This window comes from Sceloporus occidentalis, unplaced genomic scaffold, assembly GCF_023333645.1.
Source record: "Sceloporus occidentalis isolate IW3139 unplaced genomic scaffold, rSceOcc1.0.p SCAF_77, whole genome shotgun sequence".
NCBI classification, from domain to species: Eukaryota; Metazoa; Chordata; class Lepidosauria; order Squamata; family Phrynosomatidae; genus Sceloporus; species Sceloporus occidentalis.
In genome coordinates, this window is record NW_028317057.1 from 3,098,271 (window position 1) to 3,159,218 (window position 60,948).

General features: G+C 38.9%; 1 protein-coding gene and 1 pseudogene across 1 annotated transcript; both read left to right on the forward strand.

Annotated features, from left to right (window-relative positions):
- The first annotated feature begins 2,183 nt into the window (after positions 1-2,183).
- On the forward strand, positions 2,184-11,407 carry LOC149285580 (toll-like receptor 3). Its single transcript, XM_089495180.1, has 4 exons — positions 2,184-2,627; positions 7,442-7,630; positions 8,432-10,275; positions 11,179-11,407. The coding sequence occupies exons 1-4, from the start codon at positions 2,184-2,186 to the stop codon at positions 11,405-11,407; spliced, it is 2,706 nt and encodes a 901-aa protein (XP_089351306.1).
- Positions 11,408-17,919: 6,512 nt separating this feature from the next.
- On the forward strand, positions 17,920-57,905 carry LOC149285581 (protein FAM149A-like; annotated as a pseudogene).
- The last annotated feature ends 3,043 nt before the right edge of the window (positions 57,906-60,948 follow it).

The following is a 60,948-nucleotide window of genomic DNA, read 5'->3' on the forward strand; positions in this document are numbered from 1 at the left end:
CTTCTCTGCACTTTCTCCAACATTTCTATATCCTTCTGGAGATATGGTCTCCAGTACTGTACACAATACTCCAAGTGAGGTCTCACCAGTGATCTGTACAACGGCTTTCTACTGCTAATACCTCTCGCTATACAACCAAGCATTCTGCTAGCATTACCTGCTGCTCTACTGCATAGATCACAGGTTGCACACCCCAAAGTCAGCCCTGGCGTCCACACTGCCCACATAGAACCTGGCCAGCACCCAGATAACACACATAAGATTTGCAATCTTTGTCCCATACACACCCTGCCTGTGCCATCTTGGTCCCCAAGGCTCAAACATCCTGCTAGTGCCATCTTTTCCCTTCCACAATTATACATCTATGATACACACAAACACATAAACTCATGCTCTCCCTCATTTGGACAGTTCATCCACATATTAACTCATGCTCTCCCTCATTCAGACAGTTCATCCACATATTAACTCATGCTCTCCCTCATTCAGACAACTCATCCACATATTAACTCATGCTCTCCCTCATTCAGACAACTCATCCACATATTAACTCATGCTCTCCCTCATTCAGACAATTCATCCACATATTAACTCATGCTCTCCCTCATTCGGACAATTCATCCATTTTAAGAAACTACGCCCCTTGGAGCTTAAAATGAGGGGCTACATGTATTTCTAGGACAAAAGTTGACTGCACAAATAATGATGGAATATGTCGCTTTGCGCACTCCAGGTTTGTACTAGAAACACATACAACCCCTCATTTGATGTGCCAAGGGGTGTAGTTCTTGCAAATGTGTACTTTTTGTACCATAATTTAACTTCCTACGTGAGCAGTAATGCCACGTCAAGGCTTCAACCCTAATTACTGATCATTCACACGTCTTTCATATCTCCATTCACTCGCAGAAACACACACCATACTTTACATACATTCACTCGCAGAAGCACACACCATATTTTCCATACATTCACTCACAGAAGCACATACCATTCTTTCCCCTTACAGTCCCAAAGCAATGATGGTAAAGGGAGAAAAAAATCACTTTTACAGCAAAAATAAGTTTTGCAGTAAAAATGCAAGGCGCTCCAGGGATAAGATGGTTACTCACGTACCACACAGGCTAAATGGCTGATTTTATTAATATTTGCAGTTCATCAGGATTTCAAAAATTGCCTCCCTCTACCGTTGGCTAAATTTAACCCCATGATCAAAGGGATCATGGGATTAAAAATTAGTATCGGCCATTTTTAAAAAGGGAATGTGACTTTTTATAGCTATATGATCACTGTGGTAACATTGGCTACCACAGTGGATCATTTAGCTAGAATACTTAAACTTTTATTTTTTTATTTTTTTTTAAGTTAAACTACTTTATGTTTAAATAATTTTTTAAACTTTTTTTTAAAATTTAATTTTTTTAACTTAACATTTTTTATTCTTTTTACAAGCTATGTACCGTTGGAAAGTTGAAGTAATTACCTTTCCAACGGTATATGTTGGGGGTCTGTAGCTGCTGAGATACAGGCATCTAAGCAGCATGCCCCCATACCTCTTTAACTGACAATTGTCAGTTGTTAATAAAGTTGCGCAGTGACGTCATCGCGTCATTGCGCGAGACGTCACCGGGCGGATCGGGTGGCCCCGGTGATGCCCTTCAGTTTGAGAACAGATTCCCGTTGCAGATCGCACATGGCCACCTTTCGATGCTCTTAAGCTGAGAACAGCAAGGTGGCTCTTTGGGTATAGTGGGCCAGTGGTTCCGGTCTCTGAACACACCCCAGACCCATCCCAATTTGAACACTGCTTACAATTAATGCAGTGTAACGTGCAATTCATGAATTCATGTTCAAGGGAATGACAAAACTAGAATTGTCAGACAGAAACAAACTGATACATTAGGTAAAGAGGACCCGGCTCGCACGCTTATACTCTCCTTCCATCTCTCTCTCTCTCTGCGTTCTAGCCATTGATGAAACATTGACTGGTGTTACATTACTCTTTGTGAAGGCAATAGTCAGTGGATTGCGTACTAGAAATAATTGGTAGGAATGTAAATATTGATACCCCATCTCTTCCCTACCAGCAGCCACTGCAGTGTTAACAGTGAATTAATGATTTGGTTGTAATTAAATTATTTGTTTGATAATGACTCATGATTTTTTTCCAATACAGACACATCATGGGGCGTGTACAACTGTTCCCAACAAGTGCGTTTTACAGTGTCTTCACACTTTGTGTGTTGTCAGTCTTAGCTGAAAACCCGTGCAAGGTCACACAAGAAAAGGCTGACTGCAGCCACCTCAAACTGTCTGTAATACCCTCTGACCTTCCTTCTACCATCAAAGAGTTGGACCTTTCTCACAACCAGCTCAAGAAGCTACCTGCTGCCAATCTCTCCAGGTATGATCAACTTGAGCATCTGGATGTTGGTTTTAATACCCTCCATATATTTGAACCAGAACTGTGTGAGAAGCTGCCTCTGCTAAAAACCTTAAACCTGCAACACAATGAATTTTCTAAGATTTCAGAAAGATACTTTGTTTCATGTAAAAATCTACTTGAACTATATCTGAATTACAATGTGATAACTGCCATCACTGGAAACCCCTTTGAAAAACCAGAGGTAAGCTGCTCTTATAAAATATTTTTTGCACTTGAATCTCATGTATTGCATAAGTAAATGAAAATGGGTTTGTTGGTCAACATCTTTGTGGCCAGAGTAGAAGAATGGGAGGAGACTATTTTGGTTGTCTCGCTTAAGACAACAAAATAGTAGTGGATGGTTATAAATGTTATTAAGGAGCCCATTGGAAAATACTGGTTGCGTAATGTCACTGAGTTGTTGGTTGTGAAGATCTGCAAAAGCTAGATTAAATTTCCCAGGTATCCTTCAGGTTGTGGTTCACTCTGGCTTATCATGGTTGTGGGAATGTAACTCATTCATTTTGAATCATCCACATTTAGAGAAAAGATAGGAGGATATTAAGGAAATACTTTAAAATAAAGACATTATGCCCTCTGTATTCTTGCTGAAGGTGAAAGGAGAACAATTCAGTATAGAATCCTCTTGTTAGACGTACCTGTACTGGGATCAGAGTCCTTTTGTAGTAAAGTTGCTGCCCTGCAAAACCTCCTGACAGAAGGTAGGACGAGGTCAAGGCAAACAGAAGATAAGCACTCAAATCAGAATCAGGGTCAAGAACGATCCAAACATGTGCTACTTCTGATCTTGCAACAAGTGCAGGGATCATATTCCCTAAATTGAGGGTATTTTCATGCATAACTCTAAACCTACTGTTTTTCAACCTATATGTCAGACATACACTATATGGACAAAAGTATTCTCCATCTGACCATTACACTAACAGAGACTTTTATGACATTGCATTTTAAATGCACAGAAATTAGTATGTAGATGCCCCCCTCCTTTGCAGCTATAACATCTTAGAAATCTTTACAAGATTTTGGAGTGTTTCTGTGGGAATTTTTACCCATTCATCCAGTAGAGCATTTGTGAGGTCAGTCAATGGTGTTGGATGAGGCCTGGCTCTCAATCTCCGTTCCAGTTCATCCCAAAGGTTTTCGATGGAGTTGAGGTCAGGGCTCTGTGCGGTCACACCAAACTCATCCAACCCTGTCTTTATGGACCATGCTTTGTGCACTGCAGCACAGTCATACTGCAATAGAAAATGACCAAAATGTCTTGATCTCTCCCAATTTAACCCCTTAAGGACCGGGCTCGTTTTTTCTTTTTGTACCCTGTGGGACCGAGGCTGTTTTAATACTTTTGTGGTGCTTGTGTTCAGCTGTAATTTTCTCCTCACCCATTTAGTGTACCCACATAAGTTATATATTGTTTTTTTCAGGACAAGATGGGCTTTCTTCAGATACCATTATTTTGATCGTATCATCTTATTTACTATAAAAAAATAAAAAAAACGTGAAAAATTGAAAAAAAACACATTTTATGACTTTTATTTGAAAAATCTTTTACTCACCTAAAAAAGCAAGTAAAAAAACTAGCTAAATAGATTCTACTACTTGTCCTGAGTTTAGAAATACCCAATGTTTTTATGTTTTTTTGCTGTTTTTTGTAAGTTATTGGGCAATAAGTACAAGCAGCGTTTTATGATTTCCAAATCTTTTTTAACAAATCTGGTCAGTCTGCCTCCATCTCCTCTTTGGAACATCTTTGAAGCCGGTTAACTCAATTTAACCCATTCAAACCATATATTTTTGAAAACTAGACACCCCAGGGTATTTCAAATGCTGTTATTTTAACCCTTTCCATGCAACAGTTATACAACCACACTTTGTCAAACTTTGTAATAGTAATTTTTTTTATTTTTTTTTCACACAAATTGTACTTTAATTATAGATATACAGGTTCTGGTATATGTCACTGTCAAACAACACCCCAATGTGTGTTCAGGAACATCTCCTGAGTACAGCAATACCCCACATGCATGGGTTTGTCAGATTGTTTGGCTGGTAAAGGGCTACTTTTGGGGCATGCGTAATTCAGGTAGTCATTTGGTCATTCTGCCTCCATCTCCTCTTTGGAATATCTTTGAAGCCGGTTAACTCAATTTAACCCCGTCAAACCATATATTTTTGAAAACTAGACACCCCAGGGTATTCCAAATGCTGTTATTTTAACCCTTTCCATGCACCAATTATACAACTACACTTTGTCAAACTTTGTAATAGTATTTTTTTATTTTTTTTCCACACAAATTGTACTTTAGTTATAGATATACAGGTCCTGGTATATGTCACTGTCAAACAACCCCCCAATATGTGTTCAGGAACATCTCCTGAGTACAGCGATACCCCACATGCATGGGTTTGTTAGGTTGTTTGGCTGGTAAAGGGCTACTTTTGAGGCAACACAGACTTTTAGCATCTGGTCATTCTGCCTCCATCTCCTCTTTGGAATATCTTTGAATCTGGTTAACTCAATTTAACCCCATAAAACCATATATTTTTAAAAACTAGACACCCCAGGGTATTCAAATTGCTGTTATTTTAACCCTTTCCATGCACCAATTATACAACTACACTTGTTTTATTTATTTTTTTCACACAAATTGTACTTTAGTTATAGATATACAGGTTCTGTTATATGTCACTGTCAAACAACACCCCAATGTGTGTTCAGGAACATCTCCTAAGTGCAGTGATACCCGACATGCATGGGTTTGTCGTGTTGTTTGAGATTTAATATGCCACATTTGGGAAGTGCGCTTTTTTTCTCCATTTTGGTCAGTCTGTACCTATGCCCTATCTTTGAGCTCGGCCACTCCAATTTACCCCATCAGCCATTTTTTTTTTATATTAGACACCCCTTGGGTATTTGAAGTGCTTTTATTTTAACTCTTTGTTGAGATTTTTGAGAAATTTTAGCACTTGCTCAAAATAATAAACTTTATTTTTTTATTTTATTTTATTTTTTTAATACTTTTTTTATATTTTTTTACAAATTTTGCTTGTACTGGATGGTTTATCTAGTGACATCACTGCATAATTATTTTTAAATGTTAGCACATTTTTTTTATTTTTTTTATTATTTTTTGAATATTTTACTAATCACATTGTGATTAGAAAGCTGGGCTCCATTGACTTGCATGGTTGAGTGCAGTACCTGTATTCAACCTGCAAGTGGAGCCAGAGTTCTCTAGAGGGTCTGGAGACCATCTAGCGAACTCTTTCATCTTTATTGTTTTTTTTCCTGGGCCGCCGCCATCTTGCTGATGGCGAAGATCACCGGCAGCTGCGGCTGTGACTGCTCTCCGGAGTGGTCACAGCCCATCCAGAGGTAAGTGTTTGGTGTCGCTGGATGCCTCCTGATCGAGGCATTCCAGCGACACGCTTTTAAAACGGGCGTCCGCCCCGGGGAGGGGCCAGATATGGCCCCCGATGCCGATCTCGGCCTTGCTGAATGCCTCGACATTGAGGCATTACAGTAACGCCGTTTAAGCGAAGAAAGTGATCGTTGATCACTTTTGAAGCTTATTTAATTTTTTGACAGTTCAGGACCGTCAAAGGTCATTAAGCGACCGTTTTTCCATGACGGTCCTGAACCGGCAAAGGTCGTTAAGGGGTTAAGCACCTATTATTAAAACTCTGAACTACTCACTAAGAACTTTGGGTCCTTTGGGAAAAAGCTACAATCCATCTTTTTAAACAGTTACTTATTATACCAAATAAGACTGGTTTGGGAAATACAACCAAATCCCTGTTCATAGCACCATTTCCATAGTCATATATTAAAATCTGTAAGTCACAGCATTTTATTGTTCTCGTCTCCCAAACGTCAGTAAAACCGCTGAAAAAGAAACAGAATATGTTACAGAGCTTTACCTAGTTCACTAAAAACACTTGTTAATACAGTACATGATATATTATTAGTTCATAAATGTTTAAGATTCAGTTGAAAGAAAAAAAAAGGTTATGATCTCATGGTATCTAACCCCTCACCAGCTAGCTAGAATTTATAGCCTTTCAACAAACATTTGCCGTCATTAAAAAAAGATGTCATGTCAGCATGACATTTCAGGGCAGAGGTGTGGCTGAACTGCAGGAATACATTAACAAAGGTTTTAGTGGACTTGGGGCTGTATACAGTATGATAGATATTTGTGATGGTCACTGCCACATTTCAAACTTGCTGATTGGGAAAGGAGCCACAGCATATTGAATGCACTTCAAAAAGCACTGGTGAGACCTTAATTGGGGTATTGTGTACAGTACCAGAGACCATATCTCCAGAAGGATAATCTTACTAGACATGGTGAACAGTTTGTTTCCATGTCTATCCTGCTGCACAGCGGTCTATAGCATGGATAGGGTTGCAGAACAACACAACCGCTATTAGTAGGGTTGCAGGGTTTGGGGAAAGACCATGCAGAATATGAAGGAGGATACAATGACAGCTCTGGTTTATTAGACATTTGAATCGTTTTCCAAATATTTGGTTGCTGTGGTTAATTGAACCTATGGTTATATCCTTGCATTACAGTCCTCACTAATCCCCCTTTTTCTTCTTTGTTCTCTCTCATCTTTTCCCTTAGTCATTCAAGTTTGTTCTATTATATTTCTATTACATATAATTAGAACTAAGTAAAATAAAAAAATATACTGCACTTACTTACTTTTTGCTCTTATTTGATTAGTTAATAAATAGTTTTAAATTAGCATGTCTAAAAAGATAAAATTCTGCGGAAATGGTAAGACTAAAACATTGTGTTTATTGACTTTAATGCGTAAAATACTTTCTATTCATGGAGCAAAGGCATATTAACATTAAGAATTTAGGTATTTTTTTATTTATTTGTGTGAATATTTAGTGAAAAGCATGGCATGTTGAAGTTATAAATACTCAGATTATACACTAAGTCTTTTGTTTTTACAAATAACTATCATTTATTTCCACAGAATTTATCTATTCTGGACATGTCACACAACAAACTGACCTCTACCCATTTAGGTGACAGACAACTCCATAATCTAAAGGAACTAAAATTGTCTAGTAATAAGATTGTGGAACTCAAGAAGGAGGGTCTAGAATTTCTAGGGAACACTTCTCTCCAAAAGCTTGACCTATCATCGAATCCCATTAAAGCGGTAAGTGTTTATATGCTAGATCCCGAGTGCACTTGACACAAATGAAAGCAACCATCAAAATACATCATTTGATTCTTTCCATCCTTCATTAACCTCCAAACCTGAACTCACTCTGAACGATTCTACCATTATTCCTACACACTGTTGTCTTGGCATAACACTTAATTCTGCACTCTTTACACTCACCTACCGCACCTACCAAAATATGTGCTCCAAGGCAGGTGGGCAAATCACTGGGTGGGTTTTCTAACCTACCTATAATCACCCTGAACCCCCTCCTATGCCAACCCAGCTCTCATACAACCCCTCCAGCCCCCACATTAACCCCTTTAGTGCCTTTGGTCAGACTTGAACTGTCATGCAGCCCTTGCGTCTCCCCTAAGCTCAATCTTCAGTGCTTACTTTAATGAGTTTGCCTATGGCCAAGATTGGAAGAACATAGTTGAGATTGCATGAGCTACCATCGAGGTATTCACATTATGTAGTTTCTGTACTTCTCTAGGCAAGTGTGTGATCTACTTGTTGATTAATCTAACCATGCTCATTGTTTTCTGTCCCAGCAGGTTGCATCCATGCAAAAAAGTACTACAGATCAAATATACTTAATGCATTCCTTAACTGTAATACAAAAGGACACATTTGCATGGTGTGGTTCTTTTATGAGCATATAATACTTTTTGTGGTTCTGATATTTTTCATATTTGCAACACTGATATTTCATAGTGAAACAAAATCATCCAATTTCTTTATTTATGTTGTAGTAACACTCAAAATCTCAAAACTGTACCCTTTCATTTTTAGGTAACTCCAGACTGTTTTAGAGCTCTATGGAGTCTTCATACTTTTGTAATGGCTAATACAACACTTGGACCTACTCTCGTGGAGGACCTTTGTTCAGCATTAGGTGGCACAGGAATCCAGTTCATTTTATTAGCAAACGTACAACTGTTAAGAATACATAACAAAACTTTCAGTGGATTAGCAAACACGGACCTTGTATTGCTAGATATCTCTAAAAATGGCTTGATCGAGATAGAAAATGATTCGTTTGTTTATCTACCACACTTACAAAATCTAAATCTGGAATATAATCAAGTTAGTCAACTAAATCCCAACACATTTCGTGGCTTGACAGAAGTGAAGACTTTGAATTTAAAAAAGTTTTTCAGCTCTTCCAAAGTATCAAAAATTAATGACCTATCATTCCACTGGCTGAAGAACCTTGAATATCTCAACATGGATGGCAACAAAATTTCCAGCCTTACAGAAAAAACCTTTAGTGGTCTTACAAGTCTGAAAACATTAAGTATGACAGAATGCAACGCAAACGTACAGACCATTACAAATGCAACATTTTCCTCTCTTTCAATGTCACCTTTGCTTACGCTAAATCTGAGTAAAACTGGGATAGCAATATTGGAATACGGAGCATTTTCCTCCCTGGGAAGCCTACAGTTTCTTGATCTGGGCCTAAATAGAATTGACCAGGACATTATAGGTCATGAATTTTTAGGTCTTCACAGTATTGAACTGATATATCTTTCTTATAACAACCGTTTGACACTCACCAGTAATTCTTTTAATTTGGTTCCAAGTCTTAAGAAGTTAAACCTCAGAAAGACAAAACTAACCTTTAGAGACCTTGAACTTTCTCCATTTAGAGTTCTAGAAAATCTTACCCTTTTAGACATCAGCAACAATAACATCGCTAATATACAGGAAAACATATTTGAAGGTCTATCCAATCTTAGAATTCTCAATATTCAGCACAACAACTTGGCTCGATTATGGAAGAACGCTAATCCTGGAGGACCAGTTATGTTCCTTAAAGGGTTACATAATTTGGAAATACTTAACTTGTTATCTAATGGCTTCGATGAAATACCTGCTTCAGCTTTCCAAGGGCTGTCAAAATTAAGGATTTTGGGAATGGGAGAAAATAATGTATGCATTCTTCCTCCATCAATATTTGAAGATCAACTATCACTTTATGAATTAGATCTTCATAAAAATCTCATAACATCAGTTGAGAAAGTGCTGTTTGTGAATGTTTTAAACAACCTTAAGATATTAAACATGGGTGGAAATCCTTTTGATTGCACTTGTGAGAGCATAGCTTGGTTTGCAAATTGGATTAATACAACCAATGCTACTATTCAGGGCTTGGACACTCAATACATTTGTAATACACCAAGCAGATACCATGGAATTCCTGTGAAATTCTTTGACAACTCACCCTGTAAGGATAACGCACCATTTAAAACACTTTTTACACTTACTTTTACTCTGGTGGTTAGTTTCATATGTTTTGTATTTCTGATACAGTTCCAAGGGTGGAGAATACAATTTTACTGGAATGTTTCTGTGAACAGAATTCTTGGCTTCAAAGAAGTAGATTCTAGAGGAGAGAACTTTGCTTATGATGCCTACATTATTCATGCTGTAAAGGATATGTCATGGGTTGAAAGAAATTTAATTCCTCTCGAAGAAGAAGATGATGTGTGCCATTTTCAGTTCTGCTTTGAAGAAAGAGATTTTGAAGGTGGAACATCACAGCTTACAGCTGTCGTTAACAGCATAAAAAATAGCAGAAAGATAATTTTTGTTATAACTCAAAATTTTTTGAATGATAATTGGTGCAAGAGGTAAGCTTAATGGGCAAGAGTAAATGTTTCATAGGCAAATACAGAATAAGACACAGAAAAACATCTTTCTGGTACCACGCATGCATATGTGAGGTTAAAAGTGTGTGTGAAAGTTCTGATAAGATACAAGTATGAATACATTATTTTGTGTTGTGGTCTAGGGTGACTAAGTTGTTGGGAGGGCAACCACTTCTGTCACCAAATTGAGGGCAGATCAGGTTCAGGCCTCTCAGGGCAGCATCACTCAATTGCTGATCTTGCTCAAAGCCTGCATTGCATTGCTCTGTTTACGAGACTAAGGTATTAATTATGACTACGCAAAAAAATACAGAAAGGAATGCACACTCTAAAGAGGATATAACTTCAGAATTTTGAAATGACAGATATGTACATACACCAATGCAAGGAATCAGTGCATACCCAGCAAATACTATTTACCAATACCAATAAATATTGGGGATTCCGTCACACCAAATGGCCATATATTTCTTAACTCACCTCTACGTCAAGGTACCCCAAGTAAGACACTTGTGTCATAGGTGTGTCATATATAACACTTTATAACTGATCAGAGCATCAGAAGTAAGTAGCCAAGTTGAATGCAAATCATGCCCAGAAATAACCCTTTTGTTAGCTGTAGGGTAATTTAGATTTTTATAGGAATGTTGAATTTTCACTTGTAGCCATGCGATACAAAAGAAGGGTTTTGATAAGCTGAAAGTCTTTATCATTTTTTGTGTTGTTTTATGATCTTTTGGTTAAAAACAATAATGTGCTAAAGCACTTGGATAATGCTTCACCTGTAAGAGTTTTAAGACTCTAACCATTGTTAATTTTGTTTTAAAATTTAATTTTTTTAATTTCTAGGTGAACTTCTTAACCTTATACACTTTTGCTTGTCAGGTTCAAGATTCATCATGCTGTTCAGCAAGCCATAGAGCAAAGCCGGGACTCCATTATATTGATCTTCCTTGAGGATATTCCAGATTACAAATTGAATTACACCATACATCTAAGACGGGGAATGTTCAAATCTTCCTGCATCTTATACTGGCCAGCTCATAAAGAGCGGGTGGATGCTTTCCATCAAAAATTAAAAATTGCTCTGGGATCCTCCAATCTAGTAAAATAGCATTCGTTGAATGCAACAAATTTGTACAGAACATGACTGTGCTTTCATATACATTTTTGTAGCAAAAATAAACAAGCAACATATTTTAACATCGATATTAATGTTTATTCACTAACCTCATTCTACATTGTAAAGGAGTGAGTAGATGAGTAGTAGTGAGTGGTGAGTGTAATGCATTTTTTATTTATTTATTGTTTTATATAGCACCATCATATTCCGTAGCCCTGTACAATGGGTAGACAGGATATAACAAGTAGTGTATAACATAACAATTTGTTTTACAGAAACAACAGATGAGGAGGGCCTGCTCAAACGAGCTTACAATCGGAAGTGATATTTGGGGGTTAATATATTTAATCCTCATGCAAACACACACAAAATCCTGAGTTAGTCAATATCCGCACACCAAAATGTATAGTTTTATTACAATAACAAAAGTAAATATTCCCAAGGTTATAATACAGTGAATTTAGTTGGTGACAGAGTGCTATTGCTATTATGTCTTCTTTTCATCAAACTCTGTTCCTTGGATTATTATCACCTTCTGGACAGCAGAAACCTCTTTAAATGCTGATGTATCACGGTGCAGATGATTAATCATTGTACTTTACTATATTTACTGAATATCTTTGCTAATTTGCTGAATCCAATGCCAAATTATTGAAGTTGAAAGCTGTGTTTGGTCTCATGCGCCAAACTCAATTTTAGAGAACAGAAAAACAGAAGGAGAGTCCCAAACGAAAATTCACTAAACCACAATATTTTTTTTCAAAGCAGTTAATGAAACTGAACATAAAAACATCTGCATGGATTAAAGTCTACATAATCTAGATGCAATTGCATAAGGAAAATCATTTCTTGAAGCGGACCTTTTACCTTGCACACCTTTATTATGAAATATTTTCTATTAAATAGTTGTTTTTTAATAATATCATTACATATGGGTCATGAAACGGCTCTTCCATATAAGCACTTTAAATGGGTTACTTAACTGCCCTTCTCTTTCAGATGTACCTACCCCAAGATTAACTTTGTGCTTCCAAAGGTGTCACCTATACAACCCATTGTATTGCTTTCTCCTCCTTGCAACAATCAATAGAACTTTATATTACGTCTGTGTTCAAAAGAAATGTTTAAACTTTTGTCTATTGTTGCCCCCCCCCCCCCTATTTTGCAGCTATTGCAGCTTTTGCTCTTCTGAGAAGGCTTTCCACAAGGTTTTGGAGTGTGTCTGTGGGAATTTGTGCCCATTCAGCCATTTTTTGGACCATTTGTGGGATGTTTAATTTAAATATGCTTGGAATAGTCATCTCAAAATAAATACATTAACAAACAAATACATTAATAATTACATCAAAAGTAAAGAATATTCGTAAAGAAGTATATTTTCATATAAATATATGAAGAATTGTTACAATTGTGTATAATAATGTATATAATAATATATATATAATCATGTGCAGATGTCCTCTCGTATATACTGACACAGTTTAACTATGCTGTCCTACTAATTGCTTATCAGCAGCTCAGAATAGGCCTTCTGTCGTCAGCCTGCTTATGTCTTTGATTACAGATAATCTGCGATGACACTGATAGGTTTTAATTACTGATGTCTTAATTCATGATGATTTTCCAATTAGTTTGATTGGATTAACCCGTATGTGATACCCTCATATCATATTTCTTTTAGATCTTGGTGGTGTTATTTAGGGAAGGGGATCTGAGTTTAACACTTGGAATGCCAGGGAACTCTGAAAGGTTTAATAGTGAATTGTGTTAATGTATAAATAACACTAACTAAAACATCAGGGATGCGTCCTATTCAGGTGTGGGCTAACTAGTGGTCTCACCCTTTAAAAGAGGTGGAAACGGGATTGTCTATGTATTTTTTTTAAGGTTGCTTAGCCAGATGCAGCATAACCGTCTTTTGTGCTTTAGTGTTACATACATAGTTACATAGTATGATTGAAGAAAACTTATCCCAGATAACTTTAATCGTATCCATCCAAAACTGAATGCAAAACAAAAACCCTTTTAGGTATCTGACAACTTTGCCCAGAAGAGGGTAACTCATTTATGACTCTATGGGCAGTCAGAATAATCTCTGGATAAACATTAGGTAGTACATTCCAGAGAGTTTTTTATAGCATTCTTTGAAGTCATAGCTACAGTTATTTGAACAATGGTGGTAGAACTAGTGGCATATAACCTTTGGGGTTGTCCTTGTCCTGACCTAGGGCAGTGCTCCAAGTCCCCTCAACCTCCATGGTCAGTGTCTCCAGTACAACGGGCCCCTGGGCTCCCTGGGCCTAGTCAGCCTAGGCCTGTATATATCACTGCCTACAACATCCCTCTAACACTAGGTGAAATGTCAATATCCAAGCTTTTGGTATAACTATATTCATTTACTTAAAATATCATTAGCTTGCACCTTTACTTTTGCAACCAGTATAACTGTTTTGGCGAAATCTGCTTTAACATTACTGGATTATTTCACTTTAGGTTGCTGAGATCTGTTTCCAAAGATGGAAGAACTAGCATTTTAAACAATATAACACTGTTTCCTCTCGCCCACGCTTACACTGAATATGTGGAAGATAAATGTAAAAGACACCCAGCACAAGTGGTAGAGGCTAATACAGTAAGGGAATTGAATTATGCATGGGATAGTCATAAAGCTCTCCTGAATCTAAGACCAAAGGCTGTTTAAGGTCTGAGTCTTATATAGGCGAACTAGATGGGTAAAATGGTTTTTAATCTGCTGTCAAATTCTAGGTTTCTATAAAGACTAAAAAGGGACAAAAGAGGGAATAATCATCCAGACTGTATGAATAGGTAGTTAAGATGGCTGTTCCCGGGAACATATACATAAGGTTGTTTTTTAATATTTTGATCAAAAAGACCTAGGTGATTGTCGGATACCCTGCCAGGCTCTGTAGAGAACTTTTTTTGGAGGGAGGTATCTGCTCCCCCCTTTGACAGTAAGAACCAGGCATAGTGAGCCCCTCACTGAGAGACCAACATATATATCGTTGCATGTAGTTAACCCCTTAAATGCTGGAGCACAAAATTTCTAGGTACATTTTGTGTAGTTGGCCTAATCAATTTAGTACTGAAAAACTTCTTAAATACTGGAGTGCAAACCTTTGTGAAAGCATAATGTAAATAAGGTGGCAAATTAATGAGTACAGCACACCATGTTTGTGATGCAGACGCAGGGAGGCTGTTACTGTTATGTTTTGTCCAAGACAGTTTTTCTTTGTTTGAATTTGGTAACCCCCCCCCTCAGTGTGGTAATGAAATATGGCTGCTTGTTCAGGAAAAGTTTACTATGTAGTGAAATATAGGTGATTAATCTACAGTACACTACTTTGTCTATTTATTACCTAAACCTGGAAATGACACACAAGCTTCAAAATTAAATAAATTAAATTAAATTATATCAAAGCCTATCAAACTACTTTATTAGCTAAAATACATTATTTTATGTATTGCTTTTTATAATGCATTTAGTATATCATTAAATTATATAGTTTCTATCCTATTTTCTATTTTGTCTCTCATTTGGTAGGCTTGACTACAACATTTGCAAGTATTACATAGAGTCGTGTGAAAAAAGAACACCTTCTATTCTATGGTTTTACATATCAAGACATAATAATAATCATCTGTTCCTTAGAAGGTCTAAAAATTAGGTAAATACAACCTCAGATGGAGAACAAAACATTATACGACTGTATATGGTAAGCTCAATTTTATTGGCTTTCAAGTATGTGGAAGCAGATAAAAGGAAGTGGGATATCTACGTTACTTACTTTGGTATTTTAAGTTCCATTAGCAGAAGGGCAGTGGTTTTGGGTAAACATTTAAAGCTCATGACATAATTATCATTTCACAATACTCAAACACTCATCTATCATACATAGAAGAGAAGAGAGAAATACAAAGTGTGGCCTAAAAAAATTATACCAATGTTGCAGACTGTATAATGGGTAAGCAGGACAGAATAAATAGTGTATCACATAAGGATTTGAATTTACAGAAACAAAAGGTGATGAGATCCTTAGTCAAAAGAGCTTACAATCTAGTATTGCACTATATGAAGTTTATTATATAGCAGTATCGCCTTGCTGCAATCCCTTGTAGGCTGTCCAGATTTACACCCTACCTGGCCATTTACAGAAATTATTATTCTATGCCTTTGGGGTTAAAAATAGAAAGGGCACAGGATGTAGTTGAATGAATAAAACCTATATGGGACAGCACATGCTATTCAAACAAAGAGGTGGCAATAAGATTTAGCAAGATAAAACCCATGAATGGTTAGCTAAACATCCAGAAGGAATATGAAAGAACAACTCCTCTCAAAGCTGGTGCTCGTCATACACAATAAACAAAACTCCACTCATATTATGGTTTCTCCCTCAATAAAAATGTCATTGTTGAAGTAAGACTTTTTCGTAATAATGATATATAGAATATAATGCCTTAAACGTTTAATTTTGTCTCCCTGAATGTAAAATTGCAGAAAAAAATATACTGCGCATTGAGTATGTGTGGATAGTGAAGATTAACAGTAGCAAGTTTGCTTTTGGGTAAAGTTCTCCACGGGTTAGGTGTAATATGACTAAAGTCTTAGAGATAAGAACGGAAATGGGGTAACAAAAATGGAAGCAAGGCACATGGCATCAGTAGACGGGCTTTGTTGTTATTAAGAAGAGGAAGAAACAGAAAAGAGTTTAGGTGCTACAGAGCCTCTAAATGGAGCTAAGCAGAGGCTTCAAGCCTGGTCGCTTATAGAAAGGGCTGGACTGGGGAAGACAAGACTGCCCTGGCAAACGATGTAAGTGCAGGTGACATTACATTTTTATGCCTACACAGCATGCAGCCAGTGGCCACATACTACTGCAATGTGTAATGTAGTTATGGGTCATTTTTCACTATGTATATATATATATACACACACATATACATACATACATACACATATACATACAGGTTGAGTATCCCTTATCTGAAATGCTTGGGATCAGAAGTATTTCTGATAAGGGATAATTTTGTATAAGAGATCTGATGTGCTCAGGGCCGGCCCGACAATGGAGCCGAGTGGGGCAACCGCTCCAAGCGGCACTTTTGAAGGGGCGGCACTTTGCCGCCCCAAGCCCTTTTTTTTTTTTTTAAAAGCGAAAGAGAGAAAGGGGCGCCGAGTGGTTTTCGCTTACCAAGCTGTCAGTACCCGCTCGGCGCCCCTCTCTCTCTCCTCTGCGGCGAATCTCCCTGTTCGGTCTCGGTGCCGGCTTGTAATGCTGAGTGCCGGAAGATTTCCGGCGCTCAGCATTACAAGCCGGCACCGAGACCGAACAGGGAGACTCGCCGCAGGACTGCTGAAAGGTAAGTACAAGGGGGGGGGGGAGAGGAAGGGTAGATAATGGGGGGGGGGGCGGCAGGGACGGAGGGAGAGGAAGGGTAGCATTTTAAAATTCGCCCCAGGCGGCATTTTGCCTTGGGCCGGCCCTGGATGTGCTATATGTGTGTATATATAAACACACATATATATACTATATATATATATATATACACACACAGTGTATATATACATATACTGGTTATTGAATATACAATTGGTTATTTACTAATATTTAAATAATAACACGAATAATACAAATTGTATAAACTGTGTATCACACTATATCAAATACGCAAAAAATGTAAGGTGTAAAAATACTATAAAAAGAACACATAAATGCTACATTGTAAACGATGCTGGGAACCCTTATCATTTTGCCCTTTGCCAAGCCTTTGATGAATTACAGTGCAGAATGTTTTGCCAGTTGATGTTGCTGAGAGTCAGGGCTAGGAGAATGTCTGGTAGTCCCTCCCTCGGTATTAAGTGGTTGGATTTTTCTACTGTGTGAGTACAATGCTGTGAGTCTGTGACTTAATCTGTTTTCTTTCCCTGTCTCTCAGGGTGAAAGCTTTGCCTTTCAGGCCCTAGAGCTGGAATTGCCCAATAACCAGTCTCTCTTTTTTTGTTTATCTTAGCAACCACCCGCCCCTCTACTCCCATGTCTGCTGCTCCAAGCCACTGAATCAAGACATAAACAGACTGCTCTTTCACTCTAACAGGGGCAAACATATTACACCTTTTCCCTGACAAGCCTCCGTGTTTGCAATCTATGGATTTTGAAAGCCTATGGACATGCGCCATACATACCGAAGATAATAATTGCAAAATATCTAGGAGAAACAGAGGCTGAACAGAACCCAACCCCCAAAAAACTGGCATTTATTTCTTATTTTTACAGATATTTCCACTTTTTCAGGTAACTCCAAAAGACCTCTGTGAATAACATTAAACGACTACAATTTTGCTGTGTGAAGTTAACCAGAAAGCTTTCTTGCAGAATTGGTAAGAGATGCACACCTATTGGTACTATCCTAACAGTGCTGATTTATATTTGATTCAAAGATTTTTCGGTTTATACTCAGACTGATCGCTTTACTGCCGGAACATGAAGGTTGCAGTTTTGGACTTGGGCACCATTTTTGCTAAGATTTTCAAATCTTCAGTATCCCCTATTAATCCTGTTCCAGCTCCTGGAAATTCTTTTTCTGGTCCAGTGTCTTCTACAGGACCCACAAATATACCAGTGGTCCATAAAACACCTTTTCTCCTACTTCCTGCCCCTCCATCACCTTTGAACATTATTCATTCAGCCACTTCTTCAACTTCTTCCTTGCCACGGGTTTCCTCAGGGAAAAGTATAACTCATCTTGGTGGCCTTTCTGCACCCGGTAGCCCATCTCAATCTAGTAAACCCCAGGCTTCTAATTCGGCTGCCAATACACTTGAGACTCATTTTCAGCAGCCTTACGAGGAATCATGGACTGGTCCAGATTCTACAGCTGTAACTCCAGTGCAACCTACCACAATTTTTGTACGACCAGCTCTGTCAAACACCAGCCTTATAATGCCTATTTTGCCACCTGGACATTCCACACGTTCACCAAGGCTTCTTCAGGATAGCTTAACATCTGGATTGAACACCAAGTCCATGCTTCTTACCCTTCCAGATATTGGAGAGGAAAGCACGGATTATGAAGATAGCCACCACAGCCAAGGGTAAGTTAGCCAATTCTGTGTGTCACTCTGCAATACACCATGTGTTATCCTGAAAATGTGCTCCATGAGCAAAATGATCTCTGTCCACAACCTAAGATATGTTATGGCAGACCCTAAACAAATTTTACTTTAATGCTCTGAATACCTTAGAATATGTCGCTCTAGTCTCTGCCACAAAAGGCCATATTTAAAAACCATCCTCACATTTACTTACCTAGAAGGAAATGATTTGTTATGGTTTTCCCCTTTGTGGAATCCATATACGAAAAAACAAAACAATAAAATGATACTGAATGAAAGCGTTTCAGCATGGATTTCTAATTCATGACTATACTCTGCTTCATCCATTGTGAGCCAATGTTTTAACCTTCACGAATGTTGACCTGAAGTCTGAGGTCAATAAAGTACAATACTGGACAAATACTACTACTACTAGCCAGTGGTTTATAAGAAAAAAAAAAGCTTAATGAATATATAATTTATATTTATAATTAAATTAGATCCACCGCGTCATGTATGAGGCATTTTGGTTGCTGGTCACTAGGTACTATGTTTCTTAGGTTCCTATAGAGTTCAGCAGAAAAATTGCCTCAACATAGGATTAGTAATAGTCCTCAGACATCTTAAGCCAGTTTTGAACTCCAGCATTTAAAAAATTAACTACCCCGAAAAACATAGAATTTGATGGCGGATAAGAATCATTCGACCCATCTGGTTTTCCAGTTTTTCCTAATGACTCAGTCCTTGGCCTTGTCTTAGACTTAGCTTTATGACTATGCCATGCATGTTTAAATCTCCTTACTTTAAAACTCTACCACTTCTGCTGGGAGGCTGTCCCATTCATTTACCAACCTCTCAGTAAAGTAAAACTTCCGCACACCATCTAAGCTTTTGACCCTCTACTGTTAGATTCCCTCCTAAACTAAAACCTTTTAAGTATTTTTACACAGACACATATAAAAGTTGCACTAAAGAGGTTAACTGCACACAAATGCAGGTTTTGCACTATAGCACTGAAGAGGTTAACAACACGCTGAGGTTTTGCACACGCTGAGGTTTTGCACTCCAACACCAGGTTAATCACACACAGTAACTGTCTGAAAAGGAAGAGCGGTTATTGCTTAGCTGTGCTGGCAACCTCAGGTACAATATATACATTAACTATGCTGCATTGTATCGGGCCCGCTGGGATGGGAGGCTGGCCGCTCCTTTGCGAACGGTTACACTGTACATTTTTGCTTTAGTGAGTGTGGTTAAATGCCGCGCTAGAGAGTGTGGCTCTACCAATGCTTTTATGCTACATTTTGACCTATTGAAAGTTGTTTATGTAACTATTAGCACATGTAAAGGATCAATAAAACGAGTTTTATTTACATATGGTGACACAATAGCCCCATGGAGATGTTTCTTTAAGATTCTATGCATGTATAATGTGAGTATGGGTCCCTAGGAGTGTACATTTGGAGAGCAGGGTGGGCCATTGCTCCAACTCAACTATTGCAACAGAAGCTGGATGTGCACAATAAAGTCGAGGGTTTCATGAACCTACATCAGGTGCAGGACATGGACTGAATGCAGAGTATTGGTACTGAGTTAGGTAGCTAAATATTTATTGCAATTATCATGCATTAGGGTAAGCTGTCTTTTCATCTTGAAGACAGAGACGTCTGACTCTCTCGTCTTATGTAACACTTCTAAAAGTGCTGTATATAGTGCCTGCTATATATTTTAAAGGTTACCCTTACACACGACTACCCATACACATTGCCTTTACACACACCTGTCCATAAACACACATATACAAATACACTGCCCTTACAGTCTGCCTTTACACACACCTGCCCATAATCATACATATACACATACACTGTCCTTACACACGAATGCCCATAGACACATATGCATTTCCCATATAAACACGCCTGCCCATACACACACACACACACATACAATGCCCTTACACTCGCTTGCCCACACACATACACTACCTATGTACACACATACTGTCTGGCCATTTACAGCACCCCTTTCTCCCCATCATGTACCCCCTTTCTCCCCATCAGATACCTCCATTCTCTACTACACCCCCCGTTTCTTACCTTTTTCCTCTTCCTTTATACTTTCTCCTCTTCCTCTACTTTTTATTTCTTGTCATGGGAGTGTAAGGTCTTTGTCTGTCACTTCAGACCTCTCCTTTGCCGCTCTGTGGCAGTGCACATCGCTATTGATGCTGAGCGCCAGGATATGACATTATATCCCTGCGCTCGGCATCAAGTGCTGGTGCACAGTGATAGAGAGCACAGCAGCCAAGACTCCTTTAATGTTGTGCCGGTTATAGGTCCCTGATCTCCCCAATCCATGCCCCCCAACTGTCCCGCTTTGCGTGGGAACGCCCCGATTTTTCAAGACCGTGGCCCTGATAGCATTCTCCAGTGTGTGGGACACAGGGGCTCAGCACTTACTGGTGGCTAGTGACAAGTTTTCATCAGAAGGGAACATGACCACCTACGGCTGGGAATAAGGTTTTAGAAGGTGACAGTGGATATGGGTGAACCTTATTTGAAAATAGAAATATAAACTATGCCATTTTGCAGTAGCCAGGATCCCACAATATATGAATGCTTCTATATATGTGTCCTTCAAGCATATTATGGTGCTATAGTCTAGTATCACTTACCTCCACAACTATTTTTGTGCCATAGAAATAGAAAAGGTACGTTCTTAGCGAAAGGATCACTATGCGATTTCCTGTTACACGCTTTGTAGAAAAACAAATGAGTAATGGCTTACATAATATGCGTAATTTGGTTCTAGTAAAAAGCTAATCAAATGCATGACCTTTTGATCTGAGCTTCACATACAATGAATTTGAAGAGTGAAATAGATATCATCTTGGGATACACTTAAGACCGGGCGAAGGCCAAGACAATGGCTTTCAATATTTAATTATTTTGCTTCTTCAAAATGGAAACAGCTAATTAAAAAAATGTTAAAGAAATGGTGTAGGTTTTCTTTTAGCTGCATCAGATCGTATTGCTTCTTCAGTGTCTTTTACACATGGCATGTATTTTCGGTACAAATAAAATAACTAGTTTGCAGGCAACGTTAAAAAAAGAAAATTAGTACACACTAATGAGCTGGAAAGTGTGACAATAGAACAAAAACAATGACAGCTGAATGTAGTGCTCTAAGCGTTTGTATTTCAAATCAAAATGCACCACAAGTTACAGGGGTATAGAGGGAAGAGCTGGCCCTGGGGGTAAGTGGGCAATTACTGCCCGCATTGGTCCAAAATTCGTCAACTTGGACCAGCCCACACACAGAAGTGGGAACATGGCGTGATAACGTAACATAATGTTAAGTCCCCTGCGGTAAAAAAAAAGGCTGGTTTTTTAAAATATTTTTTTGGACTGCTCTGGGGTCAGGGGGCCATTACGTGACCCCACGGTAAAAGCAAAGCTGCTGGCTAGAAGAAGTAAAGGGAGTTAGGGAACCAGTGAGAGAGTCCACTTGGCTTTACCTGTCTCCTGGGCCAGATGATACCTGCCACCTTTGGTGGTAAGGTGTAGGAAATGGTGACATACCAGCTATACAATACTGTACAATACAGAAGAAGCAAAGCACACCCTAAAAAAGCATTTAAATTAAGATTTTGGGGTGGTGCTGAAATGAGAAATATGTGCATACAACAAAGCAAGCAATCAGTGCACACCTGTTGTGGAAATCAAACGTTGTGCTGACCACCAGACTTCTTTGAATGTATAAAAGTTTATTCCGGATACAAGCAGCTGCAGGGAGATCTGCACAAAAGCAGGCAAATCTAACAGCTTTACATTTTCACACACTATATATACATTGAAAACAAAAGAAATAAGTAAACTCCTACAAAAGGGCTGGCACACTTGTAATATCTCTGGGTTTACCATAAAAGGCAAAAGCCTAACCTACATATCATTAATATGTATGATATGGGTGGGGTTTCAGTTAATTAAAGCAGACATCCTGTGCCCGGAAGTTGACCCTGAGCCCACACTTATGGTCCAGTTTCTCACCAGCTGTGTAATTTGACCTATGCCCTCAACCATAAATATCCTGTTCCTAAACAGAACAATACTACCTCCCAGTGCATCAGACTCTTATCACCAAATAGCAGAAACAGTTAACCTCTTCCTACCCACTCTCCACATCCTAAGATTCCACAGTCCCCCCTTTCATGCTTTAAAGATTCCATGAAGCATGACTCTTAGGCATTCACCCATTGTGTTTAATACATTTGTGGGCAGCCAAATCTTGGTCACCGTCATACACAGATAATAAACGTGTTTTGTAATTTCTTGAGTATTCTTGGTTTTGATATTAGAATCTCCATTAGCACTAGGGGGACATTCATGAATGGTCTTACCAATTAGAACAGGATAATGGGCAATAGACGAGGTAGCAGAATTCCAACATTTAAGGAGTAAAAGTTTCAACACTGTTATGGAGGCAAATATGGTTGTGAGGAACAAAGCCCCTATAATCAAACCATACGCCCCAAACCAACTACTTATTCCCCAATCCCCAGAAGAAATTTTCAGGGAACTTTGCATTTCAAGTACTTCTTTCCTAATCTCACTAACCGCTGGAGTAACATTTTTAGAGACGACTGGAACATAAGTGCAACATTCAGAGCCCACTAGTGAGCATAATAGCTAAAATGAAATGAAGAGCTATATGATTCTGTATGGCACCCAATCGTAGTGCTAGCATTTCTGCTGTAATACTTGTGAGAGTGTTTTCTGTTTAATTGGCCACCATTTCTAACATGATGGTTAAAGCTCTGATTCTTCCCCAATTATCTTAGACCCTAGTGGAAGGAATTCTCAGCTACCCAAAATTTCTGAAAACGTGGGTTCGTCTTTATGGTGCCTTTTAGTTCTATGAACCCCAAATACAACTATTGCTCTTTCTTTAGTATGTCTTATTGTAGGGAATATGTAGGTCACATAACATGATCCTTGACAATTCTCAGGTAATCTAGTAAATGCATAATTTCCACACCTAATAAAACCCATTTAATGTCACATAAATATGTGCTTTACCCAACATCTTCTTCCCATGCAATATTAACAAGATGTACAATGACACCTGATTCCTGCAATTACTTGTGACACTTACTAGTTCCTACAAAAATACCTCCCTCAATATTTGTACGTTCTAAACACAAATCCCCAATGGTCTGAACTACTGTTATTCTTCCTCATTTCTCTTTGAAGAATTATAACACTGACCATACTCAATTTATGACATCAGAAAGGGAGGATAAAGAGTTTTAGGGAGACCTGGGAGTAAAACTTGAGTCTTATTTCTAAATCCTACCATTTCATCAATACAATACAATGCAATATAATGGGTCGGGTATAAAAAGGAACAACCCTGTCTGAACTATGAGGCATATGAATATAATCATAATACAGAGAATCTTGTACATTCTCAACGTAACTATTGGCAAGAGCAATATATGAGTTCCGTTCACAACACTGAAATAGAATAACAAAGGATAGAAAAACAAATATTTGTAAAATTAGACTTTTTTTTTTTTTTTTTTTTAAACTTCCTGCTCTCTCTGTGTTAAAATACATGTTAATTATGCAATCTACTTAAGCAACATAAAATAAAACAAAACAAGTATCTGAAATATAAAATTACTAGGAGAATTTCAGTCTTTTAAATCTTTTGGGGGAGGAGCAAGCTTGCAATGGGAGATATGGATCCAAGAAACAAACAAATCTGTGTTGTACATAATACTTGATAAGCTCCTTTCCAGTGCGGTTCCTTTGGAAACTGTTAATAAGGACCAAGTCTCTAGATTGGATATGGTGCACATTTTTCTTCATATATTGTTGGCTGTACAGCTTTGACCTGTAGATGTCGAGACTCCAATGCTTAAATTAGTGGCATATCCACATTTATAAATTGTCCTCTTGTATGATTTTGATAGCAAATAAGAACCTTTCGGCCCATCCACTGTCCATTTTCCCAATATAAGGCTCATATCCCAATCAGCCCACGGTCCCGTCATAGACTCAAGAGCCACATGCCCATGTCCTGTATTTTACATTTCCTTACTGTACCAGCATTTACCACTTCCACTGGTAGGCGGCTCCATACATCTACCACATAACTCCGTAAAGAAAAACCTCCTTACATTACATCTAAATACACATTGCATTGACATACTTATTACATAGACTGAAAGTACAAATATACTTAGAGAATACAAGCACAAGATTTTTGTAATTATTTTCATTTAAGTGTGAAAAAGAAAGTACTTAGAAATTTTAATTCCATGGGATAGAATCTAGAAAGATGTGAACCTGTGTCTGTGGATTTAGAAGCCACAAAGATTTCCTTATAAATTTATAACCTAAATGAATCCCCTAGGTATTAGTCAAGTCATGACTTTATGTGAACATTCTTGTTACAAAGTAACCAGTCACCAGGCGTTCAACTTTCTTTCTGATCTGAGTTCTGGTGGCTTGAAAACCCTGTTGAGATATAACTCAAATCATAATGGTTAGTTTATCAATATTCTAATACAATCTGACATTGCACGTACATAAATATACTTGACATATGGATGTCGTTGTGTCCTAAACTGATATTTCCTAATGAACATAATTATAATCTCACATAAATTTAATACTAAAAATATTCCTGATAGAAATACAGTTAGGGAACTATTCCAATGAAGGGATATGGGTGTATTCTATTATATATTTTCCAAATCCAATCTGCTTAATCCATTTTACACGCATTATAACAATATCCATGTTCCTATCCCACATTCATTCACACTTCATTCGTATCACACACACACTGGTAAAGCAGATTGGAGTAGAAACAACTTTCACGATAGCAGTTATCTTATGCGCATTGTATTCACTAGTGTTAGTACTACCATACAACTTTGCTTACTGCAAACTCTTAAGTCGAATTATTATTATTTTTTTTTTTATTTTTTTTTTTATAGTTTACCTCAGTTTTCCCAGCTGGCCAGGCTAAGGCAACTGTCAGGCATGCTGTACATACTTAAAAACATTACTCCAGGGAATTTTCAAAACGTAATCCCCAAAATACAAAAAGAAAAACTAATATCAAGTTACAATTATATTATTTTGCCTATTTTGTTTAAATATGCATTTCCTGTACATCACTTTAATAATAATCAAATAATTAGGCTGTTATTTGCTAGTATAATTGTGCATGGGCGTTATGGTGGAGCAAAGCTACAGTCTCTTTCAATGTTCCTTTATGCACAGAATAGGCAAGTTTGACACTTACATAAACCACATTTACAATAACTACAAATTTCTTATCCACTTCCTAGAATGTTCAAATTAATATCTGACAATTCTAGAACAATCAAACAATTCTATTTCTTTACCCAATGATAACATCATACCAGTTACAAATCATTCATAGAACCACCACCAATAGCAGCCCATCCCATTACATCCTTTTACTTTCATAACAGTACAACTTACAAACACTCGTAATAGTTTTGTGCACATCTTAGAAAGGAAAATATATACATACATACACTCTTTACTTCTATTGCATTCTTATTCACACACATACAAGGGTGACGTCATTTCTTCAGTTTTCTGCGCCTTTATTTTTAGAGAGGCATGCCAGTAATTCTAAACATTTTTCTTTAATAATTTTTCTTAGACTTTTGCATTATGTGCCAATTTCATATTACATTTAATCAAAGGTACCTTCTCAGGGAATTGCCCAATTTTCTCCAATAAATAATTTTATATACCTCACGTGAATTCCTGGTAATTAAATACCAAACCGGGGTTCCCTTTTCTTGGGACCACCACTTCCTTGGAACTAATTTTGCACAATCATACACCAAGAACTTATTTTCCCTGGACCAGATACAATTAGACACAATTATCTACTTGCGCTTGCTCTGAGTCCACTACATCAACGTCACCACGGCCAGTCTCCTCCCTTAAAGGTATTTATATTAATACCCGGGACCTTCTATCAATTATAACCTGACCGTCCTTCAACCGTCCTCAGGGGTCTCATGTGTACCACTTCATTCAGCCCTCAATTTAACACGCAACTGGGTTTTCCTCAGACCACCCTTGCAATCAAGATACCCTGGTCAACACCCGAAAGGCTAGCAGGGGTCTTGGGGCGGCTGCAGTCTGATTATTACCCAGTCCCGACCCACCTGGGTCTCAGTCACACAGCACTCACACAAGTTCCAATATCCCTGACCTAGGTCACCTTATACAATCTTAATATTAACGTTTATACATTCAAAGTAAAAAGATCCCGTCACCAGGAATATCTTACCCTCCAAGGGAACAATACCACTCGCAGGAGACACAAACAATAGACATTTCAAAAGGTGTCTTACCTCTTAATAGCGCGCTGGGTTTGTGTGTCCTGGAGAGAGTCCCAAGGAAAGGTTCGATCAGGTTTCCTGGATGTTGGGATCCTGCCGACTACGCCAAAAACTGTTGTGGAAATCAAACGTTGTGCTGACCACCAGACTTCTTTGAATGTATAAAAGTTTATTCCGGATACAAGCAGCTGCAGGGAGATCTGCACAAAAGCAGGCAAATCTAACAGCTTTACATTTTCACACACTATATATACATTGAAAACAAAAGAAATAAGTAAACTCCTACAAAAGGGCTGGCACACTTGTAATATCTCTGGGTTTACCATAAAAGGCAAAAGCCTAACCTACATATCATTAATATGTATGATATGGGTGGGGTTTCAGTTAATTAAAGCAGACATCCTGTGCCCGGAAGTTGACCCTGAGCCCACACTTATGGTCCAGTTTCTCACCAGCTGTGTAATTTGACCTATGCCCTCAACCATAAATATCCTGTTCCTAAACAGAACAATACTACCTCCCAGTGCATCAGACTCTTATCACCAAATAGCAGAAACAGTTAACCTCTTCCTACCCACTCTCCACATCCTAAGATTCCACACACCTAATAACTATTATTTGAAAATCAGCTGTACACTACCATAATTCTTATCCAGCCTAGCTTTCAACTAAAAGGTCAGACATAGCCATGATATTGAACAGGTATAGGCAGCAAGTTATACACTCCCAGGATTTTGACGTAGAATTTAGCTAATCACAAGATTTTGCACCACATAAAAGTAACCAGTTTAACAAGGCTGTTTTAGATAAGAAGCCCAAGGTGCTGGCATACTAGTGTACTCAGGGCCGGCCCAAGACAAAATGCCGCCTGGGGTGAATTTTAAAATGCCGCCCCCCCCTTATCTACCCTTCCTCTCCCTCCGCCCCTGCCGCCCCCCCCCATTATCTACCCTTCCCCTGCCTCCCTCCCTATTATCTACCCTTACCCCCCCCCTGTACTTACCTTTCAGCAGTCCTGCGGCGAGTCTCCCTGTTCGGTCTCGGTGCCGGCTTTTAATGCTGAGCGCCAGAAATGAGGTAATCTTCCGGCCCTCAGCATTACAAGCCGGCACCGAGACCGAACAGGGAGACTCGCCGCAGGGGAGAGAGCCCCTTTCTCTCTCTTTCGCTTTAAGAAAAAAAAAAAAAGGGCTTGGGGCGGCAAAGTGCCGCCCCTTCAAAAGTGCCGCCTGAAGCGGTTGCCCCACTCGGCTCCATTGTCGGGCCGGCCCTGAGTGTACTAGTGTACCAGTGTACCGCACTGCAGAAAATGATGGCACTATATAATGTAGTACACCAGTGGACAGAGATTATAACGCTAGAAGAGAGACACAAGTCATTGCAGGAATGAAGATGGCAGTTAGGAGAGTATTTTTAGGGCAACGTAGAGTTGTTAGGGACTCTGTAGGCCAGGATTAAGAGTTTAAAATTCTGGAAGGTAGATGGAGCTAATTGAGTGGCTGACAGGGAAGCAGATGAAAACTGGTCTGGTAAAAGGTGGAATTGGGGAGACTAGTTAGTAGGTAGTTACAATACTCCAGACGGGATATCACAAGATAAAGAGAATTGATTAGTATTTTGGCTTTTTGTTGTGTTAGGAAAAGCCGGATTCAACAGATGTCTCTTAGGTGAAGTGGGCAGAATCTAATGACTGAATAGATATAAGGGGTGAAAAAAAGAGTAGAGTCAAATGTAACACCAACGTGGCACATTTTGGCTTGTGAGCATATTTCTTAATTTCCAACAGTGATAGAGATGTCAGGTGGATGTCAACTATGGACTGAGGAGATGACAGAATAACCAGAAGCTCAGTCTTGGAGATGCTGAGCTTCAGGTAATGGGATGCTGTCCATGATGCAATTCCATTTGGTGAGATGAGTTAGAAGTGAGGTTATGGCTCCTCCTTCATAATATCAGTGTTTCAGGTGACCCCCCCCACCTGAAACACTGGAAGCCGCTGGAATATTAGGGCTAGTTGGGGAGAACATAGATCTCTCTCTAACAGGCCCAAAACATATGAATAGTGAAGTGTGTTCATACAGACCTCCGTTTCCCTGCTTCCTCGCAAAGCATGCTGGTTATTGATCTGAGCACCGGGATATGATGTCATATCCTGGCACTCAGCACTGAAGCCATGTGTAGACCTTGCACTCCCACCAGAGTACCTGAAAAGGTATGTTATGAGGATAAAGACAGGAATATAAGGGAGAGATAATAAGGAGGAGAGAGAAAGGGGGAAATGATGAGAAAAAGGAGAGATGGTGAGAAAGGGGAGATATAGTGAGGAGTAAGATGGGGAGTAAGGGGAGACAATAAAAAAAGAAGATAGGTAGGAATTAAGTGGAGAGATAATGAGAAAGGGGAGAGATCATGAATAAGAAGGGAGATGGGGACAAAGTGAAGAGATAAATAGAAAGATAAAGAGAAAATTTAAAGTTGAGATGACGAGAAAGGAGAGAGGTAATGAGAGACGAGGAAAAAGAGAAAGATGGGGAGAAAGTGGAAAAAGGGGGAGATGAGTAAAGGGAGAGATAAAGAGAAATGGAAAATGTGAGATAAATAAAAATAATGAGAGGAGGTATACAGGAAGGGAAAAGATAGACAGAGGCCTCGCGCCCCCACCACAGGACTGCACGGTAAGTGACCTACAAAGGGGGGGTAGGGAGAGGGTAGATAGTGAGAAGGGAGGGTAGGGAGAGGGTAGATAGTGAGAATGGGGGGTAGGGAAAGGGTAGATAGTGAGAATGGGGGGGAGAGGGGGTAGATGGTGTGAGAAGAGGGTAGATTGGGGTGGGGGGCCCTTAACAAATTCTCGCACCGGGGCCCTGAGGCTTCTAGTTACGCCCCTGGACAAAAGAGAAAGAAGGGGAGAGATATGGACAAAAGGGAGCGATGCTGAGAAAAGGGAGATATAAAGAAGAGGAAAGATAAAGAGAGAGGGAGACAGGAAAAAGGGTGAGGTAAAGAGGAGGAGAGACAAAGAAAAGGAGAGAAAGGGAAGAGATAAAGAGAAAGGGGAGATAGAAAGAAGAGGAGAGATAAAGACAAAAGGTGAGGAGATAAATACAACAAAGAAAGATAAAAAGAAAGGGAGAAATAAAGAGGGGAAAGATAGAAAGGAGAGATAAAGAGAAAGAGGGGGAGGGCTAAAAAGAAAATGGAGGGTTGAGATAAAGAGAACTAGGAGAGGTAGTGAGGAAGGGGGTGATCAAAGAGAAGGGGGGAGATATAGAAAAAGGAGAGAGAGAGTATCCACCGTGGGAGCAATCTGGGTGCTGCTTAAATTCTGTGGATGTAATCTGGGCAAATCCTGTGTGTAATATAGGTACTGGTACAAATCATGCGGGTGCAAGCCTTTTGGTACACATATAGTTAAAATGGCATATCTAAAGCAGATAAACTTGGTTTAATATTTCACAGAGATTGCTGCAAGTAAAGAAACCAGAATTTTGTTAATTTATAATTGTTTTGCAAATGTTTTACATATGTGTGTGTATGTATGTATGAATATGTGTATACCATTTTATAATTGCCCCCTACTTTTATCCCTGTTCCCTCATGTTCCCAAACTAAAATTGCTGGAGGCACCACTGACTTAACATCTGACTGATGGGTAGCCCCACTAGATCACAAAAATGTGATTTTTGGGGAACGCTTAGTACAGGGCTAACTTTGCACACTTTGCCCTCTATGTAGTTGGCACTCTAAACGTTAAACAAGTCCAGAATGTTTTTCCACTGTTGTGAAGACCTCAAGTCTGGCATGAAGGGATTTGCTGGAGATAATTGCATAGTGATTACGGTAAAAATACATAGTAACATTGTTTTGTGCTCAAGCTTATCTCAAGTGAAGAATCAACTTGCATTTTTTATCCAGGTATCGTATAGCACCTAGGGACCTTTGAACTGCAAATGCAAGAACTCATTACCTTATCGCGCAACAGGATACACCGGTGCTCCAGAAAGAATAGGGTAGAATGCAGTAAACTTTGCATGTAGAATGTAGTAAGTTTTAGTGTGGTGTCTGCAATAAATATGGGTGTTCTGATGTCATATTTACCTCACAATGTGGGCCTACACGGTCTCGCAAGAAATGTAAAACATAATAATAATAATAGTAATATTGAAACATACTTTACTTTAGAATATCCTTTACTTTGGAACAACATAACAATGAAAATGCAATTTGGACATGAAGTATATAAAGGCTCTACTTAAAAATGGAAGGCATAGCATATCTTACACAATTAGTTTGAAATACCTGTCTTTGATTCCTGAGCACCGTTTGATCTTCCCACATGCCTGGTTTGTATTGTTCATGTAATACATAACACACTCTGAACTCTGCTGCATTATACTACTCTGCATGCGCTAGAGGACTGCATTGGGATGCAAAAACACTTGCGGGCGTGGGCGGTTTTTCGGGTGTTGCGGGCGGGAGCCTGTAAGGCTGCCTTTGCGTTGCTCCCTCACAGCGTCTCTTCTCTTGTTCCGCCCAGGAACCCAGCAGAGTCACGTGAATTTACAATGATGTTTTTTAAATGTTATGCTGGTTTACAGTTCTCCAAGGAACTTCCTGGAAATTGTGTGGGGTAATTATTTGAATGACAATGCACAACATCTACAGGACCCTTTCTCTTTTGGGGGGCAGTGAAGGCTTTCATAAGGAGATAAAAAGTTTCCTACGTGGAAAAAACTCAATAAGGATTGACAGCAAAAATTTGAATTCTTGCATTTACGGGTATTAGAGACGTTTCATAATACTATTAACAATACTTCCGAAAAGTACAATTTAGAATACACTCGGGCTAAGAAACTCTTAGGGGCTCAATTATTGGAGTGAGCCTGACAACAATTAGATTACATAAAGAATACATTTTTGTAGCTGGGGTAATAGAGCAGTCATTGGATAAACGTAGACAGGGAAAACACAATATTCGTTATCTGCATTCCCCTGAGGGTACCACTATCTCAGGATCACAGGATATGGGGGAGATCTTCCACACTCCTTTTCAGGAATTGTATCAGGCTACCCCAGATGGTAGATTGGAGGAGATTGCTTTGTTACAGTTGGCCAGGATGATACTTAAATAATCAATACCATGAAACACCACGAGAATGAGAAGACATCGGGCCTAGATGGTTTTTAGGGGGAATTTTATTAAATACTCTGCCTGCATATAATTGGCACTTTGAGGGAATTATTTAATGGAATCTTCCTGGGGGAGATCCTGGCAAACACCTTGAGAGGGGTGAGAACAGTGCTTATTCCCAAACCAGGGAAAGAGCCAACTATCCCAATCTCTTACAGACCAAGTACATTGTTAAATCGCAATATTTAGATTTTAACTGAAAGTATAGCGGGCAGACTTCAACTTATCCTACCCTATATCCTGTATGTGGCCCAAATGGTCTTTGTTAAGGGGAGACCCTCTGTTGCAGGAGTATGGACAATGATAGCTTCTATACTGCTTGCAAACTCTGTGCCTACATTGGGCCCCAATTCCTTACCAGTTTATTTGGTAAGGGAAAAGGGGCAGATTAAGCCTTTCTTGGCTACAACAATTTAAATCTTCTATAGGCCTTAATTTATTATTATTATTATCCTTTATTTATATAGCGCCAACAGTTTACGCAGCGCTTAATACAATACATAAATTCAAGGGATATGACAAGACAAGAATTGACAGACTAAGACAAACCGATACATTTGGTGGCGGTGTCTTTCCCAAGACTACAACATAGCAGTGCTTATGAGATTAACTAGATAGGCAGAGGGGAATCTATAAGGACGCTTCATAGAACATAGAACGTGAATTTCATCTTATAGCTGCACTACACACCCCATTCTCCCAGATTCCGGACACTGTCTGTACCAATCCTCTCCTTATGATGACAATAAAAGCTTGGTGGTCAGGCTTTGCCTCTACCTCCAATAGCACCACACGCCATTATATGGTTAGACGGTAATATGTAGTAGATGGTATTTTACCCTCAGACAGTTACAGATATGTGGAATAGCTTACAATGTAACCATTGTTTGGATATGCCTAAACATCCTAAATATAGGTAGTTTTAGGTATGAAGTCGTATAATAGGTTAAAAATATGGCCAACCAGATGGGCCAAAGTGCACTTACAGGATGCCAAATCTAAAATCAAATTGAGGTAGGGGTGTAATTTCATTTTTTCCAGGCAGTAAAATGTCAGGAATTCCCCAAATTCTCTTAAAAATAATCATTTGTACACTGTTATGTAAAGTAGTGCTGTCCAACTTCATTGGTGTGGAGGGCTGGATTTTGTTGGACTAACTAGCTGGGGGGACCAGGCCCACAAATACTAGCACACATACACACTTGCACTAGCACACTCGTACACTTAGACACACCCACACTAATGCACACACCAATGCACCCTAATACTTACACACTCGCACCTACAGATACACACTCACACCTACAGATACACACTCATACCCACCACTGTAATGGACACTCACATGAATACTTACATGCCTTATGCCTATTCCTTGCATGTTTAAATCCCCCCATTGCATTAAACTTTATCACTTCTGTTGGAAGGCTGTTCCACTTATTTACTACCCATTCACTGAACTAAAACTATGTTTTGTCACTGTCACTGTACATCACTACACATCACTCAATTACTACAATAGTTTTAGAAATTTTAGAATTGGGTTGTATGAGCCTGTCTAAAATATGTGAGATATAGCTATCACTATTATGTACACCTTAGATCTTATTACTGACCATACATTCTGAGTTACATTCCTCAGAAAAACGCCTCTTTGTAATGCCATAGTATGATGTTTGCCGAGTGCCTCGATGCAATTCTCCTATCAATAGGAAGAAGCCAAACAATCTTGTTAAGCAAAGCTTTGATAAACAGTATTATCTCGTTCCCTTGGAGTGAATGTAACAAAAAAATTAATGATACCATTAGAACACTCCTTTGATAATTCTGAATATGCTTAGTTTTACTACATCAGGTTTGGATTTCTGTTGGTAGCAGAACACAGTAATTTGAGTTCATACATGTTTCTGGAGCAGATAAAAGGCACGGTTTATTGTCACAGACAGCTCCACTAAAGAAGAATGCATATTAACCACCTAACGACAAAGCTGATCTTTAGTTTTTGTACGACCAAGGCTGTTTTAACATTTGGGCGGGGCTCATGTTTAGCTGTAATTTTCTTCTCATTCTCATTTATATTTGAAAAATAGTTTACTGGCAATAAGTACAAGTAGCATTTTTCAAATCTGGTAATCCTGTCCCCATGTCCTCTTTGGGACTTCTTTGAAGCCCCTTCCAAAGATTATATGATATAGTCATATGGATAGATCACACTTGTTGCATGCCTTGTTCATGAACTAGTGTGATGCTTGAGGCTCAATGCCATCCTGGCGAGTTGAAAGATTCCATTCATCTATAATCCAATAGAGCAGCACTTTTTTATGGCTTCTGTTTTTATTACTTTTAAAAGTATCTATTCTGAAAACCTTCTTCTTAAAAAAACCCACATTTTCTATGCGATGCTTGCGGCAAGATTAATGTGCTTCAGTGGTCACATTTCAGTTTTTAGCTTTACTTGTATTCACTAGAAGCTATGCTACTTCAATGTCAGCAATTCAGTGAGAACTATTGTTTAAGGAAACAGGTATAGCAGGTTTTATGTATCTGTTGCCTGTTGTACGCACATGTACTTCTATGAGTGTGTTTGTCTGTATATATGTGTGTTTAGGCCGTGAACTTCCTTGTTAACTTGTGCATGAGACACTTCACCTCATTTTTATACTTTTTTGTCTTGATGGTCAGAATCACCATGTTTAAACCATGTTTAGTGCTACCAACAAGCAAATAAATTACATTCAAAATAATCCTTGTGATAAAAATCTGCCTGGTGGCAGTATGTATAATATGAGACCAAAACTACTATATTAAACAGCAAAAAAATAAATACAATATCTTGCAATAAATTATTTTAAAAACATATATTTTTAAGTGTAACATATGGGGATTATTTTAAAATTTTATTTCTAAGTGTAAAGCATAGAATTATTTTAAAAATATATTTTGAAAATTATGTTTGTTGCATTATTATAATTATTGTGCATTCGTATTCAGGAGAACATGAAAACTAACACAAATGTTAACGAACAAACGAATATGGAGGCAGATAAACGCACACAAAGAATCTTCATTTCTTTGTGTTTGTCTTCGTGTTTACTAGACCAATAGTTAAGACAAAATCCCTAAATATCTCCTACAAGCCACTGCCTATCTTAAGTCTTCTGTAGTATATCAGAAGTTAATCTGGAGGATCGTGCCAGGATTTATAGGTCTGTTAAAGTCTGAGACAACTGCTTTGAGCAACCTGGCCTGGCAGGTACACCTCAGAGCAACTTGGCCTAAGGAGACCAATGGCTTTGGCGCCATGATTTAAAGGTCCATAAGATTGCCCTTTATTGGTTGATGCCAGACGAGTCCCCTGCCAGCGACCAACAGAGTCACTCTCATGGACCTTTAAATCCTGGCGCGATCCTGTGGACTTCCGTAAGCCCTGCTATACTACGGAAGACTACTATTAGAAAGCTGCATGAAAATCAAGAGAGAAACAAATACGGAACGTATATGAATATTCGCCTGAAACGGGTGTATATTCGTAGCATTCGAAGATATGTTTTACTATTTTTCAAACTATTTAAAACATTGGTCATCGTAATTGATGCTGTTGTACCCTCACCTGTACAGTACACAGACAGACACACTTGTCTATTTTTTATTCCTCCCCGGGCACTTCTCCTCGGGGATCTCCTGGAGAGGGATATGCGTGGTAATGCAGTGTGGCGACCTTATTTTACGTCTAGACACACACGTTACGGCTCCTCTCTGATATTCTGCTGAGTTGCGATCATGCATTTGGTGGCAGACCTGGTGTGTAAATGAAACTGGAGGCACGAGAGCTTGAAAGAGATTTATCCATAATTGTGCAGGTTGTCCAGAACTATCCTTGCTTGGTAGGATAAATTAAATAATACAAAATCCTTTTTCAGAAAAATGTAAGTCAAAAAAATGTTCAAGTGGGGGGGCAAGTGCCTCGTCCCCGGCAGATGCCCATGTGTGTTAAATTTGTTTATTATTGCCAGAGTGAGTAAGCTTTTTTTTATTAAGTTTCAATAAAAGAAACACGTTTTACATTGTGAGGGTATGGTTACTTTTGAATAATGATATACTTGAAGCTCTTTGTAACAATATGCAGAGGTTCCTCCTTGGATGTAGATCGCATGCTGTATCCAATATTTCTTTTATAGGATCTAAAGATCTAGAACATAAAGGTGAATTCATTTACAAGCTGTATTCAGAAATATTTTTTAAAAGACACAGAGCCGGGGCTGTAACATGTCCGGACAGAAATAAACTCCATTCCTCAATGCTATTAAAAAAATGTCATCAGCCCTGCCTGTCAAAGGTGAGAAATGTTATCCATGTGTACACGAGGCAACAGCGACATTTACTGTCTGGAGGGAGAAGTGAATTATTTTGCAATTCCATAGGCTTATGAGTTGTGATAACATTCTCATCTTGTATGAAGGGCCAACTCCGCCCCTCAGATCTCCCCTATGCTGGGATTTGTTGCATTGTAAATTTCCATCTATGGAGCACAGGGCCGGCCTTTGGGGTGTGCGACCTGTGCGACCGCACAGGGCGCCACACTCCAGGGGGCGCCGCCGCCACCGTAGCGTACCGCTGCCGCCAGCAGCGTACCTAGCGGGGGGGGGCGAGCGGCACCCGGTGCCGCTCATCAGGGGGGCACCCGGCACCCCTCCAGAGACGGACAGTAATGTCCGCCGCTGGAGGACCAGGCTCGCAAGGGAGCGGTATCGGTGGTCTTTAACAGACCTCCGGCTCCCTTGAGTGATTTTAAGCCGGTTCAAGGATCTCCCTTGAACCCGGCTTAACATCACTCAAGGGAGCCGGAGGTCTGTTAAAGACCACCGATACCGCTCCCTTGTGATCCGCGCGGCAACAGCTGCTGTGCGCCGGGGTTTGTTGTCAGATCCCGGCGCACAACACTGAAGCCGCGCCCACCGCTGTCCGTGCCCTCTGACCCGGAAGAAGACAGAAGAACTGAAGAAGAAGAACGAAGAGGAGGAAAAGGAGCTGTAAGGAGAAAAGAGGAAAGGTAGGAAAGCATTCAGTGAGAGTGGATTGGTATATGTGTGGATTGGTATGTGTGTGGATTAGTATATATGTGTGGATTAGTGTATATGTGTGGATTGGTATATATGTGTGGATTGGTATATATGTGTGGATTGGTATATATGTGTGGATTGGTATATGTGTGGATTGGTATATGTGTGGATTGGTATACGTGTGGATTGGTATACGTCTGGATTGGTATACGTCTGGATTGGTATGTGTGTGGATTGGTATCTGTGTGGATTGGTATATATGTGTGGATTAGTATGTGTGGATTAGTATGTGTGGATTGGTATATGTGTGGATTGGTATGTGTGTGGATTGGTAAGTGTGGATTGGTATATATGTGTGGATTAGTGTATATGTGTGGATTGGTATATATGTGTGGATTGGTATATATGTGTGGATTAGTGTATACGTGTGGATTGGTATATATGTGTGGATTGGTATACGTGTGGATTGGTATACGTGTGGATTGGTATACGTGTAGATTGGTATACGTGTGGATTGGTATGCGTGTGGATTAGTATATGTGTGGATTGGTAAGTGTGTGAGAGTGATGGGTGTTATGCTGTACCATTTCCAATGTCTTTTTCATGATCTAATTATGCTCTAAAAGTACATCATAACTCCCATCATTCTATACTGTTCCATACAGTGGCAGAGCTGGGAGGCAGAGGCCTTGCACCCCCACCGCAGGACTCCTGGAAGGTAAGTGAACTTCAAAGAGGGAAAGGGTAGATAGTTAGGAGGGCGTATATAGGGAGAAGGGAGTGAGACAGGGGAAAGGGGGTAGATAGGGAGAAGGGAGTGAGAAGGGGTAGATACGGCAGAAGAGAGTGAGAAGGGGTAGATAGGGCAATCATACTCCTATCATGCCAAGTCTGCGAGTAAATCCTGGAATCTGGGTATGCCTGGGCATAATAGGAATGTGATTGCTGTTAATCATATATATATATGATATATATAGACTTGAAAACCGAAGTTGTTTGTGTGGTTATTTGGAAAGTCCCTGGAGTGCCGGTAACTATTTTTGGACTTTATATATATATATATATATATATATATATAATATTATTTAATTGTTTTCTCCTATTTTGGTGTGTTACTTACTTTAAATAAAAGTGTTAGATTTTTTATGGTGTTGGGGGGGTCATATTCGGTTTTGGCCAGGTAAATGCTGCACTTTCGGTTTCAGTCCAGAATTCGTTTCGGAGCATCCCTACTACTAAGCCAGACAATTAAGTGGTAGGCCTAGACCACATCAATGTTTGGCGTAGTATATAGTGATTGGGGTTTTGTTACAAGTTTTGTTACAAGTTTTTATTCCTTTCTTTTTTTGGGATGGGGGGGCGCCAGAGGAGTAGTCCGCACAGGGCGCCAGAACACCTAAGGCCGGCTCTGATGGAGCACATGCATTTCAGCATATAATACAAATTGACTTCTTGTTATTTGGGGCAGGTGCGGCACACATTTCACTAACTAATAGCAAACTGTTGTTCACTGTGGTGTAGAATTGAAAATGTGCCTGTTTTTCAGCTTGAAAAAAATAATGATTTATTATGACCCTAATCCCTGATAAATTGACATCAACAGGGGCCTTCCCATATTGGAAATAAGGTAATATTGAGTAAATATTGGGCAAATATGAATATATGCCCCGTTTATTACCTATAAATTATGACCTTGATTGATATCTATGAAAAGAATTACTGTATGACACAGTTTATACAACAGGATACCCGGAATATCATATCATGCAAGGTGTTCCAAAAGGAATTGCAACAGCACAGACCTCCTTTGATTTTTTACTTCCCAGGGCTGGTCAGGCGTGATCTTCTTATCTCCCCAATCAGCCCACATTGCTTCATAATGCAGGACAGTTGGGCAGCTATTGGGAGGTATATGGTAGATCTCAGGGATGTGACATCATATCCTGACGCATTACTTTAATTCATGACAACAAAGACATAAAAGGTTAACCCATCCCCTGCATCCAGTATAATTGTCTCATTAAGTATATGTTGTCTTAGTAACCCATTAGCCCCAGTCTCATGGGCATTATATATATATATATATATATATATATATATATATATGTGTGTGTATTTTATTTTTTTAAGAAATATTCTAATTTTTAAAAAAGCAAAATAATAATTGTAACTTTAAAAAGAATAATGTTAATAGTAAAATGCTACTCTGATTATATAAAAAATACTCAGAGCTATGTTGTATATATTGTATAAGTAGGTAATAGCCAAACATTAAGTACTGATGTCATTATATTAATAAGGCAGTAGGCGAGATGTTTTGTGAACAAAAGCCGCACTTGGGAAGGTAACGGGCAATCGCTATAGAATTTTCTTCCTGTACAACACAACATTAGTGTAATAATATCTCCAGAGGCTTAGTGATAATCAGTGGTTATGCATGGTAGGTTTCACTTTCAAGGGAAATTTATAAAAACACAGCTTAGTTCCAAATCCATCATTGATACTTTTGCTTAATGTTGAAATATACCCTTTCACTCACTTTTTTCATTTGTAAACTCAAGTGACGTATTTGCATTTTCATTGCAACTTTAAATTGCTAAAACTGAAATATATGCTTAATAAAAACTTTTTGCCTCTGCCTTAGTTTGTTTTTTAAATTATTTTTTCATGGTAACAAGAAATTAATCTTAAATAGAAGTTCTTTGACCTTGGTGGTTTATTCTATAATTGTAACACCAGCAGGTTTGACTTCACTCTGTATTTCCAATAATATGCCTATAATGTCAGGTAAAAACATGGTAATGTAAACAAAGTCCAAGGCAAGCTAATAGCAAGTAGGTTCCATGACTGTTCAGTTGGAAAATCAGAGTTAAATGAGGCATCCAGATAATTAATTCTCAAAAGACTGAGCTCAGTAGTGGCCTCTAGCGGTTATAATCTATGCCTTTAGAAGGCTCCATTATGCATAGAACCAAAACACAGGCTCTTGGAGCTAATATCACTAATATCAGGTCTACTTCGGAAGGAAGGATCCACAGAATTGCACCTCTCACCTTCCAGCGGTTGGGGCAGATGATCATCCCTGCCACATGGGAGTTCTAGCCCTCCTTATGAGCATACCTGGGACATTTTTGGCTGCTACCCAGAGCACTCCTTGCGGGATGCGGGTGGGAGGCCCAGTTGACGTTGGTGCATGATCCCGCTGATGTCGCTGGGTGTTTCCACTGAGATTGTGGGAAACACACCATTGTTGGAATGGATATGGGTCGTGCCGCAAGGCGGCTCCAGTGAACCAAAGTTTCCCTGTAGTGACCGGAGAAGCAAACCTTTACCCAGAGTCTCAGTTCAATATCCGGAGATTTCCTAGTTTTGCTTAAGTGTTGACATGGGTTAAAAGTGAAATTCCATCTAATTGGAATTACTGTAAATATGCCACAATTTGCCTACAATTGCAAAAACTCCAGTCGAAAGGCCAACTTCTGCTGAGCAACAAGTGATAATTTAAAGGTGCATGTTGGAGTCCACTCTGTATAGACTCCAAAGCATGTTAACTGCACCCAAATTGTAGCATGCTCTAGGGACTTCTCCTAGACCATCACTCCTGTTACACTTAGAGTGTTTGAATGTGCAAAGAGAATAGAGATCCTTCAGGGTCCAAATTGGCATCCCCTGCTCAGAATCCACATGCAGTTGCTTACAGAGCGTATCAGCGAGAAGAGAGACGAGGGAAACCTGGTTTGGAGAACACCACCTTATAATACCAAGTATTTTTGCCTTGAAACGTCACAAAGTACTTACTGCGTACATCTCGTCATGCATCGCTTTATTGATGTTAGAAAAATTGAGTTGCGATAACAAGGACGAGGAAAAATCAAGGTTTTACGTATGCATCAGTCCTATTTCCCCTAAGGGCAGAACAGTACATTACAGCAATTAAATTGTTCCAGAAATATTCTCTCACGAGACCATGTTCTAATTAAGGCTGGTGTAGCTTTTCAAGAAAGCCTGAATTCCCAGCAGCCTGCGGCTAGATGCTAATTTTGAGACGTAGTTACTGTCAATTAATATTACAGTTTTAAATTTATGTGAATAATAAGCCACTGGTTTAGGACTGTCAATGAACAATAAGTAAACCGGCACTACATTTTACAAACTAGCTTATTTGATATGTGCTGAACAACATCAGCTCTCTTGAAAAGTCCCAAGTTTCGCTGGAACTTATGGATCTTTAGGAAGTTGTCATTACTATTTCCATTTGCCAGGGCCAAATTTACATTGCAGAAACCCCTTGGTGGAAAGATGTATTGGAAAATCTATCATCCTAAAAAAAAAAATTAGAAAACTTTGTAGGTGGGGGCAGTAACAAACATGCAAAGCATTCCAGGCAATAGACAGGACTATTGTTAAAGGGGTACTTCAGCCATCATATACACTTTAATGCATATGATACCCAAATGCCCCCTTTAAGTTAACACTTTTATTCAGCAGAAACCCCTACCAACTAGGCCTAGAGCAGCAGCTACAGATGGGCAGAAGACCCTCTGCTGAATAACAGGCAGTCTGATCACCACTATTATCTGCATCTACTGTTTAAGATGTTCTGAGTCAGCTGTGTCTTTGACAGTGAGATGTACGATTCCAATAAAAGGTAACAAGGGCCACTCGTTATGTGTTACGTGTCTTCTAACTGTCGGATGTCCTCACTCTAAAGAACCAAGCGCAGCTGTCTCAGAACATCTTAAACAAGATGCTGCCCTAAGATGCTGCTACTTGAAATAAACCTTGTGGAAATGTGACAGTGACATCTCGTCCAAAATGAAAGGTCAGGAAATAAAATTAATTGTCTCAAATTGTCAAAAATGAAATGAAAAATGTGTCTTAATCCATTTTGTTTGCAGTGTCTAGTCCAAAATCCATCTGTCCCCTAATGTCCCTCTTCCAGGAGTTCAGAAGATACTGCAGCTCTAAAAGTCACAATAATGTGTATCGAAGCCACCGAAAATTTGTTTAACAAATTGAATTGTGTAAATAATTTTCTCCCAATTGCCTAAAATAGAAAAAAAATCACATGAAAAAAGTCTTGGTAACATAACATTCCTACCCTCACCCGACATAAAGGTGTCCCCCTTCAGTCACCAAAAATGTTATTATATTATGTAGTGTTTCATATAGCGACATCATATTCCATAGCACTGTACAATGTAATAATGCCTATTAGGGTATTCATTTTAGATCAACCTGTGCACCGAATGTATCCTATCATCACTATATATATATATATATATATATTGCGCGATATATATATATAAATATATGTAGATGTGTATATCGAGTCCCCCCCCCTCCGCTGCACACGCTGCATTCAATTCCCCCCCCCCTCACATCTGCACCGGACTCGTGCCGGTTTCTGTAAGGGTGGGGCAGCTATCGGAGAACGATTTCATTAACCGCATCGCCGCCGGAAACATTTACCTTTCCACCATATTCCCTGCTGACCAAAACGACGCCTTGTAGGCAGGCAACGCCTTTGCAGAGCAGAGCCGGTGTGCAGCGGGTGCCTGTCTGTGATCACAGAGCTTCATGCGGTTCAGCACAATAAGGCTGGCGTGTTATGTGCCCCCCCATCAATGCCTACAGCTGCCATCACGTCATCATCATGCAGAATAACGCAATCCTTCGGGCGGCAGCGGCGGGGTTCTAAGCTGCAGCCGCTCACTGACCTTGTGATCATTGGGTGAGTGCGGACAGATGTGTACCGCGGTGTGAAGCTTTATCTGCAGGTGTGTTATCGGCGTGTTATCATCGTGACTGGTGCACTTAGGACTTTAGTGTAATGGTTGGTGATTTATCGCTGTGATGCAGAGATCATCAGTATGACGGGCGCTCCATAACATGCCTGGAGCTTTATAGCTCTGTGTGTGGACTTTATTAGTGGGACTGTTTTAATATTTATAGTGCAATATGTCATCATCTTATCACTTGTCACAGCTTGGGGTTTTATAACCAGATATTTGTAACTCAATAGGGTTATGTTCTTATATTTCATAAAGCACTATTACTTTTTACTGTATTATTATTATTATCATCTTTTATTTATAGCGCATCAACAATTTACACAACACTTCCTACTATAAATACATTCATGGGAATAACAAAACTAGAACTAAGACAAACCAATACATTAGTTAAAGAGAGCCCTGTATGCAAGCTTCCTATCTAGAGGTTGAAGCTTTAGCCCTGGCTCTATAAGTTTACATATTTTGTATGTTTGTATCGTGTTGTTATATAGGTTGTAACGTGTACTGTATAATTTAATGGGTGAGGAAACTTTGGAGAAATCGCACTTGTTGAACAATGCATTATACAGGACCAGCTGTAATCTTCCTGCTACAGAAGCTCACAGGTGTGGGACCTTCATAATGTATAGCGGATAGTGGCATATGTTGGCTGTGAGCTTCTCTAGGCCTGAGTGAGGACAGAATCCAAGCCACCCCTCATCAGGCCATACAGTGCCATGTGAGTTTTCAATAGCTGTGTCGGCCAGGCACAGTCCTTAATAGCAGATATGGGATGGTTACAAGGGAGGTCTCTAATCTCTCCAACAAGCCCATGGAGCAGCAGTGTGCTGGAGATCACCCAATAGGCATACCTGGGAACTTCTGAGCTCCAGCTACCCTGAGCTGTCCCTTGCGGGACACAGCCAGGACTGGGGGCGTTCTAGCTGATGTCAGTGGGCGTTCCTGCTGGTATTGTGGAAAACACCCCCACTTAAAGGGGAAATGCTCCTGCTGCCCGGAGGATTCGGGTGTTGACCCAGAGAACCTGAGAAGCTGTGCTTCACCCAGAGTTCTCCAGGTCAAACCTGGAGAGTTCCCAGGTACGCCAATAGGGCAATCTACCCATAGTTATGTTGCGGAAGGGCTTCCACCCAGAATAATCTCTTTAAGTGAAGTCAATGAGCTAAGAACCACATCTCTCCTGTCAACGCTCTTACCTGCTCTCCAGTTATTGAATAAAAACCCTGCATGTGACCTTCATAGAAGCATTTGAAACATTGTATGCAAGGTGGAAATTGTGTGAAGCATCATAACACTGCTAATGCATGTAAATCCTTGCCTGTGAACAGTTGTATTTAGCAAATCTTGCATTGGGCATTGAAGTCCTGGGTTATTTGTGAACCCACCCAAGCAGCCTGTAAAACTGAGATATTCAAGGCTTTGGAAAAGAAACAAAAAAAAGGTTATTTGATGCCTGATTGAAATGATGTCAAGAAGGTGTGGTGCAAACAGCTGTTCAAAGAACTATATCAAGACACATATTCTTCATATGCGCTCATTAATATTACATTTCATTCTTTACAGTGTCACTGAATACGACTTTAGTGTAAAAACCAAAGCAAAACATTTGGACAGCTTAAGCCCCTGCCAATTCTCACCTTTATTAATACTTGGATTTTCACACACCCTTACGGTAATAGCTTAATATTAAAATATATAATTAAAATATATCATTGCCTTAGCCCCCACTTCCATTTCATATCATCCACATAAATATAAAAATATATAATTATACACTATATGAACAAAAGTATTGGGACACCTGACCATTACACCAACAGGGACTTTTATGACATCGGATTCTAAATACCTAGACATTAATATGTAGGTGGTCCCCCCTTTGCAGCTATAACAGCTTCTATTTTTCTGAGAATGCTTTTCATAAGATTTTCTATGGGAATTTTTGGCCCATTCATCCAGTAGTAACAAAAGAACAGACAGAGGCTCAGCACTGCTTTTTTGTTATTACGGGTCTTGGTGGAGCCTGGCTTGTGCACCTGTGAATTTTATGTGCTGCTGACTATTGTTACTATTGTTACATTCATCCAGTAGAGCATTTGTGAGATCAGGCTCTGATGTTGGAGAAGATCTCCATTCCAGTTCATCCCAAAGGTGTTAAATGGGGTTGAGGTCAGAGCTCTGTGTGGCCGGTCAAGTTCTTCTAAACCAAACTCATCCAACCATGTCTTTATGGACCTTCTTTTGTTCACTGGGGCAAAGGCTTTCCCCAAACTGTTCCCACAAAGTTGGAAGCATAGCGTTTTCCAAAATGTCTTGGTATGCTGAAGCATTAAGATTTCCCTTCACTGGAATGAAGGGGCTCAACCCCTGAAAAACAGCCCCATACCATTATCCCAAACTTTACAGTTGGCACAATGCATTCTGGCAGGTAACGTTCTCCTGACATTCAAACCCAGACTGCAAAACAGAGGAATGTGTTCCACAGAACATGTTTCCAGTGTTCAGTGTTTGTGTGCGTTACACCACTCGACCCAAAGGTTGGCATTGTACTTGGTGATATGAGGCTTGCATGCTGCTGCTCAGCCATGGAAACCCATTCCATAAAGCTCCCGCCACACAGTATTTGTGCTGATATTAATGCCAGTGGAAGTTTGAAACTCTTCAGCTATGGAATCAGCACATCGCTGGCGACTTTTAAGCACCATGCGCCTCAGCACTCGGTAACCCCGTTCTGTGACTTTACATGGTATTCCGCTTTATGGCGAGTTGCTGCTGTTCCGAAACGCTACCACTTTCCAATAATACCACTTACAGTTGGCTGTGGAATATTTAGCAGGGATGAAATTTCACGGCCTGACTAATTGCAAAGGTGGCCTCCTATCACAGTACCACACCTGAATTGACTGAGCTCTTCGGAACGAACCAAATTTTTCAGAAATGTTTCTAAATGCAGGCTGCATGGCTGGGTTTTGATTTTATACACCTGTGGCAATGGGTTTGATTAAAACACCCGAATTCAATAATTTAGAGGTCTGTCCCAACACTTTGTCCATATAGTGTATATTGTAATATATTTATGGAGGTAGAAACAAAACTGTAGGTGGGGAGAAGGCTAGGATGAGGTTATTATTTATTGTAATATATATTTATGTTAGTGGGTTATGGTGGGGGTAGAAACTGTAAGTGGAGCAAAATGATGGTTGGATTATTTGAGTATAAAGTTAACTGGCCTTTGTAACACCTGTGGCTGGTAGACCGTGTGTTGATAATCAGACTTTGTAACACCTGTGGCTGGTAGACTGTATGTTGATAACTGGACTTTGTAACACCTGTGGCTGGTAGACCGTGTGTTGATAATCGGACTTTGTCACGCCTGTGACTGGCAGACTGTATGTTGATAACTGGACTTTGTCCCGCCTGTGGCTGGCAGACTGTTTTACTAGCTGGGTTTTGCCACACAATGGGGGTTGTACAAGAGTAGATATACAGTGGATATACAGTCGATTGTTCCCCTTTTCTCTAGAATTTGCTCTTTATATAGAAAACCCTATGTGCTGCCATATCTGTCTTAGCTATAAAATAATATACTCTTCAAATGTGCTTTAAAATGTATGTTTTTTTCCTTTAATGAACTACTGACGTTATACTATGAGGCTGGTATAAAGACGCAATACCATGGGGCTGGAATACAATTAATTCAAGGGCTGGTTTTTTATTTTTAAAAGTTAATTTAGTTTCAAAAACTTAATATGTGTCTGATTTAACATATTCAAAGTCATGTTTTATGGGTAATTGCTAGCTTTAAGGAGTGCTTGCTATATAGTATTGCTTCAAGTGAAGTCCTTTATTAATATTTCTTGTAACAGTTGTTATCAAAATTTATGGCTATGTTTATAAGTTAATTATCCAAATAAATTTATGGAATCACAATGAATACCATGTTTATTTACAATTTACAAACTAATATTGCACCTCAAGTACATTGCAGCAGAAGAGCTCAGTCATTCTAAAAACAACTGCACCTATGAGTCAATCATTTAGTGGGACAGAAGAAGAAAAAAAAACACATTCACCTGGTAACGTAATAATTTAGGTTGAAAAAAGACAGAAGTCTATCAGGTTCAACCTCTGTGTTGATCCAGAAGGTGGCAGAAACCCTACATTGAAGCAAATTCACATTCTTTCAAAAAGGGGAAAAATCCTTCTTGACTCCAAAATCAAATCAAAATCTAAGACAATAAGCTATAACTAATCATGTGCTTACAGGTGATTTGTAATTTAGAGTAGATTTTTTTTGAGGGGGCGGGCATTTTATTTTAAAGTGGTCTAATTCACAAAGTGATTGCTGTTATGGTAGACACATTAACCTCTAAATATTTCACATTGCTAAGAAGGTATGGTGCTGCAGCTAGAACGCAAATACATAGGTGCAAGAGTTCGAAAAAAATGTTGGTTACTGCTTGGTTCTTCCACATCTGGACCTTTACTTTCCTCCTTGCCAGCACATGGAAAGGTTCTGCTGAAAGAACACGATTTATTATAATGTGTAGGTGTACTGGACCTATGGATGTATGATACTACATGATGCGACAAAAAGTGCTTGCATTTGATAAACTGCAGAGCTTGACAATTTCTAATAAATGAAAACAGAGTCTTTAAAAGGTATTTCTAAAGAAAAGCTTTGGAGCTCTCCGATAATTATCTGGACTTTGTGCAGCACTGTTAATAATTTAATCATGTAAAGGGGTCACTGTAAAAGAAAACATTTTGTTAATCATTGAGCCATAATGATCAGTTGTGCTGGCTTTAAGCAAACAGTTGTAATTTTGACCACTAGAGCAATGATTTAACCTTTTGTGCACCCTGCAAGAATCCAGGGAATGCACACCTGTCTGACCTGCCATAAACATCCTGCATGAGACCTTTCAATGCTGGACATTGTTTGGGTCTTACATTTTTTTTTTTTGTAAAGCTCTTAAAGTAAATCTGTCTCTTTTCTCAACCTTAAATTTTATAATTCAGAGCATTAAGTAAATCAGATTAAAATAAGCATTGTATATATATTGGAAACTATGGAAACATGTGGGGGAAACAGGCCAATCAAATGCCGGTTGTGCTGGTGGCCGACAGGGCTACATACCAATACCAAGGATCAGGTCCTGTAGTATGTGGTCACCGTCTTGATACGCGCTAGAGCCGCATAACCCATCTGAGAGCCTAATAGAACACTCTACGTAGCACCCGGAAAGAATAGGGTGCCAGATTCATGGTGGCGGTGGCGGCCCTGTAAAACCCTAGGTGCCAGGCGACCTGGCCCTTTGTTTTTTTTACATAACTCCTGCTGAAATCAATTGAATTATAGGAAATATATTTTCACAAACCAAATGGTTACAACAGTATTTACATGTACATTTATTGCATCCAACTTGCTTTGGAGCTTATCGTAAATGTTTTTAATGTGTTATGTTTTATTTTTGCTGTATTTTAGGAAGGGTATTTCTCGAGTCAACACTGATGCCTGCATTTCTGAAGATGATGGAGACCCTCTTCCTGCACATTTTACCAGACCGGTACAGGAAGCAATATGTAATTACACATGGTATGGCCTTTTGTCACACAGACCTTCAGTTAGGTTAATTTATAATGAAATATCCTATGGGATACATACGCCCTATCGCCTTGGGCCTATGCCACCGACTTATTTGAGATTTATTTTTTAATATTTATATTTGGGTTGGGGGCTTTAATTGTATTTTGGTACATTTTATGAGTTTCAGACAAAGGCATGCTTGTCAAGTCACTTAACCTTAGTCAAGTCACTTAACTAACATATTGACTTGAATAAACTCAATGGTGTTATTATGTATCCATATAGTTGCTCTTTAAGTTCCTCATTTGGTAACACATGCAGTAGGGAATTTGATCCACCTATGCATTCATGTTTGCCCTTGTTAATAATAATGAGAAATCAAAAGGATGTGTATACATACATACTTTATGAATTTTGAGTTGCATTGCCATTGGTCATTGATTCCAGTTTACCACTAAGAATTATTAAAAATGCACAATTTATTTTACCAAATGTAGCAGAGAAAACAGGCCTTTTATTCAGATGATAATACGTATCTACATGAAAGATTTTAAGTATGTAGGATTAATGCTTCTTTGTATTTATAGTGAGTCCATCTCATCTCTATCATCTAGTGGACAAACCACTCCAACAGACCTAAACCAATCCTGGTCAGGAATTCAGAGCTATACCACGGGCCTGTCCACAGAAAGGAGTTCAGTATACTCCTGGAGAGATGATGTAAGTAATGCTTCTCCCTTGCTGATGAAGATTTACCAAACAGTGAAGACTTGGAGAGTAGAGGACTGCATTGGGAGGCGGGTCCTGCGGGTCCCGTGGAACCCGCCAAAAAACTTGCGGGCGGTGTTGCTGGTGCTGCGGGCGGGAGCGGGCGGTCAGGCACTGTGCCTGCGGGTCCCGGTAATCCCGCGCAGTCCCGCAAGGCTGCCTTCTCGCTGTTACAGTGTATCCTCTCTTGCTCCGCCCAGAAACAAAACGGAGTCACGCGATGTGACATCACTTCCCGTGACTCCTGGGCGGAGCAAGAGAAGAGACGCTGTGAGCGAGCAGCGAGAAGGCAGCCTTGCGGGACTGCGCGGGAACTCTGCAGTTCAGGTAAGGAGGTAGGTGTGATTGGCCACAAATGTGGCGGGAGCGGGCGGGATTTGCCACAAATGTGGCAGGAGTGGAACACCCACATTGCGGGAGCGGGCAAAAAATCAACGGGAGCAGGCGGGACCGGGATTAAAAAAGCCGTCCCGGTCAGGGCTCTATTGGAGAGATTAATACTGATTGGAAAACTCCAGTGTTATTCTGTGAACTCTCATACAATGAATATATTGTTAAAGATAACTGAAGATACACGTATACCTCACACTTTTCACTGTTTCTCACACTTTTCACTTTTATTTATGTACATTTAGAGCCAGCTGTGATTTCCATATTTTATGGTTCATCTTTTCCTAGTCCTTGTGTTTAATTTTGTTAATTCATTTAAAGTGGAGTAAAAGTGTTGTGGCATAGGGCATAGTCTCATTGTGGTCTGAGACAACACAGCTCTCTTGGAAGCTGCTGACACAGTGGCAACAGCCTAGACAGCAGGATGTGCAAACTTTGGAAGGGCAGCCACGTAGCAACACACATGTGATGGACTTGACGTGTGTAGGCAGCAGAGGTGGCTGTTATCCTTTTGCTAAAGTAAAGCCCAATGGACCCCAGCCTCCATAACTAACATATGTATTTTCACACACACTTACCATACCTGGAGCCTGTATCAGTTCTTTTATTTGCGGTTGAATTATAACGGTGTAACAATTTAAATACAGCAGTATATTTATATCAATTTTAATATGTCTTGAGTAGCTTCAAACTGTATAAGTTATTTTATCACAATGTGCTACAAACAAAACTCACGATGACAGGTATTGCCAGCCCCTGTAATCGGCAAGCGGGATAAAAAAAAACAGATTATTATCATCCTCACAGAGTTGTATTTAAACATGATGATTATTTTTCATTGTTATTCACTAGGAATTTGATAAAGCCAACACTCTAAGAGTCCATCAGTTATTCTGGGATGTGGATGAGATGATGTTTGAAGGCAATGTGACATCTCAAACCAATAATCTACAAGCTGAATGCAAGGAGTGGACCAAACGATCTCTGCATCTAAGGTAACTCAGCCTGGACTAATCCTCTAAACCAGGCCACTGTGGTGAAGACTGTACATTTCTGTGAGTCCACTGGCATCTAGAGGCAATTAAGAAAATCGATCAAGAAAGAAGCTGGATCTGCCTGTCCCACAAATCTGCCCTTTTTATGTAACACTGCACCATTTTTCTTGGTTTGCTTTTTAACAATTTTGTTTCTAACAGTGGTAAATATGAATATTAATACAATTTTAGCACGAGCATCATTCACATATATACAAACTACTTTTTGGGGCTATACCTTTTACAAATGTGCGAATCTTCGTACAAAATATATAAATAAAGGGTTACACACAAACAAATGAAAAACAAACAAACAAAAAAACCCCCATATGTTTAATGTTCAAAGACATGGGAAGCTCTCATGGAGCAGTAGGGAAGATTAACATATTAGGTAGTCTGAAAAAAAAGATTACTTGAATGATAGGGCATTAATGACAGATTATTGTAATTATTAATTACAGATGCGTACAGTCAAATCATATCCTACAGTTAATGAGGTAAAAGTTCAATGGTAATTTGTTTTGTTCCACTGAACTTAATTCTGCTGTGATAAAATAGTCCTTTAAATATCTCTAGCACAGATACACTGATTGGAGAATAAATAGCACAGTTTATTAATTCTAGTCATGTTTATGTGTTGAAAAGTTATGATATCCGAAATTTGAAAATATTGACAATTCTTGCATAATTCCTGCATTGTGTTTTTAGAGTACATAAATATTACCGTAATTAATTATGTGGACTGGTTTGTGATTGAAAGGTTTCTGTTGAAATGTTGTAATCGGGTTCTTATTAGATAAAGTTTCTCATTTTGGGGGTGAAAATTCTGGTTAATTATATATAGATATGGATGTTTTATTTATATTTTAGGATACTAGGAAAACAACTTATTTTCCCCATGGATGATGGTTTCCAGCACTTTCAAAGTAGGACTCCTAGTTCTGTATACACAAGTTCTTTCCCTAGCCTGGTGGAGAGCAGCAGTGACCTAGGACAGTAAGTAATACACTATACATTCATGACTGTTATGTCTCTCTCTCTTTCTCTCTCTCTCTCTTTCTATCATTCTATCATGTTACTTTTATTACTTAAAAAAAAACAACAAAAAAAAAAACTGTTTTGTTGCAATTCATTTTTAGGCTCTGCATTTCAGGATCAAAACTGGTTCCCACAGTATCTCCTTTACAAAAAGAGTGTACTTACAGTGGAAGCTCCTTGACTTCTGACTCATCTGTATACTCATTCCTCGAGGAAGAGATCTATGATGTGGATGGTAACATTGAGGAGTACCTCGCTTATGACAGCAAAGACTAGTAAGACTTCTTGCTGTACTTTATCAGTGCACATTACAATGTATAAAAATATTAAAATGGAAATTATGCCTACATTATATGTTACTTATATGTTAAAACACTATTTTAATGCATCTGCTTGTTTTCCCATTAACTTTACAAATGTGAAAGAGGAAAAGAGGAGAAATGCAAGAAAAGCATAATAAATCATTGAATATAGAAACAGGTTTAGTTTAGTCCAAGGAGGAGAATTTTTGGTTGAGGTGTTATGTGCAACAGTGGTTTGTAGTAGTAGTAATAGTGTTATACTAGTAGTAGTAGTATATTGGGTATATAAAACATCCAGTAGAAAAATTAAAAACTATTATAGTAACTAACAAAAAAAAAATGAAATAGATTGCTATTGTTACATATACTTTAAGAGCGAAAAATATCTGGTTCTTATCTTGTTTCGCAGTATACTTTATATATTTCATTATTTTCTGTTATGTTATTTACAATGCTATGTTTTTAGCATAGTGAACTTGAATGTGCTTTACCCAATAGTGAGGATGAGGGCTTGGATCAAAAGAAAGCCCACCTTCATCGGAAGAGGAACAAACGTGGCATTCCTCCTGTCTCCCCTAATGCATGTATCAAAGACACAGTGTCTGCAGAGGTGTTTGATGATGCCTGGAGAAACATTGTGGAGTTGATGCAGGATGTGGTTCTTAGATCCTGGGAATCTGCCTCAGGTACATGTACAGAGAATAACTAGATGGATGTTTTGTGGTTAGTATTTTGTTTGTAATAACCATAGATTTTTTTTGGAACAGGTCTATTCTATTCTAGATAACCACATAAAAACATACATATATACTGCTGGAGCATATTATAGGTAAAGACTGTCTCTTTCTTTTTAGCATTCTGTAGAATGTTGTCTGAGTATTCAATTGCAGCACATATTGGGGACAGCAACATTTGTAAACCTAAAATAAAATTATTCATTAGACAAATGTATATTTTGCAGTTACTGCGATGCTTTCATATCAGTTTTGTTCTGTTTGTTTTATAGTGTGAATATCCTGGATTTTGGGATAAAAATGATGATATCAATTTTTTTGCAGACAGAGAATTTAAATTCTCTTCATATTTATTTATATTTGGGTGCAGATGAAATTAAGCAAGGTGGAAAGTTACAGCCCTCCAGGAATGTTCAAGTTCCAGTTCCAAGGATGGTTTCAGAAGTACCCAGTGTTCCTCCTTCTAGGGGTTCAGAAACCCGAAGCATGTCATTTGGCACATACTCTTTACCATCTCAGGTATCATAATTCTGCCAGTGTCCTTACTACATACCATATTTTAAAATTAAGCCCCTAAAGGATCACTTAAAATAGCTGACAAAAAAGTTATCCTTTTCTATAAGAGAATACTTAGTAGTATTTTTTTAGATTGGAGTAAAACATTTTGCATAAATTAATCTTGTTTATTTACTAAAATTTTACTTTAGTTAACTTTAGTTTCAACTACCCAACTTCACTATGTATTACAAATGACAAACCATGGCAAGTTGAGGGGATGAACTGGCCCTGTATAATGCATATTTTAATCAACTAGGCGTCTTAAGATCATAATAGAATTAAATTTTTCTTCTTTTTCACTTCTTACAGGCCAGCCGTAATTTCTACAGTGACTTGAATGGAGTAATGACCATTCAAGCAAAGCCGCTACAACATCGACACGGGGGTTTAGCTGAAAAGACACAGTATGTATTTTCTTTAGAAAATATTCTTATATACTAATATTGGCTTAAAATAGATCTAAGCTCTTCAATGCACTTCTATTAAGTCTGTTTTGGTGCTATACAGAAAGAAGTAATCATTAAGGGGAAGACACATGTCTCTAAAGGTCTATGAACCATTTTTGCATGGGTTAGGAAGGGGGCAGGGGGCAGAAGAAATCCAATCTGGGAATGTCTAGAGTGTTGTAGGGAATTGCAGAGAACAAAGCACATTTGGAAAACCTAAGAGACTCCAACTGATGAAATGGAGGCAGGATTATGTCCAGTAAAAAATGAATAAGGCAACTGACCCCTCTCCTACATGTTCCCACCCTGATGTTTGATTTAATGTGTCAACATCAGCTTCTTGTAGGGATTAGATCCTGAGTTTTGATGTCACACTCTGTATAATTACACTGATGGACAGGTTAATGCACAGTTTTCCCTGCTCCATTGATACATCACCATAGAAAGAGGTTATGGCTGTAGACTAGCAGTAGGCTTTGGCATGGGAAGCATTTGTACCACATACCACTGCATACAACTTAGTGTGATAAGAAAGCATCCTTTAGCTTGGTCCTAGTCAACAGTTTATTCTACTAAATTGCAAAAAGTCATCACACTTTATGCTATTTTCATTTTCAAAGTGAACAAGAGGACAAAACTTTAAATGTTGTACCTAGCATCTTAACCTCTGCAAGGAACCGACTTGGCAGACTGACCGAAAACAGTGTTCTCTCGGCCTCTCGGATACTGCAAACGCCTTCTAAAAAGACACCAACACAACGCAGACTGCCTTCACTTTCCTTGGATCCTTTGAGATCTAAAACACCAAATGTTTACAGCGATGAGGTCCTACGGGGCACAAAACTGTGAGTATGTTCAAAAGTTGCTAAATTTTCCTCATATCATTTGTAGTTTAACAGATTCTGTTTCTCAAGTAATTTAAATGTACACTCTAAAAAAGACATTCCTAAGATGTTCCCATTTAGTGTTGGAGTTGGTTTTAATGGGTTGTGGGTTAGTACAGTAATTGGCCAGGACCGCTTGAGCTCATTAAACTCATTAAATATATTGATGATAATGGTTATAACAACAAAGACAACAGTAGTGTTTCATAGGCTGCTTTTTATATTCTGTCATTTTCCTTGCAATGTAATTTGCAATTACTTTTCAGATACACTGGTTTGGAACGATTGTGCTCTCCATCCATACAAGCAAACAGAAATAAATTGCCACCAATTAACTCTGAAGCCGTTGAGCAACATCTGTCAGTGCCTGGATCACGTCATTCAGCTGTAAGATAATTTAATAATTAAGATAATATTTTATTAATGAAATGACCAAGTAATCCAAATATATCAAACACTAGTTGATTTTCAGAAGAAATTACTGTACTAGATAAGAAAAATGCTTACAAGAGCTAGATAGAATACCAGTAACTTATTATAGCTATTTAAGGTAATGCAACTCTGCAACATTTTAAATGTACACAGAAGTTCAAAATATGGTTACTGATACAGCCTGTAGGAAAATAAAGGAAAAATCATAGTGAAAAAAAGTGCCAAATTGTGATGGCTAGACAATTGGGTCAGAGTATCTCCAACTACAGCTCTTGTGGGGTGTTCCAGGTCTGCAGTGGTCAGTACCTATAAAAAGCGGTCCAAGGAAGGAAAAGCGGTGAACTGGAGACAGGGTCATGGACAGCCAAGGCTCATTGGTGCACGCGGGAGGTGAAGGCTGGCCTGTGTGGCCAAATCCAACTCCAGCTACTGTAGCTCAAATTACTGAAAAAGTTAAGGCTGGTTTTGATAGAAATGTGCAACACAGTGTGTTACGTATGGAACCACTACCAAAAGCGCCTACAGTGGGCACATGAGCATAAGAATTAGACCACGGTGCAATGGAAGATATATCCAGATATATATCCATATATATTTGGACAAAAGTATTGGGACACCTGACCATTACACCAACTAGGACTTTGATGACTTCATAATATAAATAGACATAGACATTAATATGTAGTTGGTCCCCCCTTTGTTTCTGTGGGAATTTTTGCCCATTCGTTCAGTAGAGCATTTGTGAGGTAAGATTGATGTTGGATGAGAAGGCCTGGTTCGCAATCTCCGTTCCAGTTCATCTCAAAGGTGTTCGATGGGTTTGAGGTCAGGACTCTGTTCGGCCCAGTCAAATTCTTCCACTACAAACTCATCCAACCATGTCTTAATGGACCTTGCTTTGTGGCCCACTATATGGACAAAAGTTTTGAGACACACCTCTTAATTATTGGAATCAGGGTTTGGGCTAGGCCCAGTGTCAGGGCTTGGGAAGCAGGTCAGGTAGGAGCCCAGTTGCAGGGGATATCAGAGGCTCAGGCCCACGTTACATCATTACTACAAGTAAGGTACAGACTGGCAAAATAAACCAGCAGGCAGGATCTTAATAAGAGATGGTCTGTATTGAAGAAGCCAGCAAGTACGGGCTGTAGACACGACCAAACAGGGCACAGGTACGAAAGCAGATGTATAGCCCCCTAGTCGGGCACAAGATAGTACTAGGATGCTGTAGCTGGCTCAGCTGGCTCAGCTGTCCCAAATAATTAAACTGGTGCTCTTGAGATGAAAGGGTGGCCACTAGTGGCTGCATGAAGGCATTACAAAGTGTAACATAGGCAGGGTGAAAACCTCATACCCAGTGAAGGAAAATCTTAATGCTTCAGCATATTAAAACATTTGGGACAATGCTATGCTTCCAACTTTGTGGGAACAGTCTGAGGAAGACCCTTTCTATTCCAGCATGACTGTGCCCCAGTGCAAAAAGCAACAAAGGCCATCTCATCCAACATCAGTGTCTGACCTCAAAAATGCTCTACTGGTTAAGTGGGCAAAAGTTCCCACAGAAACACTCCAAAACAGTGTGGAAAGCTGCAAAGTGTGTGTGTGTGGAGGGGGCATCATAATTATGTATTTAGAATGCGGAATAACAATCTTAAATAACAATAGCAATTTCCATCTCTCTCACAGCACAGGGGCCGATACTTGCATAGTCGGGTATCAAGTGCCGTCCCCGATACCACTGGGAGACGACCTTTGCGAGAGCGAACTGTAGTTGTAGAACAATTCTCAAGACCCAATACAACTCATACGTTCAGAGTGAGTTACGTTTATCTGGGCTAATTTACAGATATTTGATCTATAAATTAATAGACAAATAAAAATATAAAATAAAGGACAGTAAATGTTTTTTTTTTTCATTTTAATTTAGTCAGAAGCATCATACAGAAGGTCATTTACTCCTTTGGATTTTGCCAATAATACATGGACTGGTCAGACATTCCTAACAAGTAAGAATTTTTTTTTTACATTTTGGTAAAAGCACCTACGAATCCTATTATAAAAGAGGTGATCTTAGACAACACCTTGTCAATACTTTGACAACAGATACACAGGCTAATTTGGTGGGGATGAGGCTTTTACTTCGCAATTTTTTGGGGTTACCAATAGGAACCCTCTGGAATTATCCGATTCCACGTGAGGACTTAGAATACCTACATTAACTAACTCTGGTTTGATTCTAATAACATTCCTGAACATGACATCAGATTGAAATTTCCTGCCTGGCCTGATAAAGGATGACACAACTATTGAACCAATATATTAAGCTGTGAAAGCAGTCAAGTAAATTTTAGTCCATGTGTCGCTCCCTATGTGTTCATTTACCTAAACACTTCAGCAGTGTTTATGGTTTACATGGACCATAAGAAACTTTGCAGACAAATTTACAAAAATCTCCTAGAAGTTTTTTTTAAAGGGCTACTCCTTTTGTGACATTACCATGCGGGCCAATAAACTGATTCATTATTGTCCATTGTGTCAAAGTGGCACGATATTAGGGCTAGGAATATGTTTCTTAGAATAAAGATAATTTCCGAGCTCATTACTGGACTACTGTTTGTCTTGCAGTGAAACAAATGGAACTTGTTCTCCTTATTAAATTATCTTCTCTTTTTAAGGTTCACAGTATCAACCCAAGTCGCTTCAGAGGAACCCACCAAACGCAAGAAGAAAATTTCAAGTGCCATAATAAACAGACTTGGACAGTAATCCTTCTATTAGGCACATGGGACCTCAAGAGCACCCCCCAACGAGTATTTTCAGGATAGCTTTACATTCAGTATGGTGCTTTTTAATATATGGAAAGGGGGGCTCATTGAAACCAGTTTCTTCAAATTCAGGCTACTGAGTTTATTGTGTATTTGCACCACAGGGTACCGGATATTAGGACATAAGAGGATTAGCCGGGCATTGTAGACATTTCGATCTTCCATGAATTGTTCATAATAAAAGATGTACATATGTTATGCAGGATTTTGCATAATATTCCAAAAAATTATTTTTATCCAAGAAATATAACTTTTTATATCGTAAATTAAATACTGGATTTCTGTTTTGGCAAATGAAGGGTTTGCGTATAGAGCCTGTACCTTTGAGGGTTAATGCAGAAGAGCAGTGAGTGTGGCTTAATTTTAATACCACTTCCTGCCTTTACTCCAATCCAGAACATCTTCATTTAAACTGTTTTTGTTTATTAAAAAAGTTAGCACTTAATAAATTTTACATTAAAAAAACGAACTTTCTGTAGGAAACTCTTGACCAGTTCATTTGTCTTCTAATGATGATTACCTTAATTTTGCAGTTCAGTATATTAATAAATCTATGCAATGGTGTTATATAGCTTAAATAACAAATATACATACATATACATTAAGTCTTACATTTATTTATGTCAGAGCAGAAATTTTATAATAAGATTTTCATGAAGTTCCCCCCTTTGATGATGGAAGCTACTTGGGGCTGGCAGCCTTAGAATGGATAATGAAATAAACTAAAATCAAGACAGGGAAGTAATTAGTTATGCCGGTTTTGCCTAATGTTACATGAAATAGTCTTTACCATTAAAACCCCAATGGTTTATTTAAAGCATACCATACAGGAATAATTGTGTTACTATTTTGTTGATATTATCATTTTATTTTATTTTTTACTACAAGCCTGTTGATATTTGCATGTGAAATGTAAACTCGAAAGGAATCCCAGCACAGTTCAGAGATTATATTTAAAACAACACAATAAACCACAAAACAAAGCACTGCAGAATTCCTAGAAAACATATTAGTTAGAACTTTAGATGCTATTGGTTGCATTTTTGTTGAAATTAAATTTAACGGCATAGATTGATCAAATGCAATAATCATTGAAAATGTATATTGAAAATTCTGAGTTTTACATTTCATATGTATGAAAATACATATAACTCAGCCATAACATATCTAATTCCTCTTTATAACTCAATACTTCATGTACTAAACTTACTGTATACATATTCTGGTGCTAAGGCCACTCTTGGAAAGAGTGGAACTATATAGCTTTGCAAGACACAACCAATACACATTTAAGAAACATCTTTCTCTATCTTAGATATGAAGTAAAACATACAATACTATGTATTTAAGCTGTATTAGCCACACAACATTAATACATCTATTCTCTTCTTCAATGGATTTAAAAACATAAATATTTTCTGTTTACCCGTATATATTAAAAAGCTCCACTTGGGTATATTAACCCAACTTAATTGTGTTCCAATTCATTATATTAATTTTAAGTGGAGCATTCTAAGGAAATGCTTGTTACATAAGAGAAAAGCAAGGGTTTATTTGCTAGAACGTAGTTAATGCACTCATGATTCATTAATGTTGGATCAGGCTTCTGGTCATCCTTTCCTTTTTCAGTCTGATTTGAAAATGAAAGACAATTTTGTTTGCTGACCCTAATGTTTTGTGTTGTCAGAAAGTACATGTCCTGTAAAGTGAATATAAGAAGGCTGTACATGATGATATCTTGAATCATTCTGTGTTCCTCCTCTTGTAAATCAGTTGTCATCTCTACAGTATGTAACTTTTGAAAATGTATTTTTATTTTATTTAATTGCCAAATCCATATGTAATATGTATACACATACATACATACATATATACATATATGTATATACCATACACATATTTTTTGTGAGATTTGATACATTTTGTAAAGTTTATGAAAATGTACTGAATGTATATTTGTTTACTCAAAGTATATACAATAAACAGTTTGCTGTGTGTTTATTTGTATTTTTGCCTGACAAATCTCATACATTCGCTATTTGGGATAATGTTGTAGCATGATTGTTTTATTTATATCAAGACATGCATTGTCACTTTTGTACCACATTTTTTTGCTCTGTTAAATATGTGTTATATAGGGTGTATTCATTATATGGAGATTTGGTACGTTCATTCTTTCTTTTTAATGCCGTATGGGGCCAACAATTGTTAGTTGCTCTTGACCCTTCTGCCCTGGCACACCATGGATAGAGATACATATGAAAGGGCACCAGTAAGGTAATGTGTGCCATCGAATTGGATCTAAAGGACAGTGATGTACCGTATTTTTCGCTCTATAAGACGCACCTGCTGATAAGACGCACCTAGATTTTAGAGGAGAAAAAAAAGGAAAAAATATTTTGAGCTAAAAAATGGGCTAAAATATTTATTACAATAACTGAATAAGCTATGAACACAGTAAGACACACACAGTAAGACACACACAGACACAGTAAGACACACACAGACACAGTGAGACACACACACACACACACACACACACACACAGTAAGACACACACACACAGTAAGACACACACACACACAGTAAGACACACACACAGTAAGACACACACACAGTAAGACACACACACACAAACACAGTAAGACACACACAGTAAGACCTCCCTCCCTAACCCCCCTTCTCAGGATCTCCCCTCTAACTCCCTAACCCCCCCTTCTCAGGATCTCCCCTCTAACTCCCTAACCCCCCCTTCTCAGGATCTCCCCCCCCGCGCCCCGGTCACTTACCTTAAACTCCTGTGTTGGAAGCGTGAGGCGTAAAGCGCCGGCACCCGAGACAAACGCTTCCAACACAGGAGTTGAAGCGCTGAGGCAGGCGGCGGTGGCGGTGGCGGCGGCTGCCGCCAGCAAAGGATTCCTGTATATCTGTCAGGCAGAGGGGCCCGAGAGTTGCCGAGCGGTT

What these genes read in the sequence shown, in the direction of transcription:
- LOC149285580 (XM_089495180.1), top strand. Translation starts at nt 2,184, where the DNA reads ATGGGGCGTGTACAACTGTTCCCAACAAGTGCGTTTTACAGTGTCTTC. An exon ending in ACCCCTTTGAAAAACCAGAG is followed by an intron (nt 2,628 to 7,441) that starts GTAAGCTGCTCT and finishes TTATTTCCACAG; the next exon opens with AATTTATCTATTCTGGACAT. An exon ending in CATCGAATCCCATTAAAGCG is followed by an intron (nt 7,631 to 8,431) that starts GTAAGTGTTTAT and finishes TTTCATTTTTAG; the next exon opens with GTAACTCCAGACTGTTTTAG.